General features: G+C 37.3%; 2 protein-coding genes and 1 pseudogene across 2 annotated transcripts; all 3 read left to right on the forward strand.

Annotated features, from left to right (window-relative positions):
* The first annotated feature begins 14,418 nt into the window (after positions 1 to 14,418).
* LOC122058967 (putative F-box protein At5g55150) lies at positions 14,419 to 15,633 on the forward strand. Its single transcript, XM_042621686.1, has one exon. It carries the CDS (start codon positions 14,419 to 14,421, stop codon positions 15,631 to 15,633), a length of 1,215 nt encoding a protein of 404 aa, XP_042477620.1.
* A 12,192-nt stretch (positions 15,634 to 27,825) lies between these two features.
* Positions 27,826 to 31,508, forward strand: LOC122058968 (annotated as a pseudogene).
* A 25,187-nt stretch (positions 31,509 to 56,695) lies between these two features.
* On the forward strand, positions 56,696 to 57,079 carry LOC122058969. The gene has a single exon (XM_042621687.1). It carries the CDS (start codon positions 56,696 to 56,698, stop codon positions 57,077 to 57,079), a length of 384 nt encoding a protein of 127 aa, XP_042477621.1.
* The last annotated feature ends 15,010 nt before the right edge of the window (positions 57,080 to 72,089 follow it).

Here is a 72,089-nt window from a genome sequence, read left to right on the forward strand (position 1 = left end):
AGCTGCTTCATCTACCATGGAAGCTGAAGTGGTGGCATGCTATGAGGCTATCTCTCAAGCATCATGGTTAAGACAATTTATCATAGACATTAAGACAATGCCATCCATTAAGAAGCCAATTTGTGTTTACTCTGCTAACACAATAGCAGTTAGATTAACAATACTTGTTCAGTTAGTCGATGCATATATATCGAGATCAAGTATTTTGTCATAAAGGAAGATGTTTGGGATCACAAAGTTTCGATCGAACATATAGGTACCAATGGTAACATTGCTGACCCATTTACCAAAGGGCTTACACCTAAGGTTTTTGTAGATCATGTAAGGAACATGGGTTTAAGCAAATCATTGTGTATTTAATTGTAATTTTCAAAAATTGCAATATAAAGTTTGATTCCGACTAAAGTATCAATAAAGTTACTGTTAGTTTGATTTTCTTGTTATTCAATTATAGTAGTGCACATTTGTTCTGAATAACAGATGTCTATGCTCATTAGGCAATAAAGTTTAAACTAAAGTAGACCACTGAGTCAATTGAGAATTAATCATAGGATTAATTCTATAAAGTTTAAATTTCATCACATAATGATTCAAGTAGAGAATGATGACTTATCGTGATACATGGAAGGGAAAAGTTAAGTATTAAAAACTTGGACCACCATGATTCATTACGTTCAAATTTTCGTCTTGAATGCAAGGTTCTCCATAAGGTTGAGTTCAGTATGGTCATACATAAAGTTTAGAACTTAATCATTTGTTTGGTATATGGCAATCTAGGCCAAGTGGGAGAATGTTGGCTGATGTAACCTCACGTTGCCACTAGGTCATAATTAACATATTAATTAAATAAATGTTTCCATAATTAATATGTTAGTATATTTAATTAATATGTTAAATAAAACAAATGTGATGTAATTATATATAACTAGCTATCTACCATAATGGGTGGGGGTAGTATAGTTAATATAAATAAGGGCTCTAGTTCCTCTTTCTATTCAACGCATCTTGTTTCGTCCCATTAAAAAGAAAAGAATTGAGAGGAGAAAAAGGAAAGAGATTGACTAGAGTGTAAAACAATTTTTTTCACACCAAATCTGTCAAAAAGTGGAAGAAAAACTAAAGAGGATTTCACCAATATCCAGCTATGGCAGGATACTACGGTCCAAGATGAGGTAGACTAAATTTTAATTCTGCATTTAGTTTTGGTCATTAGGTTCCTTTCATTATCTTACATAATGAGCTTCACATCCCAGAGATTCATCGAAAGTGGTGTTGTGAATCTTCTCATGGTTGGCTAGTTACAGTGGATGAGTCCAATGGAGAGATTCAACTATTCAATCCAATCTCAGGAGGTCGTACCAGCTTCCGTCCCTTTCCAAATTCTCCTGTCCTCAAGAGAACTTCAAGCCTGAATTTCGCAATAAGCATTATATCCACAACGCAATTCTATCTTCGAACCCATGTAGAACATCAGACTATGTTGTAGTAGCCATTCATTGGTAGGTATTCGTTGGCTTATTGGAAGGCAGGAGCTAATAGGTGGAGTGCTATAACATCAGAACAATGGGTTTGTTTTGAAGATGTTATATTCTACAAGGGACTACTCTTTTCTGTTAGCAACAATAGACCTGTTGTAACTTATGACTTCAGTTCTGAACCCCCACTCGGGAGGGAAATCAGTGGTCGGCCACCAGAAGGAAGAAGTTGCTTTATGTATTATTTGGTGGAATCATTAGGGGATCCATTGCTAGTTTTAAGGCAACTCAAGTGGGATACCAATGAAGTTGACAGCATTGATAACGTCGATGATTACAAAGGTTTCTTCGTCCACCCACCATTCAATTTCAAAACCATGAAGTTCCAAATTCGCAAATTGGACGAGAGCAAGAGAAAGTGGATCCAAATGGAAAATATTGGCGACAACGTTTTGTTTTTGGGAAATAGCTACTCAATTTCACTCCCTGTCCAAGAATTTCCAGAATGCAAGGGGAACTCCATCTATTTTAATGATGGCTACGATTATGGACCCTATGAACCACCATCACATAGTTATCATGACATTGGGGTATTCAACATCGAGAGCCTCCGTGTAGAATCATTTCTTGATTTGCCCCCTCCTATTTTGACTAGTCCTACCTTTTGGTTTACACCTGAACCTGTTGGAAGTGCCTCCATCAACTACATATTTGGATTGTTTAATATTGATTAGTTTATATATTTAATGGGTTTGTCCTTAGCACTTGCTCTGTATTAGTTTTGATTTGTTTTTGTTATTATTTGTTTCTTGTTTATTTCTCAATTCATATAAATATAATTCAATTCTTACAAAAAAAAAAAAAAAAAAAATCTTAAAGAAAAGAAAAAAAGTGTTCACAACTTGGGACCATGGTTCCAAGTATCAGTATCACATGTTAGCATTTTTAATTGCTTCGCTTAGTCTCTCATCATGATATTAGGGTTTTTGCAGTAACAACTTCCATCTCAACTCAATCTCTTGGAAGGTAACTCACCGCTACAAGGAAGCTAACCCTGTAGAAGATTATCTGACTAAAAGTGCAGTTAAAATTGGAGACTCAGGAATCATGGAGGCATTCCCTTCTTATGTAAATGATGAAATCATGGTGGATGACTTATCTAAGCATATATTTAGATTCTACAGATAGTATTGGTAGACCCCTGCTGATAACAATGCCGAAGGTGGGGGTCCTTCTCTACCAAGTTGTTCTCTGTTGTTCTTCCTTTTATTTTTATTTCATTAATACAATTCTGACCTTTAGGGGGGAAAAAAAAAAACTTCCATCTACAGATTGATGCATTGCTATATATATCATATCTGGACAGGGCAGATGATGGATTCCTGATCTCTAGAAACCCAAAAAAACGAAAATATGACGGCAAATGAGGATAAATAGAATTTATCTAACAAGTGATTAAAAAAGATTGACATTTATGATTTCTTATTTTTTATATCAACTTTACTCAAAGGCTCAGTTATGAACAATAGTTGTTAATGTTGGGAGTACAATATCTTGTATTTTGTCGCTTGAGTTTGAGGGTTTCAGTTTACGGGTAACGTTGGGCTACATGGGATTTTGGAATTGTACGCATATGTTGGTTTCGCTGTAAATTATTAGTGATGATTCATCCTCTCTAATATGAACCCTCTGTTATGAACTCTCACCCCCAACTGGTCGGTAGAAACTCTGTCTAGAAATCCATTTCATTTTAATTCTATTCCATTCCATTTCACGAAGGCACAGACCCAATCCAAACCCACCAACATGAACCACTCTTTTCTCCCTTGCTTCTCTCTCCCTAATTAGTAGTAGGGTAAAAGAAACCTATTGGCATGGCACAGGAAATTCTAGACACTTATACCCAACCACAAAGAGAGATGCAAAGAAGGGTCTTGAGTCTTGACTAGTGATTGTAATTCTATTCTCGATCCATTGGAGAAGAAAGGGGATCACCCTTGTTCTATTTGTCAAACTCAATATTTTTTTGGATTTTATTAAGTTGTTGCTCTTGTCAACCTTCCTTTCATGGGTCCTCATTTCACTTGGGACAGTAGGGAGAGGGATCAAGACATATTGAGGAAAGACTTGATCGATTCCCCGTCTCTAGTGGCTTTCTTTACACCCTTGATGGTTTTGCATGAACCAATCGCTGCATTTGATCATAAATTCATTCTCCTTATGGAGGATGTCAATCATAGTATTAGGTGACGTCCTTATTGATTTGAGAATTTATGGCTTATGAAATCTTCTTTTCCTTTTATTTTTTTTAAAAGACTTTGTAGGAAATTATGTGTCAGAATATTAGGAGAACAAACCTTAGTGCCGCCTTCTTGGTAGGAGAAATCTCCAAACCCATAACCCCACCCCAAATCAGATACTAAAATTTTCTAAAAAAAAAAAAAATCCAACACTAAAATGAAGAAATCTAGAGTTGAGTCAATGACTCTACAATTTACTCAGCTTGTCGATGAACCAGGCCATATTTGACTTAAAAATGTTGTAAAATAATTCAAGGTGAGTTTTAATTTGAGCAGTTTTAATTTTCAGGTAGAAAAACTTATGAAGGTAAAATTTCTAGCATAGATTGTAGATAAGCAAACTAACTCATAGGCTTGTTGCTGGTGATGAGCTTAAGGATTAACACTATTAATAGATTGTTTTATCATGTGTCACTCTTTGATTAACGCTATTATTGGGTTGGTCCTTAAACCCAATAATATAATTTCTTCGATCGACTATCATATTCTTTGGTCTTTTATCATGCATGTGTCACTCTTTGATTGGTAGCTTCTAGGTATAAATATTATCTATCCCATCCATTATAATTTGATAAGTGGATGATCGTGTGGATTGGCCATGCCATGTGATAAATCTTGTGATCCACAGGAATAGTATAACTCACCATGTACTGTGTATTCATTGTCTTTGTATTTTCAACCATTAAATTGTTCAAATTTGACTTTTCAGACTTTGTAGTTCACAATTTTTGAGAACCAATTGAGCTACCATGTTCTTTGATAGTAGTACTAAAAAGGAAAAAAAAAAAAAATGCTTGTAACTTTTTTTCTTCCTGTTGAAATCAAGGACCTAGTAATATACAAGTCGACATCAATCTGATACTATCCAGATCGGCCTGCATAGGAAAGATTTGCCACTGGTTTCTGTAAAAAATATTGATTTTTTTTTACATTTTAACCTTGGTCCGTACCGATCCATCCATACGGACTGATACAAAATTGACCAAGAATCAATATCTGCCATAGCTTTGTTCTACAGTTGAAATGTAACTTTTATTGAAATAGCATCAAACACTTTATGAAGTTGGTGCTAGTTCCAAAATTTTATTCTAGTTAAAAAAAAAAAAATTGTTTTTGCCAGTTTACCTTATTGTACTATCTTTGCAAATAGTTATTCGTAGATTTATTGGACATTCCACAAACTGCAATATTATTTTTTTCCCTTTTGTTTAAAACTTTTTTTCTTTTTCTTTATTTTATTTTATATTTTGAAATTGTATGTTGTCATGAAAATAATGTTATATATACCGAATAATTACTATTTGGTACATGTGGCGGATTTCATCTAGTTGTGTGCTACTTTGTTATTGTTTTTTTTTTTTTTTTTTTGCTAAAAGGTCATTAAATTAAAAGAGAACAGAGCAAAACAAAGAGAAATACAAAAGGACAGGCCAATCCCACTAAACCCACTTGCAACCTCCACCTTCGGCATGGCCATCAGCAGGGGAAACAAGCAAAGGCTTAGCCAAATCGAAAACGGTGCCTGTCCAACGCATCAGAAGCTAACTCATCAACTACATGTCTCGGGAACTCCACCGAGAATTCTGAATTACAAGATTTAGATGCTTTCCTAGCCAGAAAATCAGCGACAACATTAGCTTCACGAAAACAGTGAGTGATCTTCCATTGCACCAACTCCAAAAAGAAAATAACAGATCTCCATTTCTGCAGGGCAAACCATGGAATCTCCCTTCTCTGAACTGCTGAGACCACGGACGCTGAGTCTGACTCAATCCAAACACCCCTAGCATGATAGTGTCTAGCTAGCAGAATACCCTCCAAGACTGCCTCAAATTCAGCTTCATATATTTGTTTGACTCCCAGAAAAATGCTAAAAGAGTCGATTACCTTGCCTTTATCATCCCGTAAGACACCACCAGCACCTGCATTACCTGGGTTACCAAGCGAACTTCCATCCACATTGATCTTCATCCACGCCCTGGAAGGCTTACACCAGTAAACCTCAAGAGGTGAAGGGGAAGTTGGATTTCTAATACTTAAACCTATCTTCCTGCAGGTCATCAAGTCTGAAATCGAACGAACTTCTTCACTTGATCCGTCACAGCAAAGCTGAACCTCTTTCCTTATACTTTGAAAGATATACCGCCCTGCCCTTTCTTTATTTTCCTGCCTGCTACTTTGTTATTGTATTTGTCTTTTGCCTCCCTTAATGTATTCCTTTTGTCTTCTTTGTCCTTGATTGGATCATGTAGTGGACCCTATTAAGTTGGGATAATGCTTTGTTGTTGTTGTTGTAGTACCAAATAATTATCATTATTGTTAATTTTTTTTTTTTTTTTTTAAATTTTTTATCTCAATGGATGCATGAAAATAGCAGTTAGTAATGCAAAGGTTATGACAATCCTCTTTCATGCTACGTGGTTGAGACCTCAGGAGCATGTAAATTGCTTTTCACTTATTTATTTAATATCAATTCATCCTTGAATGCCTTCTCTTATTGTTAGCTATTTTGTGTTGGTTAGTTTTTCCTTTGCCAAAAAAAAATAAAAATAAAAATAAAAATAAAAATAAAAATAAAAAAAATAAAAAATAAAAGAAGTAAAAAGTTTTCCTTTATCAAATCATCATGGAAAAACCCAAGAATAATTACAAATGTGTCAATTATATGACGGAGTTTCTGACAAAAAAAGGTTTCAAAGATCACAACAAATATCGTCGTAGAAAATTTAAGTATGAGTGCAAAATATGCTTGAATGTATATCTGTCTTCTACTGCATTGAAAGAACACAAGGATACTGAACAAGCAGCACAAGTAGCTGCTAAGTTGTTAGCGTGCAAAGGGCCTGCACATGACAATTAGTCATGTATGAAGGACACGGGTATCCATTATATTCATTCTAATTCTGCATAGTTATATACACATCTTCTCTTTTCTTTTACTTACATGGCGGTACATTGAATTCTTAAGTATATGGTTATGCTATGCAGTGTTATTGATATTTATTTTAGTTTTTTCTAATGGTGGAGAAGAATCTTTATGTTTAAGAAAGCAATCTACTTAATGATATTTTAATATAATGAGAAGATGAATAATGAAAATTTAGTAAATGGAAATATGAAGTTGCTATATGTTAGCAATCTCTCTCTCTCTTTGAGGCTAGAATCTAGATTTTACAATATTTATTCTATAATCGTATTCATACAAACTCGTTACTTTTTTTTTTTTTTGAGTAAAGATACAAACTTGTTACTTACACATGGATAAAACCTTCAATCAAAATCTTAAGAATAAATATTGTAAAATATTTATTCTATGATCTTAAAAATTAATGAATATTCATAGTGATCGGACAAAATCATCGATTGATTTCGTAATTTTTTTTCACCTATTTCGACGAATCATATACAAACCACCAGACCAAACTGGTGATGAGTTTGATCATTTTCATAATAGATTTAAAACTTTGTTTTGTCATGTGACATAGTTCATTTGGCCATATGGAAGAAGCTCAACATAAATCTGAGTGGAGGACCTGAGTCGTACATTTTGTCCACAGAAATTTTAACTCATCCAACTTGCCCAAGTATTAGGCTATTTAGGAATGCCTTCGTAAGTGACCCGTCCAAAACACACATGACTTGACCGAGTTGATGAAATTTAATGCACATAATTCCTTAGTTCTCTCCCAATTTATTATCAACCTTAGAGACAATTGCTTTTCAATCATTGGATATCTTCCATATGAGACATTATTGGTAGGCCTTGATCCTCTTGAGTACCAGGCCACAACCCATATATATGGGGCACATTTTTTATTAAACGTGTGAGTGTTTGTAACCAAGCATGTTACAAAAAGAATTTGTAACCTGATTATCTGTTTTTTTAGAAGAACCCCAACCCATGGGAGGGGAGGGGGAATTATTCATAGATTACGTGTAGTACTCATGGATGGAGATTGGCACATCTTCAATAGTCATAGATCGGAATTTGGCCAGACGATTGTATATGTTACCGACAGAGCCCTCCTAGCTAGGGAGTCTGCAATGCTGTTATTCTCCCTTGGAACATACACAAAACTACAAGCAACAGAGTATGAGGAAATATGCAAAATATCCTCCAAAATAGGCTTGATCTCCAATGGTGATTGATGAGCATTCCATTGAAGTAAGTGATAATATCCATGTTGTCCGACTCCACAATTAGCTTGTCAAAATCTTCTGAAATGGCTTCAAGCAAAGCGGTCCGAATAACAATCGATTCACCAATGATAAGTTTAGTGAAAGAAGATGGAGATGATAATGCAAACTTGCAATGCCTAATGTCATTTCGAACCATAAAACCTATTCCTCCCATTGTGGTGTTTGGAATCAAACTTGCATCACAATTGATCTTGACAAAGTGTTGTGGTGGTGCAATCCAAGGTTGGTTCAAAGGCGTTGAGGCATGTACTCCTTTGTTTGAGGTAGGAACTGGCCCTTGAAATTCAAGAAAAGATTTCCATGAACTAGAGAGAACAACTTGTGGCTGCCAATCTCGTTTACCAAAAACCATATCATTTCTTGCTATCCACAGATATCAACAAATAAATGAGCTCCACCTTTGTATCCATTGAGACAGATCATCAGTAGATAGATTATAAACAACAAATCCCAAATTACATCTAAACCAAACCGCTTTAGAAAAATTGCAATGGAGAATGATATGAGAAATATCTTCCGAATACCACAACATCCACAAATTGATTCATCAAGTAGGTTCCTACGACACAAGGCTGTTGCAATAGCCAAACCTGATGCACAGGCGGGCCAAAGGAAATGTTGCACTTTAGGAGTAGTTTTGCATTGCCAAATACATTTCCAGACTTCAATTGGAATCTGATCCCATGAATGAATAGTAGAAGTACTTGGAAGCTTCACAAGGTCCTCTACTCTCTGATTAGATACCATTAGGAGATGCAAACCACTCTATCTTATCATCATGAAAATATAGGGAGATTAATTTGGATTATAGCCTCAACTTCATTGGGATTACAAATATCATCGAAGATGTCACGTCTCCATTGCATAGTGTCAAGGTCAATAAGTTGAGAAACCGTGACTAAAGAAATATCATGCGGACAAGGAGTTGAGACTTTGAAACCCTTCAAATTCGGCACCCATCTATCATTCCATCTATTAATTTGTGCTCCACTACCTACTGGCCAACAAAGACCTTCTTTTAAAACACGGAGGCCTTCCATTATACTATGCCAACCCCAACTTGGTGTAGACCCAACTGTAGCATTTAGAAAATTAGTATTTGGAAAATAAATGGCTTTGAGAAAATGAGACAATAAACAATCCGTATCAGTCCATAATCGCCAAAAAATTTTAGATAATAAAACACTATTATGCAAGATCGGATCTCTGAAACCAAGTCCACCAATTTCTTTTGAACGACAAAGTTGTTCCCATGATATCCAATGAAGCTTACAATGCCCATCCCTTTCACCCCAGTAGAAGTTTGCAGCAGCCCTCCTTATATGTTTATGAATAGACTTTGGCAACTGAGATGTAGACCAGCATAGCTTGACATAGAAAAAACCACTGGTTTCAATAAGACTTCCTAACCAGCATGATTCAACATTTTATATTTCCATCATTGTAACTTGGAGTCCACCTTAGTAGTAATATCATGAAAAATAATATTCTTTGAGATTCCAAAGTCAGTAGGCAAACCAAGATAATTTTTGTGGTCCGCTATCATATGGAATCTTCAAGATTCTTAAGATTATAGCTTGACCAGAAGCCTTACAATATATAGATAGCCACTCCTTTAGCTGATAGATCTCATCAGTTTTAACTTGAGAAAATAACAAACTATCATTTGCAAACAATAAGTGAGTAATCGGTGGTGCACGATTACGGACTTTAATACCATGTATTTTTCCATCTCTTTCAATATTTTTGAGTAAACATGATAAGGCATGAGTGCTTAAGATAAATAAGGCAGGAGACAAAGGATCTCCTGCCTAATTCACCTTGTTGGAACTATTTTGCTATTTATTGCACCATTGATAAGAATATGATAGGATACAGTGTTATTGCAACTCATAACCAAATGCACCCATATACTATTGAATCCCATCTTAAGTAAGACTTTTCAATGAACCTCCACTCAAGCCTATCGTAGGCTTTCTTCATATCAAATTTTAAAGCCACATACATCTTCTTTGATTTCTTCCTTGACTTAAGATAATGAAATAATTCACGGGCCATAAATACATTATCAAAAATTGACCGATTTGGTACAAATGCTGACGGGTAGGGAAAGATCACATCATTGAGAATCAATTTCAATCTACTTGCAATTATCTTTATAGCCACTTTAGCCATCATAGAGCATAAAGCAATTGGCCGAAATTGTTCAGCCAATTCAGTAATAGCAATTTTTGGAATTAAATATATCAATGTCTCATTGAGTTCAGAAGACATACAACCAGTTTCAAATACTGAAGAAACAAAGTTGAAAAGGTCTACCTTGATGATGTCTCAATACTTTTGAAAGAAAGCTGGAGGGAAGCCATCCAGTCCAAGTGACTTAAGGGGGCATATAGCAAATAGAGCTAGTTGCATTTCCTCCATAGTAGATTGGCGGTAGAGCATATAATTTATGTTATCTGAAATAACTCTTGGTATAGAATCCATAATTGTTGTCAAAGTGGCCTCATCCACACCATCAGAAAAGAAAGCCAAATCAAAGTGAGATAAAATCTCATGATACACTTGTGATTCATTATCTGTCTAGTTGCCATTAGAAAGCTTCAACGTCAAGATATGATTGTGTTGCCTTCTTTGTAAAGTAGCAGCATGAAAGAAATTGATATTTTTATCACCTTCACAAAGCCAAGTTATATGAGACTTTTGTCTCCATATTTCATTCTCACATTCCAATTCCTTATTCAAATTCTGTGTAAGAGTCTCAATTTGTTCCAAAACATAAGCAGTTGGAGATAAACATTCAAGACATTCAATATCACTCATCAAAGTTTTAATGCGTTCTTGAACATTACCAAACACTTCTTTATTCCACTTTGTGTATACAAGACAACAAGATTTCAATTTTTGATGAAGTATAGAATTTGGGCTACCTGAAGTTGGTGAACACCAAGTATTTGAGGCAATAAATCTTGCCGCCATCAGTATCCATAAGGAGTGGTGAGTGGTCAGAGGCAATTGGTGGTTTAGCAAAAACTGCAGCATACCCAAACAAATTCTGCCAAGCATCATTACACAATGCCCTATCTATCAAGTCTGATCTTGATATTTGCCCTACCCATACGGCGGTTGCTCCAAGTGAAAGTGGGACCATTGCTGGCCAAATCAAGAAGATGACAAGCATCTAAAGTAGATCGAAATTGTGCTATATCTTAAGCACCAATTTTATTACCACCTTGTTTCTTCTGCCAAGAGAGGTGGGAATTGAAATCTCCAAATAACAGCCAAAGTTTGTCTCCATTGGCACCCAAAGAAACCAACCTGTCCCATAATAGATGTTTGTTGGTTTTATTTGGTTCTCCATAAATGTATGTCATAAAGAAAGACACCCCATTATCACAAGTTATGGTAGTATCCAACATCCTTTGTTGTAGAAGGAAAATAGTCAAACGACTTTGGTAGAGCATTCTCTGATGTGTCCATAGGTTCTGAATCTAACATGACATAGTAGAACCCAATATAGCAGATGGGGCTAAAAGTGGACGGGCCATTGATGTGGCACCACAAATGGTGGCAAAACCGGAATTTTCAGTTGTTTTCGAGAAGCAACTGAATTAGTAACTCTATTTTTGACACTTGTACTACTAGTAAAAAGCTTATTGCGGTTATGATAACCGTCATCTCCTCCGGCAATAGTTAAAGGGTTATGTGAAATTGGACCCTGCGTCTCTCTTTCCTGCGGCCCGTATGAAATTATCAGTATGGAATCAAACATTCTATACGGTATCATTTTGAGGTTCATATATCAAGAAACTATTTGGTACCGCATGGGATATGATTTAAAAATACATCATACCATTCCAATATCATATTGAATACGATACTAAATATTGAATCGAACAAATTCGATATGAAGTTCTTGTACTGAATCATCATTTGATACGTATCGACATGAAATATATATACATTGTATCATATCGATATCATACAAATATTAATATCGTACGAAATTGACACCCTTAACTCAAGGGCACCCTTCCCTCTTTTAAACGAGGTCATTTTTGTAATTTTATTATCATCACTCTCTCTCTCTCTCTCTCACAACTCCACTCCAATTTAAACTCAAAATTAATACTATCATCATCGTCCCCCTTTGAAACTCAAAATCCTATCATATTGAACTCAAAATATATCTTTCTTATCATCCTCTCCTTATGGAACTCGAAATCCTATCATCATCTCCTTTTATATCTCTGTCTCTGATCATATCAGTCTTAAATCCTCTCTTATTAACTGATTCTTTCATTGAGTTCCTCTGGATGCATTGAAGCGCAATAATCTCAATATATGTGATCGTCTGTCTAGCAAGAAAAATCGGTCGACACTGCCAAAGTACCAACTAACAATAGCCAGGTATTTTTATTCACTTTGTATTTCTCCTCCCATCAAATATCTTCTATCAGTATTAATTCTGGTTTATGTTTTTCTTTATTGAAGAAGAGAACCATTAATTTCTCTCCCTCTATCTCTCTCTCTCAGTTTTTTCCAATTGTATTTTTATTGTATACAGATGGTCCGTATCTATCATAACACTCATAATTAATCTCTTTTTAATTTTACGTTACTCCCCTCCCTTGAACTATAGTTAAATATCAAGTTCTCCCTGAACGTTTGAATTGACTATTAAAGTTTGTAATATTTTTTTCGTAATGCCTGAAATACTCCCATATTTCTTAATTTTTCTTCACCAAAAAGCATCTTCTCTACTTTACCCTTACCCTTTGGACTGCTCTGCCTCTGCAGTCCCTGGCAGAAACAATTTCATGATTGTGACCAACAACTTTACCGTGGGAGATTCAAGTGAACTGTTGAAGTTGAAACTACCGGTACGTGGAACCGTGGAGCAGAATCCTAATTCTGAAACAAGGGAGGAGTTAGAGAGATAATAATGAAATTACAAAAATGACCCCTCGTTTAAAAATAAAGGTAACAAAAATCTGTTGTCACCGTCATGGCTACAAATTGATTTCCTATACGTACATGGAGTCCTTTAACGGGTAGGAGTGTAGAGACAATGACAACTCATGGTGGAGAATGGAGCAGATATCATCTCCTTTTGAAACTCAAAATCCTAAGCCCCCCAATTGAATTTAAAACTCATTATATATATATATATATATATATATATCTTATCCTCTTATTTCTTTTTCCACTGAGTTTCTCTAGAGGCACTGAAGCGCAGTATTATACGTATATAGGTGTGATTCTCTAGTTTGAGAAAACGATCGACACTGCCATTACGTACGTATTAATTGGTATTTTTATTTACATCCATTCTCAATTCTGACTTTATATACATATATATCTTCATTGTTGAAGGAACACTTTTTATATATGTTTTCTTTATTTATTGAAGAGAACCATTAATCTCTCTGTTGAAAATCCCAATTTTAGATCATAATTAATAAAATTTAGAATCAGGTTCCAATTAGCTGAGCTTCTATTTGTTGCAGTGTGTCGCTAACTTATTTGCTACTGAATTAATTTCCTCCATTGACTACAAATACAACTTACAACACTTCAAATACAATTTACAACTGCCATTGAGTCACACTCCATCCACAATCTATTAATTCTTTTGTCTCGAGCCTTTTGCAGCCCAATGAAGAGAGCAGCAAATTCCCTTGGATTCAATTGAAAAATGTTTATTTTAGTGGTTTATCCTTTGTCTGTAGTGATCCATTGATACGGTATAGACTAAAAATCGAGATTGGTGAAGACCAATATCGATCCAATCCTTGTCTTAGCATTTAGAAGTATCTTTTATCAGAAAAAAAAAAAACTCATATATATATATAGAGAGAGAGATCTTTAATTTAATTGACAGATTATTATTATTCTTCCTATGAGTTAGTTTCTGTTCAGATTATATATATATATATATATATATACCCACTTTCACCACCTGATATTTGGATTTTAGCAAAGAGAGAGGACGACCCAGGCCATGAATACAATGGTTGGACTTGATAATTTGTTTGGGCTGATCTCCCTATTCATTTGATGCTATCTTTCCCCTTCTTCTATCAGTATTCTTCTGTTGATATTAATTACTGATTTATGTTTTCTTTATTTATTGAAGAGAACCATTAATTTCTCTCAATTAAGTTTTTTCAATGTTTTTTTCTTCTATAAATGTGGTTCGTATCTATCATTACACTCATTCATCTGGTTATATTTAACAACACTTTTTCCGAAGAAGGAAATTAAAATGTTTTGGGGAATCATAAGCAGATGAGATTTACTGTGACTAGGTTTCCCTTTTTTTTATTTTTTTTTTATTTTGATATATCAAGTGGGGAGAGTATTTTATCACCTGACAATTTCATATAATAATGTTGCTTTCTTTTCTTGCGCAGGTATTCAGAACTGTACGTTATATACATATGGCTTCTGCTGTGGACTGGTCCCAACTTCTACCTGAACTCCTGGAGCTCATCCTTGATCGACTCACCTGTCTCTCTGACCATCTTCATTTTGTTTCTGTATGCTCCTCGTGGCGATCAGTTATAATCAGTAATTGTTGTCCTCGGCGTCTGCTTCCATTTCTGATGCTTCCTCCTAGCAATGACAACACTGATCAAACCCGACCCTTCTTTAATCTTTCAAGTCATTGGATTAAAGAGCTCCACGTCCCAGAGATTCATCAAAAGTGGTGTTGTGGATCTTCTCATGGCTGGCTAGTTACAGTGGATGAGTCTACTGGAGAGATTCAACTATTCAATCCAGTCTCTAGAGGTCGTATCCAGCTTCCTTCCCTGTCAACATTCTCCTATCCTCAACACAACTTCGAGCCTGATTTTACAAGCAATAAGCATTACATCCATAAGGCAATTCTATCTTCTAACCCCTATAGAACATCAGACTATGTTGTGGTGGCCAATGTCACTAATAGGAAGATGTTGGCTTATTGGAAGCCAGGAGCTGATAGGTGGACTACTATAAGATCAGAACAATGGGTTCATTTTGAAGATTTTATATACTACAAGGGACTACTCTATGCTATTAGCAACAATGGTCCTCTTGTAACTTATGACTTCAGTTTTGAACCCCCAATTGGGAAGGAAATCATTGGTGAACCACCAGGAGGAAGAAGATGCTCCATGTATTATTTGGTGGAATCATTAGGGGAACTATGGCTAGTTTCAAGGCAATTCAAGTGGCTTAGCAACGAAGTTGACAACAACGATGACGCCAATTATTATAAAGATTTCATCGTCCACCCACCATTTGAATTCAAAACAATGAAGTTTCAAGTCTGCAAACTGGACGAGAGCAAGCGAGAGTGGATCCAAATGAAAAGCATTGACGATCGCATTTTGTTTTTGGGAAATAGCTACTCAATTTCACTCCCTGCTCAAGAATTTCAAGGATGCAAGGGAAACTCCATCTATTTTAGTGATGACTACACTTATGGACCCTATGAACCACCATCAGAAGGTTATCATGACATGGGGGTATTCAACTTTGAGAGTCGCCGTGTAGAATCATTTATTGAGTTGTCCACTCCTAGTTTGACTGCTCCTACCTTTTGGTTTACACCTGAACCTTTTGGAAGTGCCACCATCAGCTTCATATTTAAATTGTTTAATATTGATTAAGTATATACTTAATGGGTTTGTCTTTAGGTTTTTACTAAAAAGTGTTCAGAACTAGGGACCATGGTTCCATGTCTCAGTATCGTATGGCGGCAATTTTTCTTATAGTTTTGCATGTTCTCATAAATTAGGGTTTTCGCAGCAAAAACTTCCAATTACAGCTTGTTGAATGGCTACATATCCACCAATGGGGTTGGTAGCCTAGTGGTGAAAATATCCTGAACCCATCACCGCTCGGTTCGAGTCTCACTTATTGGTTCTGCGGAAGCTGCTTACCATACATGGGCTTGTCCTAGGGACTATGATCACTACCATGGAGAACCTTTTTTTTTTTTCTAAAGAATTGCTATATATCCTATTTGGACAAGGCACATGGGTTTCCAAGCACTAGAAACCCAAAATTATATATATATATATAAAGGGATAGTTGTGCACAATAATTGTCGGTATTGTTGAGAGTACGATGTCTTGTATTCCAATGCTTGTGTTTGTGCGCTAATTTTTTCGGTAATGTTGGGCTCCATGTAAATCATTGTGTTGTTTGTTTGATGGTTTCTATCCGATTCCCATTTGATTCCTACAACATTACAAGTATAATTATTTTTCATTGATAATGACATGTGGCCCCAAAATCTGAAGTGGCCACATAGTTGGCACTAGAATGGTTATACCATAATTTTGCAACCCCAAAAAATGGATTATATAAACCATTGTTGGCAAACTAGGTTTTGACTAGGAAAACTAGGCCGAGTCCGGTTAAAAGATTAAAAATCTGATCAAGAGTCATGGAAACTCGTCCTGTATTAAAAAATGACAAGACTGAAACTAAATCATACCGAGTCATTCAAGACTAGTTTGTTTTGCCCGAGTCATAATAAAACAACCGATTCTTGTCAAAAGTATAAGTTGGCTTTTCTGAATAATTTTGAACTAAAATATATTCTAATTCTAATGAGGTTAAATGTTCAATGACCAAAGTTTTCTGTATTGAATCTAGTGATTATTGAATGTATACATCTAAATTTTAATTTAAAATACATGATTTATGACCATGACATCTCCAAGTCGGATCTTATCACTTCCATCCAAGAGACAATGAATGATGAGATTCATAAAAAAACTTGAAAAACAAACACTTTTATTCTATCTTGTCTCATTTAATTAATTTATTAATTATTTATTTGGATTACTTGAGAAAGACTAGTATGGAAATAAGAGGGGGAAATTTGACTTGACTCGCTAGTTTTTTTTGTGACTAGCTCTGATTCACTAGGATTTAAAGAGGACGAGTCGAGTCACAAAACCTGATTTTCCAACAATGATATAAACTAGCCAACATATATATAAGTTTTTAAAATTTTGAAAAAGGGAGGAGGTTAGGTATGCCGTTGGAGAGAGATAGACACAGATCTGGGTATACCGGTGATATATCTTCTCTCACGCTCTTCACACACTCTCTCTTTTTCTTTTTTTGGGTAAATCTTATCACAATATATATTTTTCTAGTCATTCTTCCCAATTTTTTCTTTTTGTAAAATGTTCTCTCCTTTCCTAATTCGTTCACACACCCTCCATTCTCTCTATTTCTTTCTTTCTTCAGTTAATCTTATCACAATCTATATTTTTGTATAGTCTAAAAAATTAGTCTCCTTATTCATCTCAAACTATCACACCCTCTCTCTCTCTCTCTCTCTCTCTCTCTTTATGAGATATCTTCTCTCTCTTATTCACAAAAAATAAAAATAAATAAATAAAAAAAAAATAAAACTGTCATGCCCTCCATTCTCTATACATCTTTATTTTTTTTAGTAAATCTAATCACAATTTATATTTTTCTATAGTCTCCCTTTCCATTTCTCTCTTTCTTTCTTTTTTTTTTCTATAAATCTTAACACAATCTTCTTTTTTTTTTTTTTTTATAGTCTCTCTCCCCAATTTCTTTTTTGGGAAAATATTATCCCCTTTCCCAATTCGTTTAGCTTCTTTATCAATAATAACTCCTTAATTTTATTTTATTTTTAACTTAGAAAGCCATATTTCCTCTCTCTCTCTCTCTCTCTCTCTCTCTCTCTCTCTCTCTCTCTCTCTCTCTCTCTCTCTAGTCCCGAGTCTCCTTCTTCCTCTCTCAGAAGAATATTCATGGTGCACTCAAAGTATTTGGGCTAAGATTTGAGCTCTCTGGTTCTTTTCTAATTTTTTGGGTTCTAAGTCTTCTTGTCTTCACTTGGATTTGTTTTTCTTCGATAATGGATCATGTCATTTATCTTATTTTATTTGGGCAATGAATTATGGATTTTTCACCATATTGGGACTAAGTTCTCTATGATCCAAAGTGGTAGTAGCGGGCTTTATTTATTTTTTTATTATCTTGCTACTGCAGTTGAGCGATAACAGATAAATCCTTGAATCACTTTTTTTTTTATTTATTTAATGAAATATGAGTAGTGAGTGCGTCTCTTCCTCAATAGATTCATGAATATCTAGGTGGTTAGACATTCAGTTTCAAACTTCTCCCCATATGAGAGTTTCAAAAATATTTTGCAAAAATCAAGTTTTCGGTCTGAATTTTACAATGTTTTCTTGGTATTTGATTTTCAATTCTTTCAACCTTCAATTTGTATCGGTTTAGACTCCTCAAACATGACATTGTAGAAGAGGAAGCAAATTATATTAAATGACTAGAAGTCTAGAACAATAGATAAGTCCTAGAAGAACAAGTCCCCTTTATATGTCAATTTATCCATAGAAAAACAATGAGTCAGAGTACTTTGATTAACAATACGTTCATAGGAATTGTGATTTGTGATCTCCCATTAGAAATTAGAAGTGATCATATGATCATAGGAATTAAATGCTTTTTTGCAATCATTAAGTAAGGGTTGTCCTAATGTAGGATGTACCATCTAAGTTGGGCTGCTTTTGGTGCAACTTGAAGAATCCGGAGAGAGGAATGGGAATTTGATCACATTTTAAGGAATGAGAATCTAAAGTTGGATATAAAAATTGAGGCATTGATGGACAAAAGATGATCATAATCTCTTCTTTTCTTTTCTTCTTCTTCTTCTCCTTCTTCTTCTTTTTTTTATAGGAATCTAAAATACTGGGCATCAATTTTCCTGGGGAGATTTTCTCGGAGGATTGGATGGAGGAAGTTGATGTCAAGAGTAGAGAGGTTCTCCTGCGAGAAGAAACATTGAGGAGGTTTTCACAGCAATTTTTATATTTTTTGCTAAAGATCAGCAAAGTATATTAAATAAGAAAGAAAGTAAGGGTGTTAATCGGTTCGATTCGGTTTCGGTTTAAACGATACGGATTGGTTCGGTTCACATTTATTTGACTAAAACCATAACCGCACCATTTACTAAACGGTTCTACTTTTTGAAACCGTGACCGTTTAGTAAACGGTTTCGGTTTCCACGGTTTCTAAACATTGTCGGTTTCACGGTTTTAAACGGTTTTGATTTCGATTTATTCCATATGGTTTGTAAAACGGTTCATAATCAGTTTGTTCTAACTTGCAACCATCTCTAAACTGAAGATCGTAAGGTTATCAAAAAATAATTGGCAACCACAAATAAGAGATTCTATATTAACGATGGTATGTCTTAATTTGATAATCTAGTGCTATTTCTTTGCATGGTCATTCTCAAGCATTTAGAACTAATATCATACAACATCCAAATCCAGCCTTCTACAGCATAAAATATTAAAATGATAGGTGGTTCAGCCAAAACATTCCATCTATGATAACATAATAACATAGTAACATATATGGATTACAAGTTCATGATCTAAAGCCTAAATTTGAACTGAATTGTAATAAATCATACCAAAGCTGGATGGACACTTAATTTAATTGTTAATTGTTATGCGGATTACTGCCCCTTCTTTATTTAATTGTTATACGGACTAATCGGATCGGTTTAAACGGTTTTAAACGGTTTGGTTTAAATGGTTTCAATTCGGTTTGAAACCAATGGGTTCTACGGTTAAAACCGACCCGACCCGTTTAGCTAATCGGCCTGAAACTTGAAATCATAACCGCATCATTTACTAAACGGTTTTACGATTTCGGTGTAAACGGATCGGTTCAATTTCGGTAAATGGTTTCGGTTACAAATTCACCTCCTTAAAAGAAAGTGATGTACATGTTTGATGTCCAGGCATACCCAGACTAATACAATAACACAGACATTCCCCCTACCCCCACCTTCGGCATTGCCATCAGTAGGGAGTAAGCGGGACTCAACATAATAGATAGCAGTCCACCTTCGGCATTGCCATCAACAGACACACCATTAAGAGAGAAAGTGCTATGAGGTACTAAATGAACCTGTATCTAGGCCTTTGTTGGGCATCCCAAGAGATCTCCGATGTGACAAAACTAGGTGGCGAAGACCAGATAGAAGAAGCTTGTGAAGCAACCCCCTTCTTGGCCAAAATGTCCGCCATCGAATTGACTTCTCTGAAGCAGTGAGTGATCCTCCATGAAATCATATCCAAATAAGAAATATAATGACTCCAAAGCTGCTAGAAATCCCATGGGATGGAACGGCTGAGTATTGATGTCACCACCGCCTTTGAATCACATTCCACCCATAGCCGTGTAATACCCAACTCATTTGCCAACTTCAGTCCGATACAGAAGGCTGAAAATTCTGCTCTGTAGTTGGTCTTGACGCCCAACGAAACCAACGAAAAAGCAAAGCAAGACATAACATAACCTGCATCATTACGTAAGACCCCACCTACTCCTGACCTACCTAGATTCCCAAGGGAGCAACCATCCACATTGAGCTTAGTCCAACCATGGAACTCCTTGCCATTATTTTGACCTTGATATCCAACCCGCTTGCCACAAGAAAATCTCCCATTGTTTTTGAGTAGAAAGGCATGACTAGAGCTACTTCTCTAATGTCCTTCATGATTGCTTTTAGAATTATGCTTGGTGGTCGCCCTTTTCCATCAAATCTCCTATTGTTTCGTTCATACCATATGTGGAAAGGAACAAGCATCATACCAGCCAGCCACGCAGCCTTCAATGGCACCACACTAGACTTCCTACTCCATCAATTGGTCAGCTCTGTCAAGGAAGTCAGATTTGGCGATGCAACGTTAAAAATCTGTAGGAAAGGCAGTTAAATATTTCTTGCTATCACACAATCAATGAACACATGGTCTATACTCTCCTGACTGCATCGTGAAGCCAAGGGGACCCCCTTTTTGATCACCAAGTCATTAGTAGGGAGTCTACCATTCACAAGTCCCCATCCAAACAAAGAGTGACGTGGTTGAAGATGTCTTGACCATACTAGTGAACGCCATGGTGGTTTGGGACCCTTATTCCGGATTGCCTCCCATGCTGATCTCACAGAGAAGGTTCCCGTTATCGAGGCCTTCCATACCCACTTGTCTGGCACAGGAATACTTGGAAGAAGAAGGTCTCTAGCTTCACAGCAATTTTTATATAAACTATCAATAGTCATCAATATTCCCCCTCTCTCTCTCTCTCTCTCTCTCTTAATGTAAGACCACATATCTGGTATTTGTTTGCTTGTAGTAATATTTGTCCCCACGTGCATTTGTGCATATATTTTTGCTAGTATATATATATATATATATATATATATATTACTATAAGTAAAGGGTGGGGTGAAAAAGTAGTTTGTTGATTGAGTTGGATTGAACATACAAATCCCAATTTGATTCCAATTTCAAATTGGTACAAAAAAGTTCTTGTTTGAAGATCTCTTCTGCTTTTGACCTTTTTGTTAGATCAAACACTAAGAAATACGAAAATAAATAGACAAAAGATCCACATAACACAAAGATTTAATGAGGTTCACACACTAGTGTGGTGTGCTACATCCTCGGGCAAAGAAGATGTTTCATTATGTAGAAGAGAGATTACACCCAAGCAGTGGGAGAAAACTCACCCTGAAAACCCTAGCTCGATAAACTCCCAAAATTCAATGACTTTCTCGACAAGACAACAGTACGTTATATATATTCCAAGTTGCGGGTTGACCCATCGGGTCTCAGTCAATCCGATCGAACCATACCGTAGGCGCTCGCCCCTGCACCCCCATACGAGATTAGTGATGGGCTTCGGGCTTGGGCCTATCGGCCCAACCCCTCTGCTTCTATTATAGATCTCAGAAAAATTCTCATTCGGGTCGCCACCAAATATATGTCAGAGCGGGTTAAGAATTCGAGACAAACGTAACAAATCTCGACCTTGGCTTGAATTCTCATCCAACAAACAAACAAATAGCTAAAATTTTCATCTTCTCCAATAGCTCTCCAAAGGGTTGAACTCAAACACGGAAAACACCAAGTAAGTTCAAGCAATGCTCAAACTTACCAACACACAAAGGCTTAGTCAACATATCAGCTGGATTTTTTTCAATACGAGTCTTCAACACTTGAATATTACCTTGAGCAATTATCACTTTTATGTAATGATACCGAACATTAATGTGCTTTGTCCTCTCATGATACATCGGATCTTTAGTCAAGTGAATAACACTCTGGCTATCACAATGGACAATAGTCACCCCATGATCCATGTTGAGTTCTCCCAACAGACCTCTAAGCCAAATAGCTTCTTTAATTGCCTTAGTCATTGCCATATACTCTGCTTCAGTAGTAGATAATATAGCTGCAACCTATAAAGTAGCTTTTCAACTAACCGTACTTCCTCCAAGAGTAAATACATAGCCTGTGAGTGACATCCTCTTGTCAAAATCACCTGCATAATCTGAATCAACATAACTAGATAAACTATCACCATTCCTCCCAAACTCCAAACAAACACCAGAGGTCCCTTTCAAGTACCTAAATATCCACTTCACTGCTTCCTAATGAGCTTTTCCTGGACATGACAAATATTTGCTCACCACACTGATAGTTTGTGAAATGTCAGGATGAGTGCAAACCATAGCATAAATAATGGAGCCAACTGCACTAGAGTATGGAACACATGGCATGTACTCCACTTCTTCAGCTGTCTTAAGTGATAGAGCAGCTGAAAGTCTAAAATGAGATGCAAGAGGAGTAGTTACAGGTTTGGCATCTTTCATGCCAAAATGTTTCAATATCTTCTCAGTGTATTTCTGTTGAGATAACCATAGCTTCCCTGCTTTTCTATCCCTCTTGATCTCCATACCAAGGATCTTCCATGCTACCCCCAAATCTTTCATCTCAATTCAACCTGTTGACCTCATTCCTATCTTTTTCTGCAATCAACACATCATCAACATAAGCAGAAAATATATGAATAATTCATCAAGGAGCTTTCAGAAATAAACACAACATACATATTGACACCTGCAGTATCCAAAACTAGCCATAACCGAATCAAACATTTTGTACCACTATCTAGGAGACTATTTCAAACCATATAGGGACTTCTTCAATAACAAACTCTTCAAGTTGATGCATATAAATCTGTTCTTCTAGTTCACCATGCAAGAATGTTGTTTTTACATCAAGTTGCTCTAACTCCTAATCATGCATAGCAACTAAAGCAAGTAGGACGCGAATAGAACTGTGCTTAACAATAGGTGAGAAAACATCACTAAAATCAATTCCTTGTACCTGACTGTAGCCCTTTGCAACCAACCATGCCTTGTACCTAACATCTTCAGCACTTGAGGCAGATTCCTTCTTCTTGAAGACCCATTTGCAACCAATAATTTTCTTCCTTGTTCTCGGCTTGACAAGCTCCCAAATCTGATTTTTATGAAGAGATCATCTCCTAATTCATGGCAATCAACCATTTTGAAGAATCAACTGAAGTAACAGCTTCAGAATATGTTGAAGGCTCACTATTTTCAATTGTATATGCAATAGACAATGCATAAGCAACAAATTCAGGATACTCATACTTTTGTGGTTGTCTAATATTCCTCATTGGTCTATCCTTGGTAATGTTGTATCGCTCTTTTTTTTATTTTCTTGAGCATCATCTCCTTCAGTAAAAGTAGGCAGTTGAACTGAAGTAGATTGTGCTTTGTTTGAAGATGAACCACCAATTTTAAACTTCACATTCTCTCTAAATTTTTCTTGACCTTCATCATAATGAACAGGAGCTTATTTCCTATGATGCAACATAGTAGATTTATCAAAAGTAACATCTCTGCTAATAAGAAATTATAGAGACTTTGGATCAGGACACCACAACCTGTATCCTTTCACTCTAGATCCATACAAAAAAAAAAAAATTTTTTTTTCTTGGCCCTAGGCTCTAACTTCTCTTCACTCACATGTGTATAAGTAGGACATCCAAATGCTTTTAAATTAGAGTAGTCTGTAGGCTTACTTGATCAAATTTCCTCTGGGGTCTTGCAGTCAATAGCTATGCAAGGAGAACGATTCACCAATAAGATTGTTGTGTTAACTGCTTTTGCCCAAAACTCCTTGCCCAATCCTGTCTTTGATAACATACACCTTACATTTTCTAACAAAGTTCTATTCATACGCTCTGCGACTCCATTCTGCTAGGGTGTTTTAACAATTGTATGGTGTCTTGCAATACCTTCATTTTTGCAAAACTCATTAAAGTCACCTTCACAAAACTCTAGGCCATTATTGGTTCTCAACCTCTTAATTTGTTTCTTGGTCTGCTTCCCAAACAAATTCTTCCACTGTTTGAAAGTGACAAATATTTCATTTTTGTGCTTCAAGAAATCGACCCAAACCTTCCTAGAGAAATCATCAATGAAAGTAAGTAAGTACCTTGCACCAACCCCCTTTGAAGCAATCCTGGAGGGTCCTCATAGGTCTGAATGAATATAGTCTAAAGTTCCCTTGGTCTTGTGAATAGCAGTACTGAAATTGACTCTCTTTTGCTTCCCAAACACACAATGTTCATAGTACTCCATTGCTACTATACTCTGACCATACAACAAGCCCCTTTTACTTAATGATGCCATTCCTCTTTCACTCATATGGCCTAACCTCATGTGTCATAAATTTGTGACATCTGATTCAAACATAGATGATGAAGGTAAAATAACCTAGAGGGGGGTGAATAGGTTATACTAGTGAAATTTAACCCTTTTCGATTAATGGTTCCCAAATGTGAGTGTAAATTAAAACTGTGAAATAATAAAATAGATACAATCACTTAACACTAAGGTTTATAGTGATTCAACTCAATCCGAGTCTAGTCCACTCCCTATAAGTTCTACTTGTAAGGTATTCTACTAACTTTCCCTTTCAGTGTAGTAGGTAGGGAAGAAAACATTTACAAAAGCTTGTTTAAGATAAGAGTATCCTTACAATCTCCTTCAAGGTAGAGAGACACCTTTTACAATCCCGTTTGATGGTGGAGAGACAACTAACTCTTTTGAGGGTAAGAGGATCCTTACACAATCCTAATTACATTCTAGGAAAATTTAAAACCAATAATAACAAGTGAAATAGAATTGTTCGAGTTTACCTTGTGTGGTGAGTGAAAAATGAATATGCAAATATATGATTGAATGCACCTTTTGTAGTCTCCCTTGAGTATAGAGTGGTGAAGGAGAATTTTTTGAAATTCTTGAGTTCTTGAAGAACGTGTTTGACTTCAATCCATGAACTCAATAAAATAACTGTTGATCCTCACAAATGAATTTGATATAATTACTAAGAGCTTTCTTAATTGTTAATTATTGAAGTCATTAGTGGGATATTTATATAGGTAGAGGCTAGGCTTAATTAGGGTAATAAAATCACCCAATTTGGAAGGAGTATAATTTCTAACGAATAGAAATTTTCTCAATCGACAGTTGCAGCTTCCAACCAGTAGTTACCACTTCCAAGTCCAGTTGTATGAAACTAGCCATTGGACTCAAAATATAGCCGTTTTATAGCCATTGGGGGTCTTTTAAAGGTGAAGTGGCAGTTTTTGCTTCCATCCGATAGTTACTGGATGCCCTCTGTAGGCTAAGTCAGAGAGGACCATTTGATCCGGAATTGAACTGGCAAACCGGTTCAATTTTTAGTTAAATTCGACAGTTGTCGGTTTCATCCGATAGTTTCCGGATGGTCTCTATTACCATTATCTCATAGAAAAATAGGTCACAGAGATCAAGCGATAGTTACTATTTTGTTCCGATAGTTGCCGGTTGGTCTTTGTTTTGTGTTTTGACTGCCTAGTAGTCACACAAAGTAACTTCAAAACCTTAGGTTGCTTCTTATGCCTTTTCTAACACTTAAATGCATAAGTGTAGTGCATGTTAGTGTGTGTACATTACAACCTAATCTAGTGGTCTTCAAGTCTTCAATTCTTCAAGTCTTGAGTTCTTCAAGCCTTCAACTCTTTAATCTTAAGCTCTTCAAGTCTTCAATTCTTCAATCACTTTATGCCATATTACATCTTGAGCTTTAATGGGCGTATGTCTTATATCAAACTTCAGGTCTCACAGTGTATCCTTAACATGATACTAGAGAGATGGCTATTAGAACATTACTTGTTTGTTATCATTAAAACCATTATGGAGAGGGATATTCCCAACAGAAGCTGTTGCAACAGACCCAATGACTGTAGTACCCTATAATATATACAAATTGCCAACTTTGATTCCTTTCATCAACAAGAGAACACCCTTGCTGATCTTCATGACTCCACCTTCAACTGTATACTTGCACCCATTTGAATCAAGAGTGCCTCAACTGATGAGATTCTTTTTCAAATTAGGGATATGTCTAACATTAGACAATGTTCTGATAATGCAATCATACATCTTGATATTGATCGTTCTCATTCTAATAGTCTTATAAGAAGCATTATTTTCCATCAACACAACTCCATCTCGAACTGATTTGTATATGGAGAACCATTCACGATTGGAATACATATGGTAAGAACAGCCAGAGTCAAGAATTCATTCATCCTGTGATCTGACTCTGTCATCAGTCACCAAAAGTATATTAGACTCACTCTCATCTTCAGTAATACTAGCTTTTGCAGAATCATTTCTCTTCTATTGATTTTGGGCACCGCCATCTGCTTTCTGCTTATTTTTATAGCATTCAGATTTAATATGTCCATTTTTCTTACAGTAATTGCAGGTCAAATTCTTGTGCTTAGATTTTGATCTAGCCTTCTTTTTGTTACCATTTGAACCCCTTTCATTTGTTCTGCCTTTAACTACTAAACCAACACCATCAGATGTATTGGTAGATGTCAACTCATCATCAATCTCCTGCTTACTTTGCAGATTTGTTTTGACATCCTCAACAGAGATTGTCTCTTTAGCATAAATCATGGTATTCCTAAAATGCTTATAAGAAGGAAGTAGAGAACATAACAATAATAGGGCCAAATTTTCATCGTCTATTTTAACATCTATCTTTTTTAAATCAGGAACAATAGAATTAAACTCAAATATGTGGGATTAATAGAACTACCTTCACCCATATGAATGGTATATAGTTGTTGCTTCAATCTCAACCTATTGGTAAGGGATTTGGTGAGGTAGAGATTCTCTAACTTCTCCTATAACTCTGCAGCCATTTTCTCTGAGAGAACTTTCGGTAGAACATCATTCGAAAGACACAACTAAATAGCTGAAAGGGCTTTATCATCTAAATCGTTCCAATCATCATCAGACATAGTTGCAAGTTTCTTTGTCTTCCCAAGTAGGATTTTCTTCAAACCCTGCTATGTAAGAACAACCATCATTCGAACCTGCCATAGACTAATACTGATGTTGCTATTGAACCTATCAATATTGTATTTCATCGAAGAAGACATGGATCGAAATAACCTAAAGCTCTGATACCAATTGGTTAGATTAAACATAAAAAAATACGAAAATAAATAGACAAAAGATCCGCACAACACAAAGATTTAACAAGGTTCACACACCAGTGTGGTGTGCTACGTCCTAAGGTGAAAAAGAAGATGTTTCATTATGCAGAAGAGAGATTACACCCAAGCAGTGGCGAGAAAACTAGCTCGAAAAATCCTAGCTCGATAAACCCCCAAAATTCATTGACTTTCTCGACAAGACAACAATACATTATGTATACTCCAAGTCGCCGGTTGATCCATTAGGTCGCATTCAATCCAGTCGGCCCAAGCCCAGAGCCCATCACAAATCTCAGAAAACTTTCCATTCGGGTTGCCACCAAATATAGGTCGGAGCGGGTCAATCTTCAAAATGGGCCAAGAATTCAAGACAAACTTAACACTTTTCCGTGATGGTGAAAGAGGGGGAAAAGAAGGAAGAGAAAGGTGCTCTCTCTTATGTTCCCCATATTAGTTTCTGGTGTGATGACGTTCTCTCTATCAAGGAAGAAGGGAAATGTTCTATGATTTTTCTGTATTTGTCATGGCAAGTTTTGAGGTGAAAGTACTGTAATCTTGTGAATCCACCATTGTTTGGTGAGTTGCATTGTAACCCAAGAGGATTTTTTCTTCTTGAGGTTTTGGTAGCCCTCATTTTGTTGGGAAGAAGATCTAGTAACATATTATTAATTATAGTGGAGGTTTTACCTGGATGAGGTCCCGTGGTTTTTCCCTTTTTGTCTTGGAAGGGTTTACCATGGTGAAATTTCTGTGTTCTTTTGCGTTTGGATTGATTTGTTCATTGTACTATTATTTGGTGTATCTCTGGCTATCGTTGTGGATCTCAGTTAACTTGCACACATGTTTTGAAATGGTTCTTTATTACAACAAGTGATATTAGAGCTAGGTTATTGAATTGTGTGTAAAATATAGAGTAAATTGCCACAACATGGATGATTATCTTGAGTGGGAGCAACTAGATGATTTTGAAGCTGCAAGGATCTGTACGTACCTTTAGCAGGTGATACGATGAAACTCAAAAAGATGTCTGATGCCGAATGGAATATCTTGCATCGAAAGCTGTTGGATTTATCCAATTTTTTTTTCGATTTTGTTAACTATGGTTTTGAGTTGAAAGACTAGAAGAAGATAGATGCTTCTGCGCAAGATAAGGTTTCTTAAAGGCCTTTTTTTTTTTCAATTAAAAAAAAATAAAATAAGGATACACGTTGTATACATGTTTAGAACTTTCAATCTAGCCGTACCTAATTTTTACCGACTTTCTAGGAAGAGTTTGGTAAAATGGCATTTCAAACGAAATAAGTACGGACCGGTGTTTTAAATGTTTTTTAAATGTGAATATATTAACAAAGGTTCTACCACATCAGTATGTGAAGCTAAACCAGAATGCTTGGAAGAATCAAGGCCGATGAGTATTAAAGCCATGGAATAGGAGTAATTGCATGAAGCGCAAGTAATAGGTACAAAGTTTGATCCGTTCTATGTTTCAAAGTTGTTCATTCGAGGGACTAGCACTGCACATAATGATACATGCACTATAAATGCTCAAGGTGAAGAATGAAGATTGTGAGCCGTTTGTAGAAGTAAAGGAGTCATGTTGTAGGGTTGGAAAGATGTTGTGGTCACTCTTACAAATGTGAGAAGTTTGACGTTCGTAATGGTGGAAAGCATGTGTTGCTTAAATACACAGAATTTGACTTAGTAGATTTGAGAGATCCTTACTCGTGAGTCAAAGGGGAAGTTTGTTGGGGGTTGGATCCTTCTCACATCATTGAGAGGGCCCATACCCACATTACTTTGGCTGTGGAAGTATTAGGCGGTGAGAAAGAAATCTCCCACCACCTCACGTTTTATATATCATACTATTATATAAAAGCATGTACTCATGCTGACTAATCTTTTTCTAGACTATTTTACCCATCTTGTGTATTTAAATACCTTATCTTTTTCATTATCACTTTTCTTTATCTTTCTTATTTTTCCTTTTTCCATTTTTTTTTTTTTACAGTTAAATATTTTCAACAAAAATTAGAATCTTTATTCATCTCAAGCTCCCACGCCCCTTCTAAAAAACATAAAAAAATATCTCAAGCCTCTAATATATCTCATCTTCTTTCTTTCTTTTCTCTTTCCTAATTTCCTTTGTTCTTTCGAAATATCTTTTATTATAGACTTTCTCTATTGATTCATATCTCTCCATCTATTTTGCCACAATCTATATCTTTAAATATTCTTCCCCCCCCCACATTTGTTTCCTTAATTTTTCTATCCAAAAAAGAAAAAAAAAATTTGTTTTCCTAATTTCGTTTATTTTCCTCATCAATAAAAATTCTCAAATTTTTCCTTGAACTTCCAAATTTGCAATATGATATCTCTTTCTATATTCTCTCTCTCGCCAGTTTCCTTCAATCTCTCTCTCAAGGCTCGAAGGATTGCTTCTTCCCAAGTTAAAATTTTTTTTTTGGATCATTTTCTTCAGCAATCTTCGCATGTCTACAACCAATGCTTGATCCAGCCTCTGCTGTTGCTTTTCTCAATCCACTTTCTTACTCGGTAAGCACCTTTCCAACAGTTTTTTGTTTTTTGGATGGCATTCCGTCTTCTCTTCCCAAGTTGTATTCGTTTAGTGGATCATATTCTTGCAAAGTTTTTGTCATGGGTACAAGCAGCGCTTGATCCAGCTTGTCTTGATTTTCACTACTCACTCTCTTACTTGGTAAGCACCATTTCTTTCAGATTCTTCATTTTTTTTTTTTTTTTTTTGATTATTTTTACTTATTTGTTTTGGATGGTACTCCATCTTTCAAATGTGAAAGGGAAGAGAAGTAGATTTAAGGTTTTCAGAATTTTGTAAAGCATGCTAACATATGAAACCACAAAAGACAAAGTGGGTCTAGGGTCACTATTTCCTGCTCGGATGATTTGGGTGGTGGTTTGGTTTTCAGAGTTGATAACTATGCCTCCAACTGGAAGCAGGAGATGTTCCTCATGGATTTCTCCAGCCAGGTGTTGTTCACCATCTGCCGCCGCAGTAGCCACCACCGGAAGGTACTTATTGATGATGATAACAAAAGTAATAGTATATTACAATTAATTTGGAAGAAACTAAGTATATTGGAGAGTTGGGAAGCATTCAAGGGTGACAAAGAGGAAGGAATATTAAGATATGTTAGTGGTCTTGAGAAGCCCTTCATGGTAGCAACAAAGGCCTTCAGCAATTCTTGTTGCATTATATATAAAAGTAGCCACCGGAGATAAGTACTTAATTAAGTGGTCATGTCCAGAGGGATGGTCAAAAATCTTCCCGGCGGCAGCAGCAGCAGCAGCTACATTACCAATAGCCCAGGTAAGAATTTGGAAGAAATGGATCACTGATGCATCATATTGATTGCATTTTTGATTAAATTATTAAATTTTTACATTTTTGTTACAGATTAGTAGGAAATTTGGGACAGCATCGGAGTCTTCTTCGCTAGGAAAAGATGTCTTTACTCTGACTGTGCAGCAAGGGGTGGATCAAGCTATTGTAATGGCGATGGTTATGATCAGTTATGCTATGAGATGAGTTCTCTGTCTTAGATATGCTTGCCCACGTGCCAAGTATTTGACTGGATCTGGCTACCTTGGATTTATTGTATTTAGTTCATTCTTTGTTCCTTGGTGTGTAAGATTGGAGAGAGAGAGAGAGAGAGAGAGAGAGAGAGAGAGGTCTTCTGCATATTTTAGGTTTTACGGTATTGTAAATTGTAGCTGAAACCTAATAATGATCAATAGAAAGCTTCTTGTGCCGATCTCATAAATTATATACCATGCATTATTTGGGGGGGAAAAAAAAAACATTTCAAATGCTCGTATTTCTCTGAGTGGGTTATTAAAACCTGTCTACCCAACCGGCAGGGGGAAGATTGGGAGATCTTTCCTTACTTTAAACAATGATGCAGGGTTCTATTGTTGCTGTTAATTAGGGTGTTACATCATTATGCTATCCCACTCATTTACTTATGCTCTGTTTTCTATCCTTCTTATTTTTGGTTCTGAATTTTTTTATCAACCCTTAGAAAAACTAATTAAGCAGTTCTACTTGGCCCTCTCTCTCTCTCTCTCTCTCTCTCTCTCTCTCTCTCTCTCTCTCAAGCACTGACATAATTCAATTAGAAAGGCATGGAATTCATTATGAGGGCACAATAAAGTTTGATAGGCCTTGCAGTATATTATAGACCGATTTCTCAGTCATTCAGACAAGTGTGCTTTGAATGAAATGGTTTGCTGGTTTATAGAGCAGAACCTAGACCGAGATTATGATCAAAAGCAGTAATAGAGAATATATAATGAAAACATAACAGTAATCAAGCTATTAAAGATGTAGAGAATTAGATTTTTTTTTTTTTTTTTTTGGGCTTAAGGTCAGCAAAAGTATATTAATAATCATTAAATGTGAAGTTATTTATTTCCCGATAGCAATGAGATATAGTCCAGGTAATGCTGTACAAATAACCTTTGTAGTACCACCATCTTTGTAAAAAGCATCACGGAATATTCTGTCTTTTGATGCAAGAAACAACAGCCTGAGAATCACATTCTATCCACAAATTCCTGATTTCTTTCAAAGATGCTCGGTGTATTCCATGGAAGAAAGCAGAAAATTCAGCCATGAAGTTAATTCCAATTCCCTCATAGATCACATAACAACCCATTGGAGAAGATGCACTGCGAATACCACCTGTGCCTGAGCTGCATGGATTCCCTATAAAGCATCCATCTATATTCAGTTTCCCGACACCCCTTGGAGGCGCCTCCCAAGTTAATTCCAAGATCTGATTTGAAGTTGCCCTTGTGGTACTATGAATATCAAGCTTCTTTGAAATGAGAAGATCAATCATTGAGTTGATATGCACAGGAACAAGGAAGGAGTGATCCTTAATGTCTTTCATAATATAATGCACCACATAGCTTGTCAGCAAACTCCAATTATCAATCCTTCTTCTGTTTCTCTCAACCCATATATGGAAAGGCATAATTGTGAGAAGAGACATCTAGATCTTGCCACAATGGACATCATTCTCTTTCCTTTTCCACCATGAAAATAGATTTTCAATAGTAGGTAAGCCCTCCCAGCGCAGGTCAAAAACAACTAAGAATGAAGACCACAGTTTCACAGAATATTCACATTGTAGGAAGAGATGGATGAGAGATTCTTCATGATTGTGACAAAGGTCACATCTTGAAACCATAGGAATAGATCTCTTGGAAATCATATCATCAATTGGCAAGCATCCATGAATAAACCGCCCTAAAAATAGAGTGCCTCAGATGAATACCCTTCAGCCAAACCTGCTGCCACCATCCCTTAATAGGGTTTTTGTCTCTTAACTTCTCCTAGCATGATTTAACTGAAAATTTGCCTGATTCAGTTAAAGTCCAAACTCTCCTATCTTCAACTGAAAATGATGGAAGGTTGATAGAAGAAATCTGATCATAGATATTTTGCATTAAAGGAGAAGCAACATGAGGCAACTCCCATTTACCATCAACAATGAAATTCGAAACGACAGATAGATCTTGACGAACCAGATTAATATTATCAATAACATCAATAATTCTATTATTCCCAATCCATCTGTCATACCAAAACTTTATGGAAGATCCATTCCCCACTACCCATCTTTCTGATTCAGAAACAAAATCCCATACCTTCCTTATTCCAAGAAAAATAGAAGAGGTAGGAGAATACCTTTTAAGGTTACCATCAGCAGACATAAAACGACCACTTAGAAAAGAAGCAAAATCTGATTGATAAGATTTAATGAACCAGCACAGTTTAGATTTTCCTCCGGCGGACCAGATCTGCGAAACGATAGAATCAAGGACGCCGTGAGAACGCCGTGATCTGCTCTGCTCTGCTCGGCCCTGCTCGGCGGGAGGAAAAGATACAAGAAACGACTTTCTTTACTCGGAGAAATCTCCCTCACCCTTCGGACGCCGTGCGAACTTCAGATCTGATCGGATCTGCTCAGATCTGCTCGGATTTGCTCGGATCTTCTCGGACCTGCCCGTCGAACACCGTGAGAATTTTTCTTTGGAATGTCACACGCCGTGAGAACTTCGGATCTGCTCTCCCTCCTTCTCTGCTCTGCTCTCTCACAGACTGTACCTTATGTTTTTGATCTGCTCCGCTCAGCCGTAAGAGAAAACCGTTTCTGCTCGGATCTGCTCTGAATTCAGATTGGAGAGCAGGGGTATCACCGACGGCCGTCGCCTTAGAACACCAATTTGGAGAAGATGATGGCTGAGTCGAGCAATGATACTAGAATCGGACATGAGCCAAAGGATGGCTGGCCCCTGGATCGTGGTAGACAGGCTTTGATTACTGATTTTCTGAAACCAGATTTTCCAAGGAAGGTTTCCAGATCGGCTTCTGCTAATAATGATTCTAGATCTGTAGAGGAAGGAGAGGTTGATCGGGTCAAGGATGCAGATGAAAATAGGGAGGAGGTGCGACGATCCTACTCTACTGTGGTGGGTCATGCCTTGCCGGAAGTGGGAACTTTACCTGATCCTATTCACGCTGGAGCCTACACCAAGATCATAATCCCACAAGATGCCTATGAGGAAAGACTGCTTCGGTTCAGGTTTGCATTGATTGGGAGGACGAACTTTAGATACCTTTCAATGGATGACATTCGAAAGGAGGCGAAGGAGAATTGGAATCTAAAAGGCGGAGTGAAGATGGCTCCTATGGGGAAGGGGTATTTTCTTCTACAATTTGAAAGGGAAGGAGACATGGCAGCCATGTGGAGACGAAGTCTTACAAGAGTCTGTGGGCAGATCATCAGATTCCAGCCTTGGAAGGCAGATTTTGATGTTCATGCCAAGAACGTCAAAACCAAGTTGGTTTGGATCAGATTTCCTGACCTGCCACTGGAATACTGGCACGAGAGGATTCTGCTAACAATGGCCAAGGCATCAGGGAGACCTGTGGCACTGGACAGACGAACTCGATCTGCGGCAATGGGCGCTTTTGCGAGAGTCCAGGTTGAGGTAGAGATTGGAGCTACCAGACTCGAAGAAATCCAGGTAGAACGAAGGCAACCAGGAACTAACGAAACATTCTGGTTCAAACAAAATATTATTTATGAAGATGCCTTGATCAGATGTGGTTTCTGCAAAAAAATGGGACATTCTGTCCATGTATGTAGAGTGAGAATGGACGCAGAGACCAGGAAGGAGTCACAGCGCAAAGAGACTATTCCAGGGGCGACCTATGTTGATGAAGAGGAAGGCGTCCAGAGCAATGGTCACCGGAATGAGAACATTGGCCGCCGGAATGAGCAAAATCTGATGGCTGGTGCGTCTAACTTGGAAAGATTTTCCTTACTTTCGAAGGAACGATCTCCTTCCATGTTTGACTCGCACACTTTAAGGAACATTGATGGAAAATCAGGTATGCATAATTTGAATGGAGACTTACAAATATGCCTTCCATTAGAAGAAGAAGGGAATATGGAAAGAAATAATCTAGCTGACACGAATTACTTGGATGATGGGGAGAATGACTTGGATGCTGGGGCGGATTCTATGGATGGATCGGATAATGGGTTGGTTGGTGGAAATGGGTCTCTTATGGGTCAACGTTCCTATAGAAATGTTGTTTCATCTTGTGGGGCTGGGAACAACACCCATAGGGCCATACAAGAGAAGGAATCTTCAAGCTCCATTTACCATGGTAGTGGTGATCGGGTGATGACCCTGTCTAGGCATGGTGAGCAACATGAGAATGGTCAGTGCCAAGCACTGCAATGGTACAATAATGTCATCTCGTCACTCAACCCTCTTGAGATTAATGGTGGCACGGTGGTGGTTAATCATAAGGAGGTAGAGCAGATAGACAAAACTCTCTGCGAAAGGGAGGCTTTGGATCTGGTTACTGGAAGACAGGGAAAGGGGAAACACCTGACCAATACAGAGCAGACTTTGCGAAAGTCTGGCCGTATTGCCTCATCAAAAAAATAGTAAATGAAAGCCCTCTATTGGAATATTAGAGGGATAAAGAAGGCTGCTGCAAGGTTAGCTTTGAGGAATATTTTAAGGGACAAAAGACCTGATTTCCTTTGCATTGCCGAACCTATGATTCCCTCTGACGCCTTTCCTACGTTGTTCTTCAACAAACTGGGTTTTGACCCTGATTTCATCCATAACGAGCGTCTAGGCGGAGTCTCAAATCTATGGCTGATTTGGCGAAGAGGTGTAGCAAAGCCTGTTGTGCTATCGTCTTCTGAGCAGCAAATCTCTGTCTCTGTGCAATGGGCTCAGGAAATTTTCATCTTATCTGTAGTGCATGCCAAATGCCTAAGAACTGCTAGAAGAGAATTGTGGACCGACTTGGTGGCAACCCATCCTGGGCTGACTACTCCTTGGATGATTTTTGGAGATTTCAATGCCACCCTTCTCTCTTCTGAAAAAAGGGGGCCTGGAATTTTCAACCTTGGGTCAGCGGGAGATTTTGGCGCAATGGTGGATACTTGTTCACTAATTCAAGTTCCTTCGCAGGGAAGGAAATTCACATGGACTAATAACAGGAGAAGGGGACATGTCTCTGCAGTACTCGATCGAAGCTTTTGCAATGAGGCCTGGATTTCTTATTTTCAAGAATGTCACCAATTTGTCTTGCAGAGAGTGGCGTCTGACCATACTCCCATTTTGGTGGTGTCTGAAGGCTCTGAAAGACCAAAAAACTGTCCTTTTCGCTTCCAGAGGTTCTGGGCAGACCATGAGGGTTTTCTAAATGCAGTTAAGTCCTCCTGGGTGACTGACATTCCTGGATCGCCAATGATGGTTATGGCTCAAAAATTAAAAAGATTGAAGGTCTTCCTGCGCTCCTGGGCAAAAGAAAATTTTCCAAATTTTAATTTGGAGATGATGGAAGCAAAAAAATGCATGGAGGAGATCCAGACTGAAATTGACAGAGATGGGATAAATGACTCAATTTATGCCAAAGAAGCTGATGCAAAGACCAGATATCTGAAGGCCCTGCAAAATTATGAGAAATTATGGGCTGAAAAATCTCGTTCTAGATGGAGGAATCAAGGAGATAGATGCTCAAAATTTTTTCACATCTCAGTGAAGATTCGGCGAATGAAGAACTCCATTAAATCTCTGAAGATGGTTGATGGGACCCTGATCTCTGATAGAGAGCAGATCAAGGAATATGTTGCGGGTTATTATGAGCATTTTCACAAAGGTACTCCCCTTACCAATCACATGGATTTATTGCAATGCATTCCTAATGTTTTGGAAGAATGGGATAGAGGTCAATTAGATGGTATTCCCTCTGACTCTGAGATTAAGAATGCGGTGTGGGATCTTGATCCAGATAGTGCTCCTGGTCCAGATGGATTTCCTGGAGCTTTTTATAAATCATGTTGGGACATCATATCTTCAGATTTGTGCAATGCTATCAGATGGTTTTTCAGAACCGGGTTCATGCCTTACGGCATTAATAATAATTTCCTGGTTTTGATTCCTAAAATTGAAGGAGCACTATCCCTTGACAAATTCAGGCCATTGTGCATGGGAAATTTTTCATGCAAAATAATATCAAAGATTCTGGCTATGCGATTATCGTGTGTTCTTCCAAAAATTATCTCTGAGGAGCAGGGGGCCTTCCAGAAAGGGAAGATCATTCATTCCAACATATCACTTGCCTCGGAGCTGGCAAACATGATGTTTGCATCCACAAGAGGTGGAGGTATGGGTTTAAAAATTGATATCCAGAAGGCGTTCGACACCATCTCTTGGAATTTTATTTTTCAGGTTCTGAGGAGATTTGGATTTTCTGAAAAATGGATCTCTTGGATCCATCAGATCCTTGTTTCTGCCAGAATCTCAGTTCTGTTTAATGGTGGCCCTGTTGGATTCTTTGGTGTGGAGAAGGGTCTGAGACAAGGAGATCCAATCTCGCCTATGCTGTTTATCATTGCTGAAGAGGTTCTTTGTAGAGGCTTATCTGAGCTCCTAGCCAATAACAGCATTAAAGCTCTATCGGGTCCGCGTGGGGCGATTATCCCTACACATATTCTTTTTGCTGATGATGTTTTTATCTTTTCTAATGCTTCCATCAGGTATGTTAAAAATCTCAATAATTTTCTCGCTAAATATCAAAGCTTCTCTGGCCAGAAAATAAATTTAGACAAAAGCAAGCTTTTCTTGGGATCTGTTCCTGCCTCTAGGAAGCAAGCCATTGCAGAAGAGCTTGGTATCTCCATTTGTAACTTCCCCACCCGCTATTTGGGGGTCGAGATCTTTAAGGGAAGGCTGAAAAAGGAGTCGCTTATCCCCATTCTGGATAAAGTCAAAGGGCGTCTAGCAGGATGGAAAGGGAAGATTTTGTCCATGGCTGGACGAGTGGAATTGGTCCGCTCAGTGATCTTGGGAATGATGAACCATAGTTCAGCTGTATATTGGTGGCCTTCATCCCTTATTGCAATAATGGAGAGGTGGATGAGAAATTTTATCTGGACAGGTGAGATTGATACTGCAAAAAAAATTTTAGTCAGATGGGATCTTTGTTGCAGGCCTAAGGATGAAGGTGGTTTGGGACTGAGAAGGCTCAGAGACATAAACAAAGCCATGCTCTGTAATATGGTCTGGAGGGTCAAGCATGAGAATTCCTTAGCATGCAAATTCTTAAGGGCAAGATTTTTGAGGGGTGATGGTTCCTTCAAAAAGTCCTATAAGCCTTCATCGATTTGGCCAGGCTTTAGGAAGATGTGGGACTTCATGACCACCAAAGAAGCCTGGATGATTGGAAATGGGGACAGCATAAATTTCTGGTCAGATAAATGGTTGGGCGGCAAATCCATCCTAGAGCTAGTTGGCCTGGAGGGAGAGTCGAGTCTTCTCTGCAAGGGAAAGGTCAGTGACTTCATTGACAATTTTAAATGGAAATTGCCAAATGTTATCTCCCCTTTGCTGCATGATATTTTTGAGAAAATTCGAACCATTAAAATTCCATCTTATCCCTGTGAAGATATGTGCCTGTGGAGTCTATCATCTGATGGGATTTTCAATTCTAATTCTGCCTGGGAAGATATTAGGATTCGTTACCCGAAAGTGCCATTTTTCTCTTTGATTTGGGGTAAAAAGATGCAACCCAGGGTGTCTATCTTTGGTTGGAGAATGGTGCACGACAAGCTTCCTACAGATGACGCTATTCAAAAGAGGGGCATAGTCCTTGTCTCTAAATGCAGCTTATGTGGAATGGAGGCTGAGACATCGTCTCATATTTTCCTTCAATGCTCCTACTCCGAAGAAATATGGCTCTTTTTTTGTGGATGCTTCAATGTGCAATGGCAGCCTGCTGGAACCATGGCCGATTTCCTCACATGGTGGAGAAGAAAACAGAAATCAGTTTGCTGCAAAGAGGCATGGATCATGGGGTTACTAACAGTGGCTGATCACATTTGGCGCGAAAGAAATATAAGAAGGCATGATGGCAAGGAACGACCGGCAAGATACCTGAAGCAGATGATTCTAGAGGATATTCAGTTTGCTCAGCCAAGCACTAAAGGTGAAGTCAAGACAATGTCCGATCTCATTTGCTGCAGGAAGCTTGGTATTCCGATTCAGCGATCTCCACCAAAAGCAATCTTAGAGGTTTTCTGGTGTAGACCCGAGGCAAATTGGATTAAATTGAATTTTGATGGAAGCTCAAGGGGGAACCCAGGTCGTGCAGGTGCAGGAGGAATTTTTCGTGATCACAGGGGAGGCGTTCTTGGATCCTACAAAATTTTTATGGGTGTCTCGGGAGTCTTCGAAGCTGAAATCGAAGGCCTAATGGTGGGGCTGATGCGTGCTAGGGAGATGGGCATTCCATGTCTGTGGGTAGAGACGGATTCTAGTGCTGTTGCAATCTCTATCCAGCAAAATAAAATTCCATGGTTTGCGTTACAGAGATGGATATTCCTCCAGCCATATTTGGAGAGTATAACATGGAAAATAACTCACAACTTCAGAGAAGCGAACTCAATTGCCGACTACCTGGCTAGAGATGCGGCGAAGACAGGGATATCAGCCATAAATGTTGACTTTCCTGCCAACATTAAGGATTTCATCAGAAGAGATGCTGATGGCAGACCAAACTATAGATTTGATTAGTGGGATTCTCTTTCCCCTGCTGATGGCAATGCCGAAGGTGGGGGTCAGGGAATCGATTTTATTTTTGATCCACTCTATTTTCTCAGTTTGATGTAGCTCTGTAATTTCTTCCTTTTTTCTTCCATTTTAATATAATGACTTTCTAGCGAAAAAAAAAAAAGAATGATTTCAAATGCAACTTAAAAAATTATAAGGTGAAGATAGCTAGTATTGAAATCAATGGATAAATAGAGTTTGTAGCGAAATCATTGTTTCTCCTTGTAAGGGGAAGATAACTAATATTGAAATCGTAAAATGAATTGTACTATTAGTCATTCTTTTAAGTGTTCAACTAATTTTATGAAGTGAATTGTAGACACCTAATTTTGTCACCTGCCCTTGGCATTGATGATTTATAGAATGTGGATACAATCTATGCTTTCTTTTTCCTAGAAGATCCAAAATTTATATTAAAATGGAAGAAAGAAAAAAAATATATATAGTACAGAAGAAAGAATACACAATAACCAAAACAGGAAGAGGATCTGCAAGCTACTTTCCACCTTCGGCATGGCCATCAGCAGGAAAGAGCTTCAAAGAAACTCAACCTGAAAAAAGGAACAATGAAACCTACAAAAATCTATATCAAGGACGCATATTCGCATCCCGCTCCAGCTCCAAAGAGATCAAAGAAGGCCAGGTCTGAACGGGGTCAGAAATATCCTGTCTTCCAGCTGATTTTGTTAAGAAGTCCACAACCGGATTAGCCTCACGATAACAGTGGGTAATTTTCCACTCAACTGAAGTCAGATAAGTGGTTAAACTTCTCCATCTTTGAAGGGCAAACCAAGGGACCATACCTCTTGTGAGAAGATTTACCACAGCGATAGAGTCACATTCTATCCATAGATACCGCACTTCCAAGGCTTTAACATGATCTATACCCGAAATTGCAGCATCAATCTCAGCTTCAAAATTATTTTTCACACCAATGGCTTCTTTGAAATTATTTTTCACACCAAAAAATCTCCATAGGATCACTTCTCTTACGAACAGGCCTCGGGATTCCAAAGTCCCTCATGCACATTAGGTCCGAAACAGAGAAGGATTTACCAGTGTGGGCAAGCGAGAGGGACCTGATTTCACTAATGACCTTGGAGAGGCATTGTCGGGGGAGATTGGATGTACATTCATGTCTTTGAGCATTTCTCTCCATCCATAGAAAGTATGGGATGAGGATAACACCGCAACTCTATACATTCTTTAGGAAGGTAGAGGTAGCTTTTTTCATCCACCACCTAAGAAGGTCTTCAATATTGATAAATGAGGGGCAATGAGTACCAAAAAGACAACAGAAATCATTCCATATGAAGGAAGAATATCTACAATTCAAGAATAAGTGAACCAGAGATTCCTCAGCTGAACCATATAGATCACACCTGGACAGCATTAGAACACCATGCCTAAACACTTCATCATCTGTAACCAGTCTATTATAAGTGAATCTCCATCCGAAAACCGCTTGAGGAGGTTGAAGATTATTTTTCCACAAGACAAAACCAAGGGACTTTTGGCCGCACTCTCCTAATTTTTTTCCAAGCAGATATTATTGAAAAAGTACCCAAGGGTGATGGGGACCAATGAGCAATGTCTTCCAGGTCTGAGATTTAAATTTGCTTTGCTTTATCAAAGGAATCTTTTAAGAAAATAGAACACACCATAGGGAAGCACCATCTCTGATTAGAGATCAAATTAGCAACCCTCATAGTCGACCCCTGAAAGTAACCTTGATCCAGGTTAGAGTCCTCTGCAATAGAATTTCCATCCTTCCATTTGCCAAGCGAAAAATTGATTTTTTCCCCCATGGCCTACCGTCCACCTCTCAAACTCGGAGACAAAAGGCCAAACTTTTTTTAGCCCATGAAGAATAGAAGAGGACTTGTAGCCGGCTCTCAGAAAGCCATCAATTTTTAAAAATCTAGCTCTAAAGAATTTACTTATAATTGAGTCTTCGTGCTTTATTTGCCAAGCTAGCTTACACAAACATGCTTTGTTTACGTCCCTCAACTTTCTGATTCCCAGGCCACCCTCCTGGTTAGGCAAATAGATGTTCTCCCATTTTACCACAATCTCCTTTTGGGACTCCATGTCACCTGACCAAATGAAGTTCCTCATCAAACCTCAATAGTTTTGATGGTATATTGTGGCCAACAGTATACTAAAAAGTTGTGAATGGGGATACCAGATATCACAGATTTTACTAACTCCACCTTGCCTGCCATAATAAATTCCCCTTCCAACCAGCCAGCTTAGTCTTGATTTTATCCATCAATGGGAGTAAGTGGTTTTTGGTCACTCTCCCTTTGAAGATCTCCACTCCCAAGTACTTGGTTGGAAGTCTTGAAAGAGGAATTCCCAAAATCTTTGAGATATGATGCTTTCTATGAGGAGCTACCTTCCTGAAAATTATATTACTTTTTTCCAGGTTGATAAGCTGCCCAGAGAATCCCTGGTAACTGAATAACAAGTTCTGAAGGTGTCTAACATAAATAGCCGAAGCATTCATAAAAATAAAGATGTCTTCAACAAGCAAAAGATGGGATGGGGTAGCAATGCCCCTCGGCCCTAGAAGAGGTTTCAATTTTCCATTGGCAGCCAAATATTTCAACCCTCTACATAAGACTTCCCCAGCCAAAATGAACAAAATAGGCAAGATAGGGTCACCTTGACGAAGACCACGACTCGCACCAAAAAAGCCAACTGGACCTCCATTCACTAGAATAGAAATTATAGAGGAAGAAAGAATTTCATGGATCCAAGAAACTCACATGGAGAGAAGCCAAATCTACTCAAAGTGGTGAAAAGAAAGTCCCAGAAGTGCGGTATCAGTCCTTATGCATCCAATCTATTGAAGCTGACATCTAGTGGTCTGATTTTTGCGCACTATATGTCGTTAGAATCATCTTTCCGAGTACTATCTATCTATATGAGTGTCGAGCCTCTTTTTCACTCAGAATCATTAAGGACTTGTAAGGTAAGACTCTTACCTTTTACACCCTGGGGACATCCGATAATCTATTTTCATGTAGTTCCTGCACTGTCAGAGAATATTTAGATTTGATTCATCAAAGTACAATGTGTTAGTATTGAGTACCACAAGATTGGGCATGGTTTGGCCTTGTATGGATCAGGGTTTTGAGCAAAGTCCGGGTTTAATTGAGAAGTCGAATTCTCCCCCGATTAAAAGCATAGAAAATTATGAAATCAGTCCTTACGCATCCAATACTAGACATGATTATGAAAATAGTCTCTAATTCATATACTCACAAAGGAATGAACCATGACAAGAAATGCTAAATCACTCTCTAAATAGCTAGTTTATGATAGGATAGATTTAATCAAGTCAAGAAACCTAATTTAACCCCTAAAATCATGAAATCAAAATAATGTCTAATTGAATTGAAAAGGAAGATCAAATCAGCCCATATAATCATAAAGCTGAAATGGGATTGATTTAATCAAGTGAATGTACCAAAACAGCCCCTGCAAATCATAAACTAGAATAAGGAAAAAATTTACTAAACGGAACACTAAACAGTCCCTAATCATCAAAAATCAAGGTGAAATATGCTTGATTCAAATAGGAATGCTAACAGCCCTTAAACCATTAATCGACACAGGACATAATATGGACCATTTAGGAAGAAATGGATTTAATTAACTCATATGCTAATAGCCCCTAAAACCATTACTAAAATAGTACCTAACATGGATCAAGTAGAATGGAATGGAAATCATTGATTATTAGTGCTAACATCCCCTAAAATCATCATTAAAATAATACCTAACATGGATCACATAGAATGGAATAGAAGTGATTGATTAATAGTACTAACAACCTCTAAAATCATCATTAAAACAATACCTAACATGGATCACATAGAATGGAATAGAAGTGACTGATTAATCGTACTAACAGCCCCTCCTAAAATCATTAAAACAGTACCTAATATAGAATATTTATATAGCATGGAATCCATCAAGAATAGCATTCAACAGCCCCTTAGAATCGAATATTAAATAGCATAGTATAAATCAAGGGTGAGTACCAATCAGCCCCTAAAATTTATATATATATAATATGGCATGCAATATATATATATATATATATATACAAAAAGTTAGGTACACCAACAAGGTATTCTCATGAAAATATACAAGTGAGATAAAAAGTACGAAAACTACATGACATATAGCAACTACAAGGCTTCAAAGTCCTAAGCATTTCCTTGAGATTAGAAGGGTAAAAAAAGAAAACACATGTAGAGAGACTATGATGGTTCTATTCACCAGTTGAGAATGTAGCTAGATTCACCTCTTAGATAAGGGTCTTTGAGCTCTTCCTAGGAAGTGAAATCAGTGGTGGATATAGCCCAAATTGTAAGGCCTTCTTCTCCTTCTATTCTTCCTCTTCGTTGGATTTTCAATGGATGCAGGTTTAAGAAAGTTGCAGCTAGTTCCTTTTCTACTTCTCTTTTCTTCTCTCTTTTCCTCTCTTTCCTTCTCTCTTTTGTCTCTTCCTCTCTTTTCTTTTCTATTTTCAAAATAGTAAAAATAATGATTAATAATGGCTAGTTAAGTTTTGGAGAAAATATACTAATCAACATATAACCTTCCCTAATTAGAGGTGTAAATCAAGGGATAGGATTGATGAGAGTTTTGGGTGATCAAATCAGCACCCTTAAAAAATATCCTAAATCCATCCTATGAGTCATGACCTTATCCTCTTCCCAATAACTCACCTACTTACCTAAACAACTCACCAATTTATCTCCAATCTAATATCTCCTTCCCAATCACTCACATACTTACTTAAACAACTCATCAATTTGTCTCCAATCAAATTATCTCATTGTCAATTACTCACTTACTTACTTAAACAAGTCATCAATTTATCTTCAATCAAATATCCCCTTTTCAACCGCTCACATACTTACCTAAACAACTTGTCAATTTGTCTCCAATCAAATTATCCCATTTCTAATCACTTACATACTTAATTAAATAAATCATCAATTTGTCTCCAATCAAATATGATAGGTGATCCTATTATTTTGGAATAGACAATGCATCATTTATTCATAGCAAGCCCTTTTTCCGGTGAAATCTGGAATGATTTATGCTAATGCTTTAATCTTAGATGGAGTGCCTAGGGTTCTACTTTGGATCTCCCCCAATGGTGGAAAAGAAACACTAAAAATGTGAGCTGCAAGGAGGCGTGGACCATGTGTTTTGGTACTGTTATAGATCACCTGTGGAGGGAAAGAAATAATAGAATCTATGAGGGTCTGGAGAGGATAACAAAACACATCTTGCTCATGGTGACTGAAGAAATAAGAAGAAACGCTCCTGTAGCAAAGGGAGTTAATTCCTTGGCAAACCTGATGTGTTGCAAACGCCTGGGATTATCTATTCAAAAAGATAATTATCGAGGCATTTTGGAGGTTTACTGGTGCAAAACCCCCATCAATTGGATCAAATTAAATTTTTATGGGAGCTCTCTGGGAAATCCTGGGCACGCTGGAGCGGGAGGAATCTTTCGTGATCACTTTGGTAAAGTTCTATGCTCATATAAAAAATATATGGGAGTGACAGAGGTATTTGAGACTGAAGTAGAGGGACTGATGGAGGGTTTGATGAGGGCCAAGGACATGGACATTCAACGTATGTGGATTGAATCAGACTCGAGCGCTGTTGTGTCTCTGATCCAGCAATGGAAGATTCCATGGTTTGCTCCGCAAAGGTGGATATATCTCCAGACTTACATGAGAAGAATTTCTTGGAAAATTACTCATAGTTAAAAAGAGGGGAACTCAGTGGCAGACTTCTTGGCAAGAGATGCGGCTAAGAGCGGCATCGCAGGAGTTGATGTGAATTTTCTGCTCTACATAGGGGACGTTCTTTCTAGAGATGACGAGGGCAGACCAAACTATAGATTCCTTTAGCGCTTTTCCGCTGATGGCAATGCCGAAGGTGGGAGGATGGGGAGGCTGGTGGTTCTTCTTTTGCTTGGTTGTTGGGTTGTAATTGCTTTTTCCTTTTTTCATTTTATGAAATAAATTTTTAGCGAAAAAAAAGGTGATCCTATTACTAGGATGAAGATAATATCTAGGAATAATTATCACATGATTAATTTGCTAAATATATATATATATATATAATCATACAATTACATACATACATAGGATATAGTAAAGATACAATTTGGTGCTTTTTACGAAAAAATTACATACATGCATACATACATTCATATATATAGTAAAGATAATATATACATGAATACTATATGTTATAAATGCAGTATAAGGTAATATACAAGAGATAAATGAAATAAATTTAAAAGAAATGCCAGGGGTATTACATGACTATTCACCCATTCCAAGGCACACAAGGGTCCATCCTTCCACCTGCCCCTCTCCTTGTGAAGTGACCCAAAGTGGTGAGAAAATCCTTTTATTTTTTATTTATTTTATTTAATCTTAACCTTCGCTAGTTGAAGTTTTGTCAAAATACTCGTCAAATCAATTACCTCTTTTTGTCTGTCAAAACCTAAAAAATCTGAAAATACCAAAAGACAAAAAATATCCTCGACCTTTAGGAATGTCTTAAAATGTTTTTTGGTGGCCCCATATTCTCTAATTTTTTTCAGTTTTCATCGGGATCATCCCCAAGTTTCCGGAGCTCTACCGAAATTCCTAAGAACTGTGAAGGGTTAGAGCAAGGCCGAAATCTCTGAAAAAGGAAAGTAGATGATCAAACCCACCTCCATCTGAGCCAGGAGACAACTACAAAAGTTCACTGCTACATCAACAGGGGCCCTCCCTCTCAACCCGAAACAAGGTCAAGCACAATTATAAACTCTCAACTCAAATAGCCATAATGTAGACATTTTAACTCACATGTGGTAGTGTACATAGTAGTGTAGTAATAACTTAGCCATGCATGTGGTATAGGATTAATTAGGGGAGAGTGTTCATTTTTAAGTATCTAGTAGGAATACCGATCCAAGTGGATAGAGTGGGTGCCTAACACCTTCCTAACTCCAAAACCTCACACTTACCCTCATCTCTAAACCAGACCATTTTCGGGCTATTTCAACATGGATCGGACTTACCCATTGGATCCTAGGCCCTAACCCTAGATAGCGACTCCAAACGTTATATTTTTCCAATCCCTGATATTAGATCACCATCAATATTCTTGGCTGTTATATCAGGAATTGAGCTGGCTATGAGCCTTGTGATTCCAAGGTTGTGGATAGAATGTGACTCAATGACGGTGGTTACTTTGTTGTTGAAGAAGAAAGTTCCTTGGATTGGTCGGCAGAGATGAACTAATTGTTTGCAGTATTTGAATGGAAACTCACTCATTGTTACCAAGAAGCAAATACGATCGCTGATTTTCTCTCTAAATCTGCAGCTCGGTTTGTGGTTTCTTCTCCTGTGATATCTTGGTCGGCTTTGGTCAAGATGGATTTGGAAATGGACGCTTCAGATAGGCCAAGATATAGGCTGTGTTGAGTTCGGCTGGTGTTTTTTAATTTTTAGAGGGTGAGTTAAGCTAGGTTTCTCAATTTGCTGATGGCAATGCCAAAGGTGGATTGGGGAAATCTGCTTTCTTGTTCTGTTGAGTTTAAGGGGTAATCCCCAATGTATTTTATCCTCTATTTTATTTTTTTAATACAAATGATTCTTTAGCGAAAAAAAGTTGTGTGGTTCATTAGATCAAATAATTCAACCTTTGATTGCAACTGGGGGACATCATCTTTACCAATGTTAAACTGATTGTGAAGTTTCAAAACAGTAACAATTTCAGTCTCTCTTTTTGCTAACGAGGAACCCCTTGCCCTACCTGATTTTACAGTTCAAGCCCAAGGGTAAATTTTGAATTGGAAGTTTTATAAGTCACAACTCACAATAGTACATGGCATTCAGCTATTATGAAATCTAATGGTATTTGTTAATGTAAGGGGCTAGCAAAGCACCCGTTCTGCTAGGCCAGGCAACACTTGTAGCCTATAAATGTCACATTACAGTATATTTGGTACTTAAATTTAAGCCTTTTCATCAAAACCAACATTTAAGCCTCTTCATCAAAGCCAACCCCATCAATGTGTAATATTTCAGTACAAATGGACTCTTACATGTGGCAGAATAAACAGTCCTTTTTTTCAGGAGTAAAAATGATCAAGTGACCATCATTATTTTGTGAAAAAAAATCTTAAATTTTAAAATGGATTTTGTTTTCTAAATTTTTGTATTGTGTTTCAAAAAAAAAAAAAATATATATATATATATATTATTATTAATTCCCCTTTTAAGTAATATATAATTTTATATTATCGTTCTCCAACTCACATAAAATCTTTCTCTTTGTTTTCAATTTTTCTCGTAAGCGAATGGGAGAAAAATACGGGGGATAGGCACTTGAAACAACTTTTGTTTATAAGAATTCAAAAGTCTTCGTTTTTTATGTGTGAGAGGGAGACGTGGGTCGGAGTAAGTAGAATGTCCCACTCAATACACTTGCTTTCAAGGGTGTCAGCCTCAAAGTCTTTCTCATTAACTGCTATGATAGAACACACTTATTTTTATCAGCGGGGCATGGATGATTCTAACTCATTGACAACTGTGGAAAATAAATTTATTTCCATACTCTGGTTGTTCAAAGTTTTTTCTTGTGTTTTTTTAGACTTTTTTTCATTGAATTATTCTTAGATTATGTTTGGTATGCATTCTCGGAATACATTCTAGGCGTGGAATAAATTCTGGCAAGATAAAAATAATATAACATATGTGTTTCCCATTCTAAATTCTTGGTATGGGGTTGAGAATAGGCCTCATTCTAGTGGGCCTGTCTTTCTATGTTCTTATTCTTGCATCTTGCTTGGCTTCAACTCATGGAGACTAGCGAAACACCTACATGGTGATCCCTGGTTCAATACCCTCAACTTAGTGCAGGGGAGAATATCAATTGCTTGCAGATTAATCATGTTGGACAATTCTTTTGGAATTTTACCTAAGAGGTTGTCATGGAAGAGATTGAGGTTCTCCAACGAGCTCACCTTCCCCAGATTAGGAGGGATTTCTCGTAAGAGTGAATTTCAGCTCAGATCAAGAAATGATTGCAATGAAAACAAGTTGTTAGAGTAAACACCAATAAATATGATAAAATAAACCAAGACAGATTGCACAACACAGAGATTTAACGAGATTCGCACACTAGGGTGGTTTGTTACGTCCTCAGGCAAAGAAGAAAAAGTTTTACTATGCAAAAGAGAGATTACACCCAAGCAAAGAAAACTCGCCCTGAAACCCTAGCTTGAAACCCCCCCCCAAAATACAATGATTTTCTCAATCAGACAATAGTACATTATATATTCCAAGGCGTGGATCGACCCATCGGGTCGTGGTTAGCCCAATCGAACCAAACCAAGGGGGGCCTATCGGCCCAAACCCTCTATTTCCATCACAGATCTCAGAAAACGTCTCATTTGGGTCACCACCAAAATATATTGGAGCAGGTCAATCTTCAAAATGGGTCAAGAATTCGAGACAAACTTAACACAAGTTACCCAAATCTGCTGGTATTTCACCTAATAATCTATTGTTGTTCAATTGCAACATGTTGGCGGCAGGTTCGAAACTTAGAAACAGTCTCTTTTGCAATGTAGGGGGTAAGTCTAAGAATATTTGTCTCTCCCATACCCTGCAATAGCGGGAGCCTAGTGCCCTAGGTTGCCCTTTTAATATGTTTTTGCTCAAGTTGAACGCCAGTAAGTTGATACAATTCCCAAGCATTCAAGGATTCAGAATGTAAGATTTGGGTTTGGCTTACCTTTAGGTCATATAGCAGGTTATTTTGTATGTTGAACTTAAATGTATGTCAAATGATTTCAAGCTATTTGTAATGAAAATCAACGGGAGGTAGGATGCTTGAGTCCAGCACCAAGAGAATGAAAAATCAAGGGGAAGAAAAGTTTTATATCATATGAATTCAGCTATTCATTGTATTGTATTCTATGAAATTTTATTTTGCATTCACAAGTCAGGGTAACTTTTGCAATAGCGTTTTGTTCCATGCTGGAGATTTTATCATCTAAATTTCGTTTTCAATCAAATATCTCTGCCGTTTAATTCATCAAGGCCGACCAATTAGAGTTAAGTCTTTATATGCTTATAAAAGAGAAACAAAAAAATGTTTGTATATTGAAGCCGAAAGATCGATCTCATGTTCACGTTCTCCACTGATCCCGCTGTCTTTAAGATTGTTCAGTTTGACTAGTTCCGCAGGTCCATACTGACCCGCAATAGCATGAATCAAGTCATACTAAATTTAAATGAGAACCACTCAACTTTCATAGTAGATGATGTTTATGAGATATTCAATAAAATGCTGAAGTATTCTAATATTAAAATTACATTTTAACTAAACTTTTATCCAAACAATGTTGTCATTGTTCTGTCAAAAATGCATTCTACATTTTGAAAACCAAACATAGACTTTATTTTCAAGATGTTCCTCTCACCTCACAAAGCGTCGGTGTAATAAGAAGTCAAAGAATACAAATGATGACTTCTCGTGCATTTGACGAAGCTGGGTTGGAAGAAATCAAAGGTGACAAATTAACCTTTCTAAAACTTCTTGACTACGCTTATAAACGGCCTTCCTTTCGCTTCTTTCTTACCATATAAGTGCGCTTTGTACGCTGGCTTATCATCCTCAATCTTTCAGTAATGGTAACTATGAATCGTTACTATTTAATTTCTATGATTGTTTTATCAATCTGTGTTGCATCTACTCCGGCATTGCCTGCTCGACTCGACAGTGGATTTCGAGATTATCTCACCAGTCCCAGCACCGAACTGGATCCTGATCTTTTTAAAGTTGGGTATACTGTACCTCCGGTAACACAGATTTTGGTTTCTCGGAAGCTTTTAGGTCCCGGGAGTGGTCCAGATCCTGGTGGTCCAAATGGTTTCAAGAACGGTTAATCTCTCTCTCTCTCTCCCCTAAATCCTATGTAACGTTGAGCTGTGAGTTTATTAATAAATTTCTAGAATGGAAAAGATCTTTCTTGTTTTCTTTACATTTCTTTTGGGAAAATTACAAGACTACCTATTTTTAGATTTCTTTTTACAAAATTATCAAGTTTCAGTTAGCAAAAATACCCAAAATCAGATTTAGGATTACAAAATTATCCACTCAATGTTTCAGTGAACAAAAATACCTAAAATCAGGTTTGGTTTACAAAATTACTCGTTCAAAGTTTCAATTGAAAAAAATACCTGATTATATATGGAAGATGGAGAATTACTGTTTTGGATAGTTTTGTAAAGCCAAACATGGTTTTTGGTAATGGTGATTTTGTTGATTGAAACTTTGAGCTGGTAGTTTTGTAAACCAAACCTGATTTTATGTATTTTTATTAACTGAAACTTTAAGAGGATAGTTTTGTATAGGAAAACCCTAAAGTGAATAATCATATAATTTTTTATTTATTTTTTCTTCTTATCATAATTCACCCAAAAGACAATCTTTAGGATGGCAACTAGATCGGCATAGTCAAAGATATGGGAATAGGTCTTGGGATTGGTTGGGTCAATATTGATCCCATCCGATTCAATTCAATCCAATCCTATCACCTTTTATTAACAGACCTCCTCCCTGCTTGGTCAAAGGTTGCAATGATTCCTGTGTTTGGAAATTTTCTTTTTTTTGCTCACTTAATCTAGGGTAGAGTAAAAGGGCTTCCAAGTTCAGTCTTGTACATAGTTATTAAATTCGCTGAATTATTTGTGAATAATTCGTGCGAACAGAATTTTTCCAAATTAAACGAAAAATTCTGACCGAATCCGAATTATAAATAAAATTCTGTAAAAATCACGATTTTTTCTAATTGGATTTAAAAACGCGAATATATCGGATCGAACCGTTTTAAACCGAATTATTCGGCTCAAACACACTTTATTAAAAAAAAAAAAAAAAATCGAATAACAAAGCCCAAAAGCCAAAACCGAGGGTTTATTATTCTCGTCTTCTTCGTTCTGCTTCTCCCAAAACCCACTTCTTTCTTCTGCTTCTCCGGTTCTCCCCCAGATCTTCGCAGCTCAAAACTTCATCGTGAGTTCATGAGGGTAGGTGAGTTCGTGAATCATGACTCGTGACTCGTGAGGTCAGGGAGACAGGGACTCAGGGGTGCGGCGACCGACGGGTGCCAAACTGCTGACAAATCTTCACTCCTCTGACTGATCTAACTCTTCTCAATCTCTCTTACAATCACTTCTCTGAAAGTAAAATCTCGGATTCTCAGTACTTTGCATAAAAACGGTGCAGTTTTCACTCTGCGACTCCGCGTTGTTTGAAAAATTCCGAACATTTTTCCTTCGAGAGGACTCGTTAGTGCTGCGTCAGGCGGAGGTGTTTGATTTTCGGGCTTGGATTTTACTCTGCTAGCTCTTCAATAGAATTTCACCAAAAAAATGGTACATATGAAGCCATTTCACTCTCTTTCACTCTCTTGCTTCTTCTAAAGTCTTTGTAATCAGTCGTTTTTTTTTCTAGTTTGCTTTGGGTTTGCTAATTTTTCTGTTAGGGTTTTTGCTTATTTCGATATCTGAATGCGTTTAAGATCCAACATTTCTTGGTGCTCTCGAATTTTTGAAGTTCTGATATTTTTTTATTTTTCTGAAATTAGTTGGAAAATTTAGGGTTTTAACATACTGATCTTCTAGTTTTGTGTTGTTCTCATTAAATGATGAAATCACACTAGAATATGCAAGCTTTGAGTAGAAGTTGATAGATTTCTAAAGTACTTCAATTTCTCAAGCTTTCTTCACTCAGGTTTGCTTCCGGACCATAAGGGATTCAGAATCAAGGCTGTGATCTTTCTTATCGGTTTCCCAATCTTTATTGTATATTTGAACTACAATAATTTTCTCTTTTTAGGTGTACATATCAAGTTAATTACTTAATAAATAAAATAGATACAATAAATTATAAAAATAACATCCGAATTTTTTGCCCAACTTTTATTTTTGTACTCGAATAATTCCCGAATCCGAATCCGATTTTTATTTTGTTCGCTTTTTTGACCGAACCCTTAAATTAATCAATCGAATTATTCCGAATAATTCTTCGGCCGAATAATTCCCGAATCTGAATTTGCTAGCTATGGTCTTGTATCACAGGGGAGCTTTTATTTTGGGCAAGATAACACAAAAATACCCCTAGTTTTCATTTTAAAAAAAATTGTTACTTTATTAGCTTCATCCGTACTGATCCATCCTACTGATCCAACAATACAATATGGGTCAAGAACCATTCTGACTTAATCAACCAAATAATCCAACCGTATCAATAAAGTCACCGTGTGGGATATTGTAAATATAAGGGATATTTACAGTGTCCTCCCCTGCAGTTTATCCTAATGTTATAATCATCCCTTGTAAAATAGATAATTACATTATACCCCCTACAATTCCCTTACAGTGAACGATGTTCCAACTCCATTTGGGAGAATCTGTTATTATGTGATGTGGCTTGTTTACATAATTTTGTAAAGACAAAAATACCCTTGCAACGAATAAATTCCTATTTTACCCTTGCAACCCAATGAAGTTCCTTCGACCTACAACCTTCCGCTGCAAACGATGGATATCCATTGCCTTTGTTCAGTGAATTCCAGCAAACATCAACAGAAGAAAATAGTAAATTTGGTTTAGGTATTTGAGGGTTTTTGCTCGGTTTGATCCATTACACAATTCAAAAAAATAAATAAATAAATAAATAAGGAAGACAAAACCCGAAAGCAGTTCAACTCCATATTTGCATGTTACCAATCTAATAACCAAGGGGGAGATGGTGGTGGCATTTGATATGAATTTGGCTACCAAGAGTAAAATTTAAAAGGGAAAGAGATCGCTGCCCGGTCTTCGCTTTACACCAGTGCAAGGACCAATGAGATCGTGCGCTAGGACATCAATATGGATGAAATTTCTTATTTCACAAAGTAGGATGATAATTTTGTGTGCTTCTATTTCTGAACACTGAAGCCATGTGAAGAGACTCCGAAGCAGTCCTTGCTGATGGCATTGCCGATGCAATTCAAAATGCCAATGATCTCCGGCTGCCATGGATTGAGGTTGAATGTGACTCCGAAGCAGTCCTTGCTGAGATATCTGGATAACACTCGATGGAATATTCTACACTGCTTTAGAGAGGTCAATATGGTTGAGGATAGCCTAGAGAAGCATGCTGTTGCGACAAGATCGTCGACTATATGAAATGATGATCCCAGATTCACATGCAATGGCACTGATTGGGATGCCACAAAGAGACCACAATTCAAATTCAAGTGATATGCTATTTCTTCTGCATTAGTTGGCTCTTGCTTTCTTAGTCTCATCCTCTACTAATGGAAAATCCAAAGGCGGAGCAGGAGGCTACGTTAGAGCTCTTTTGTCCAGTTCTCTTCTTCTGCTAATGGCAATGCTGAAGGTGGAAAGGAGAACTGATTTTTGTTTTTAGTTTTCCCAAGTGGGTCTACCTGTATTTGATCCTTTATTATTATTTTTTTTTAAATATATTCGTGCTGACCTTAAGTAAAAATAGAAGAGACAGTGTTCTTTTTCTCATTTATAATATATTTTACTAGGAACAAACTAATAAATGATCCAAACATAATATTTGAAACAAGAGGTGAAAAACGAGTTTTAAAACAACGTTTCAAAATATCTGTTCATTTTCAAATTTTGGTTTTAGTGTTTTTCCCCCTACAATGTCTGAGTTTTTCCTTCAAAAGTTGTTTTTTCAGCAAAGCACTTTCTGGTGTGGGAAGTTTAGACCTACTTTGTGGATGAGTAAAAATTATGGTTAATATATTGACATGGTAATTATAAGTGTAAGGTTTCTTGAAGAGAACTATCCCTCTTTCCTTGTGTTTGGGGTTGGTCTTGGGAAATTTTCACACGCAAGCAATGCGAGGAATTAACATATATATATATATATATATGTATACAATATTTTTACTCTAAACCAGAATTTATATCTGGAATTATTTTAGCGGGCCACCACTGATGATTCTGACATCGGCCATAGGGCATTTAACGTAGAACATAATATATTATGAGCCAGGGTTTTGTTGGCAAAAACCCAATTGTGCAGCGGAAGGGATTGGATTGAGATCTCTTGCGTTTGAAATTATTGTACAAACAAAAAATTAATTAGTGGGAACGAAACGGTTTATCTCAGAACCGCTAGTGAAGTTCTTCTTCTTAATAATAGCTTTTCAATAATCGAACAATGCAAGGAATCAACCCCTTCAACTCTTTGAATGAATCGGAATCTCCAATACTTTAACATACACTTTCTCTTTCTATTTAGGGTAAGGGTTTCACAAACCCTTTCTCTCAAGTACACAAGTAAGGAGAGGGAGAGAAAAAACAAGCAATTAGGGAGGGAGTGCCAAAACGTGTAGGTGCTCTCCCTTTTTTGCTTGCTTTAATAAAGTAACCCCTAAGTTAGAGATTGGTTACCTTGTTTGACTAGGATTCAACTTTCCTTGTGTATGTACTAGATATCCAATTCCAAGATTGCTACAAAATAGTGAAAAGGTAGAATCATAAAGGGATTATATCTTTACTATTATGGTTGACAATATAATCCAATTATATCTTATCCACTTCCATAAAAAAAGATAATTAACCATTTAATATTCGTAAATTTTGTCATGCATAATTAAATCCATTAATTTGCATATAAGACCCTCCACTTTTCCAATATCACATAACGAGCTATAGGGCATGTAATTTAATATTGCCTAACCCCAACTCATTGTACGTGTTTGTTTCAGAGAGTCTAAGATCGTGATCGGACACCAAAAATATTTTAAATCAAATATAATAAATAAAATATTATTTTTCATATCAAAAAATAATTTCATAGACAATTTACAAAAATGACACTAGTACCAGATTTTTGTCGGATCAAATAGAGACATTCACTCTCCTTAACATTCCTCAATTAAGGGCAGTGGATCCTATGTTGACGATCTCTTTCATTAACAATGTGGGACCACCTGTCTAGCATACCGATATATAGTACGTTGGACATCAACCATTGGTTTACCAAAACACATGATACAACACTGTAACAAATATAATCTCTCAGGATAAAGTTCAAGTGACGGGTACAAATCTCATCCTCACACAACTAGCAGTAATACATGCGAGATTCTTACCAGATTCTTTTCTATACACATTCAGTATGTGTATTTACATTTATGTACCGGAATCACATCCTTGGTGACATACAATGTAACGACCATGTGAACAGGATGTCCGGTCCTATCCCTAGCCAAGAACAATTTTGGGTGAAAATCCATGGAACAACTTACAAGCCCAATAAATAAATGACATGCATAGATGAAAATTATAGTCTTATTAATAAACCGGGTTTGATAGGAATACATATTCAACAATCTCCCACTTGTACATCAAAGTCAATCTCCATAGGCTTTACACCCTTAGATTCCACATGTTCCAAGAACATATTAGGTGCAAAGCCTTTAGTCATGGGATCCAATACATTATCTTATGAGTCAACCTTCATGACAACTACATCACCTTGACCAATGATCTCCCTTATCAGGTGATATTTCCACTGCATATGCTTGCTCCTCTGATGAGCCCTAGGCTCCTTTGCTTGAGCTATTGCCCCTTTATTGTTACAATACAATGGAATAGGATCCTTAACAAGCTCAGGGACAACTTTGAGATCACTCAAGAATTTCTTCATCCAAACTACTTCTTTGGCTGCTTCACTGGCTGCTATGTATTCAGCCTCAGGGGTAAAATCAATTGTAGATTTTTATTTTGCACTCCTCCAAATAACATCTCCACCACCTATCATGAAAGTCATCCCTAACGTGGATTTTCTATCATCTTTGTCGGTCTAAAAATCAGAATCTGAGTACCCCATAACTGACAACTGATCTAACCCATAAACCAAGAATTGATCCTTAGTCGAGCTGGAGTGGGAGGTATATTTCGGAACCATCAGGGCAGGATCATGGGTACTTCTAAAAAATATATGGGTATCACTGGAATATTTGAAGCGGAGGTGGAGGGTCTGATGGAGGGTTTGCTGCGAGCAAAGGCCATGAACATTACTTGCTTATGGGTGGAGTTTGACTCTAGTTCGGTTGTGCTAGCGATTCAGCAAAGGAAAATTCCCTGGTATGCTCTCCAACGGTGGATGCATCTTAATCCTTTCCTTGACAGTATCAGTTGGAAGATATCACATAACTTCAGGGAAGGGAACTCCATAGCTGACTACTTGGCCAGAGATGCGGCGAAGACAGGGATTTCGGGTGATAATGCGGTCCTCCCCTCCCATATTCTTGATCTCTTGCAAAGGGATTTAGATGGGAGGCTTCCTTTTCAGTTTTATTAGAGCTCTTCTTTCCTCCTGTTGATGGCCATGCTGAAGGTGGAAGGGTAGAGTCAACTAGTTTCTTTTGTTTGATGATTGTTATCTTGTATGGTTTTTTCTTTTTCTATGATCTTTTAATGAAATAATATTTTACCTAAAAAAAAAAATCCTTGGTATTTCTTAAACACTTGAGGATATTCTTAACAGTAGTACAATGCTCACATCCATGGTTGGACTGATATCGGCTCACAATCCCTACAGAATAGCAAATGTCTGGCCTAGTACACAACATAGCATGCATGAGACTTTCCACTGTCAAAGTATAAGGAATTCTCTTCATCTCATCAGTATCCTTTTGAGATTGAGGGTATTAGATTTGGAGAAGCTTACTCCATATCGAAAAGGAACATTTCCTCTCTTGGAGTTCTCCATATTAAACTAGCTAAGACTTTGTCTATATATGTGGATTGTGACAAGCCTAACATCCTTCTCTTACAATCCCTCATAAACTTAATCCCATGGATGTAATTGGCTTTGCGTAAGTCTTTCATGGAGAATGCATGGGACAACCACTTCTTCACTGTTGAAAGCATACCCACATCATTCCTATTACTAATATGTCATCTACATACAATAATAGAAAACAAACCGCACTCCCACTGAATTTCTTGTAAACATAGGGTTCATCCATGTTTTGTTCAAAGCCAAACGTTTTGACTATTTGATCAAAATGGATGTTCCAACTTTTAGAAGCCTGTTTGAGACTATAAATTGATCTCTGTAATTTGCACACTTTGTTCTCATCAATATTTGATGTGAACCCCTTTGGCTAATGCATGTAGATTTCCTCATCAAGAAATCCATTAAGAAACATAGTTTGCACATCCATCAGTCAGATTTCATAATTAAAGTGTGTTGTGATTACTAACAAAATCCTAATTGATTTCATCATCGCTATTGGAGAAAAGCTTTCTTCATAATCTATACCCTTTGTTGGGTATAACCTTTAGCTACCAGTCTTTCTTTGGATCTTTCAACACTCCCATTTGCTCCTCTCTTCCTCTTGAAGATCCACTTATATCCAATGGGCTTGACGTCTTGTGGTGGATCCACAAGAGTCCAGACTTAGTTTGAGTGCATTGAATTGATTTCACAGCACATAGCTTTCAGCCACTTATTCACATCAACATCTTTAAGTGCCTCTGAATAAGTGTACGGATCATCATCCATTTAAGTGGAGATCATGTGGAATTCTTCCACGGTCTTATCTTCTTCAGCAAGAAAAGTAAAACGATCGGGTGGCCTTATAGACCTCCCGCTATGTCGAGGCTCTTGAGTCCTAGCATGTGTGGGGTTTATGTCAACTGGTTCGACTGCAAGTGCACATGGCACAGGCACTTAAGACTCTTCTTCTATAACCAATAGTTCAGTTCTTTTGGGGCCAAGGTCTTCTTCAATAAAAGTAACGTGTTTACTATAATGACCTTTTGGTCAGTGGGGTCCAAGAAATAGCATCTAGAAGTGCGAGGTTCCAACTTATCTATTTGTTGTTTGCGTATATGCGCGAGACAACCCCCCCTAAAATGATTTAGGCTCGGCTTGCGCCCATACCATAACTCAAACGGGGTTTTAGGTACAGATTTAGATGGGACCCTGTTCAAAATACAATTCGTAATATTACAAGGTAAACATCACATGTATAAAAGATGGCAACAATATAAGATAATTAAATGTGGTTAGGGGATGGATAAAACAGTGGGAGTAACTAGCCTGAATTTCTCTCTCACTTGATTAATTATTTTCTTAATGTGTAATAAGATAAAATGCATCTTATGCATCAAATGACGCAACCAACTTGTATAATCTTTATTTTTATCATTTTCATGTAGACCTCCATCTCTTCTTCCATCATCGTCATAAAAGGATCTTCACCACTTTTTTCACTTTTACAACAAATTGAAAAACAACCTAAATCTATACATCTTTTTGTTTAAAGAAATCCCCTTAAAGAAACCAACCCACCATTTGGGTTGCTCAACGGGTGGAGTACATATATTTATAAAAAAGAATAAGAGGAAAAAAGAGAGGGAGAGAGCAAATCCACATCACATTGATCTTATACTAGATGATATCCATTACATCTCACGTAATAATAAATAATTTTTCCATCCACAAGATTTAATTTCCAATCCCATAACCACAACGCATCGAATGATATGGTTCTTCAATATGTAATATGGAATTAATAATTAATTAATTATATTTTTAATAATTAATTTATTTATTAGGATTTCACATCTCATGTGTTAAAGTGTACAAGTAGAAGCTTCTAAACCATTAAAGTGCCCAAATCCTATTATTATATAAACTAATATTATGTGGGCCCCACTAGTCTTAGTAGGGTATCTATATAGCTAATAATGTTTAATATTAGTTTATAACAGCCTTACTGGCTCCTTTGTACTGTATAAGAAACCCCACCAAAATCCCAAGAGAAATTGACTTTAAATTAACAATTTCATAAATTATTAACTTAGAGAATTTTTAGTTTAATGCACTAATATTAGTTATTAGAGTTTGAGTTGATCCAACCAATTGGGTCAAATCAAGTTGGTTCAAATTCTGGTCTGGGCTTAATGATCAAACTTATATGAGTACTTAAACTATTTAAAACAGACCCATAACAAAAATTAGAGAGAGCTGGGAAAGGAAATTACTTTCTTCACCCATCTTTTTCCTCTATTTCAATAAAATCAAACCCTATTTAGCACATGTTTTTAACAAAAAAAAAAAAAAAAAATTCAACAAATTAAGGTGTAAAGCAAAACGACAGTCCGTAGCAGCCGTTGCCAACGGCCGGGGCTATAACCGCAGCCTCGTCCACGGTTGCAGGGAAAAAATCGGTGATTTGGTCATCGGGCGTATGCTTGTCCAGCAAAAGATGACCCTTCGGTTAGGGAGGCTCGAGTTCTTGGAGTGAACTATGTCGATACTAATGTGGTTGGCCGTTGACAACGAAGGATGTGGAGGTCGCAGGTGGCAGCGATGGTGGTGGAAGAGCCAATTCGTTTGAATGAGGCTGATGTGGCGGTTAACACCATTTAGGAAGGCAAAATTTGGTGGGCTCTAATTTGGTTCCTTCCATTGGGGGAATTAATTTTTCATTATCTCCAAGAGAGATTATAGGAGCTAATAAGGATCAAGAAGATATGATGGAGTACGTTGCAAATTCTGGTGAGAATTTGAATGATGCTGACTTGGCGAATGGAGTTAATGGGTCTCCAAAATCATGCTTAATAGGGATGGTCGGGTCTTGGAGTTTGGAGAAATGGGTTCACCTTCTAGTTCCGGTTCCGGATCAACCAGGGGTCTCTTGGAGGGAGGGTGTTTGGAAGTGGTCCTGTCTGACTCTAGGCCTATGGAAGGGGCTGTTGTACACTCAAATGTCATGATTGTAGCTGTTGAGGATAATGGCCGCATGGCTATTGTACAACATGATTTTTCCAATATGGTTCAAGAAGAAAACTCAGCTCCTTTTATTCCTGTTGAGAATGGATCAAGAGGAGAGACATCGGTGGCGGCTCAGAGAAGGGGGAATCGTCGTCAGGAAATGGTAGTAGTAGATAATCTACTGCGTCAAAACTTGTGTGTGGGTGTTTCTACTAGGCGCACCACTCGAGGTTCCCTGCGTTCTTCTCCGCAGTGAAGAGTATTTTTTGGAACATAAGGGGAATTGGCAATGATCATGCTCGGGCAGCATTGTGTGTTTTGATTCAGAAGCAGCAATCTTCTTTTCTTTGCATTGTAGAGCCAAAGGTTGATGTCAATCGATGATCAAGAAAGTTTTTTAGTGCTTTGGGATATGGAGTGGATTTTATTCATAATCATCGGGTAGGTTCGTACCGAAATATTTGGTTTTTCTGGAAGGAGATTATCCAGCGACCGACGGTAATTCTTGAATCAGATTGATATAGCCAAACTTTTTTTGACAGTGGAGGTAATGGGCATAAGAATTATGGTCTCTATGATTCATGCTTCCTGTTTCAGAATGGACAGACGCCAGTTGTGGTATGACTTGTGATCTGACTCTGGCACCGCTCTCCCTTGGATGGTTTTTGGAGATTTTAGTTTGTATTCCCACGAGAAGCGAGGTCCCTGTAGGTTTAATCAAGGTTCTTCAGAGGATTTTGCTGCATTCCTGGACTCGTCATCACTTCTTCCAGTAAGTACTTCAGGCCTTAAGTTCACATGGTCAAATAATAGGAAAATTGGCAACGTGTGTGCTGTTCTTCATCGAAGTTTTTGTAATGAGGAGTGGTTATAAAAATTTCCTATTTGTGCCCAGCTTGTTTTGCATCATGGATACTCTGACCACTCTCCTATTATTGTGGACTACAATGAAGTTTCCCGTCCTCCAAATATTCCATTCCAAATGCAAAGATTTTGGGCTGATCATGTAGACTTCAAGACGATTGTTCGAAATTCTTGGGAGGTTCCGGTAAGGGGCACACCTATGTTTATTATTGCTCAAAAATTGAAAAGGTTGAAGAATCATTTGCGATGCTGGGCAAAATCTGTTTTTCCTCATATTGATAGAGATGCTGATAAAATGAGGGCAGCTTTGGAGGCGGTTCATAATAAAATTGAAGATGCAGGTATAAATGAATGCTTGTTCGAGCAGGAGTTGTTTGTGAGGCAAGAGCTGGACAAGGCTTTGGTTCTCCATGAGAAACTCTGGGCTAAGAAGGCTAGAATTAAATAGATTAAGGAAGGTGATTGTTGCTCCAAATTTTTCCATATCTCTACTAAAATTAAAAGAGGTCGCCAAATTATTCGGTAGCTTAAGGATGAAAATGGTGAAAATATGACCGATCCTACTGCTATTGGGAACTGAATGGTAAGCCATTTTGAAGCCTTTCACAAATGGGGTGTCTCTGAAAAGTGTGAAAGTTTGCTTGCAGTGATCCCTGAAATTTTGAATGGAGATGACAATGCTTCTCTCACAGCTATGCCTTCCCCTAAGGAATTTTGGTCGGCGGTTTTTGACTTGGATCATTCTAGTGCTCCAGGTCCTGATGGATTCTGATGAGCACAATAATGTGCGAAATCTTAGGGATATAAGTGTACATTTTGCCCCACTTTGGATAGTACTACTTCTATTTTTTTTTTTCCAAGTTTACAAGAGAAAGTGCTTAAAGTGAATCAAGAACCGGTCCAAGCTTAAACTAACTTGTCCAAAGGTGGGATCCACTCATTGGTACCACATCCTCTCCTACAAAATCCTGAAGATTATTCTCTCTCCTTGCCACCTCACAAGATCTTGAAGATGCTATGCAGAGATTCTTTTCTGATTTAATCAAGATTGCAAGATATTGGTGAATATTGTAAGGAAAAAATATAATTTTTTAATTATGAAAACAAATTCTCTCTTTCCTCACACACTATCTCAGAGAATGAGATTTTTACCAAGATTTAATTTAATTTAATTTTCTTTCTTTTCTTAAAGAAGACTTGTAGAAGGAAGGAGGCAAGACCTAAGCCCTATAAAAGGCCCTTCCTCCCCCCTCCTATTTTTTATTATTCCCCTTAGTTTATTTTCTAGTTTATGCTTAGTTCTCTTCTCTCTCTCCCTCTCTCACTCTCTTTAGTTTTAGTTCTTCTTTATTTTTTCTTTAATCACTTTTGTAATAGCATTTTATGTCAATTAATGCAAGCACTCTTTTGTTTGTATTTAGCCTTTTATGTTTATGATTTATGTAATTGAGTTGTAATTTTTAAAGTTATAGTTCTAGGCTTAGATCTAGGTGACAAGATCACGAGCCGTGAAGCATTTTTTTTTTTTCAAGATTTGTTTTTTCCAGGCCTAGAAATTTCAGATTTCCAGATCTGGTTTTTAGGGTTGGCAGTATCTCAAATCACCCAAGCTTTCAAGTTCAAGCATTGATTCAGGTAGGTAGGCTTCTTCAATAGTCTTCTCTCCCCCTTCTCATTCCCTCTTCTGACTACCCTTTATTTCTTAATTTAGGATTTTAATTTCAGTTGTTATATTATTGCTTTTCCTTTCCCCCAAGGTTCATGGCTAGCAAGTAGAATAACCCTTGTAAGAGTGACTCTCTGGTCAAGTAGGTAAGCTCATATTATGATGCATCCCTCGGGCTAAGTAAAGAAACCTACTTGTGAGCCTCTCTCTAGCTTTATCCCTTTTCTTTTACTTTATTTTCATTTCAACATTTTTTTTCTTTCACTTTATTTTCAGTTATTTATTTATTTAATTTTAATTGTGTAGCTTGCGTATTTAAATTCTTAGATGACAAATGGTTAGGATGTTATTTTAGATACACATGTTTAGGATGATTGTTAGAATTAGATCACAACCATTAATCGGTTCACTTTCGCATTATTAAAGGAAACCAAAAATAAAGTGGCTGCTCTCCCTGTGTTCGACCCGTAGCTACACTGATCCGTACGCTTATGGTTACATTTTAAATCCTGACAGGTTCCCAGGCACTTTCTACCAAACTTGTTTGGATATAGTAGGCTCTGAGGTATGCAATGCTATTATTAATTTTTTTAATGAAGGGGTGATCACCAAAGGGGTTAATAGTAATTTCATTACCTTAATCCCTAAAGCAGACAATGCTCGTAAGGTGGGTCAGTTTAGGCCAATGTGTTGTGGGATTTTTTTTTTCAAATTAATTCCGAAAATTTTGGCTATGAGACTTTCTCCTTTCCTTTCTCGGATCATATCTGAAGAGAAAGGTGCATTTCAAAAAGGGAAAATCATTTTCTCTAACATTGGGGTTGCTTCAAAGCTCACAAACATGATGGCAGCTAAGAGTTTTGGTGGGAATATAGGGTTGAAACTAGATGTGCAAAAGGCATTTGACACTCTTGAATGGGATTTCTTGTCTGATGTCCTCGGTAAATTTGGATTTTTTCAAATTTGGATCAACTGGGTTAGATAGATTCTCCAATCGTCTAGGTTGTCTGTGCTAATAAATGGTGATCCTGTTGGTTTCTTTGGGGTGGGAAGAGGCCTTTGTCAGGGCGACCCTCTGTCCCCCATGCTTTTTATTATTGCTGCAGAAATGTTGTGTAGGGGTTTGAGTGATCTTCGTAGCAAAGGTCTTCTGAAAGGAATTCTTGGACCTGAAAAGGTAGTTACCCCATTGCACTTCTTGTATGCAGATGCCATTCTCATTTTTATGAATGTAGAGTTGAAGGGTATTAAAAAATTGAAGAGATTTTTAGACTTTTACCAGTTCTACTCTGGCCAACAAATCAACCCATAGAAAAACAAGATTTTTCTTGGGTTGATACCTTTGGCAAGAAAGTGAAGAATCAAGGAAGTTCTAAACATCCCAGAATGTCATTTCCTAACTCGATATCTTGGGGTTGATCTATTTGAGGTTCAGGTTAAAAAAGATTTGATCCTCCCTTTGATGGACAAATTCATCGCTCGTCTGACTAAATGGAAAGGAAAATTATTAACTTTGGCAGGAAGAGTGGAGCTGGTGAAAACAGTGATGAGCAGCATTCTGGTTCATAACTTTTCGGTTTATCTATGGCCAGCGTCATCACTTGCCAAGATGGAAAGATGGATTAGAAACTTCATTTGGAGTGGCGAGGCTAGCAAGTCCAAAGCAGTAGTGGTGAACTGGGAGAAGGTTTGTAAGCCTAAAAGGGAGGGTGGTCTTGGCATTCGTAGGCTTAAGGAAGTTAATTTAGCTTTGCTGGCTAAGTTATGTTGGTATATCAAGACCGAAAAGTTTACTTTGGTGGTTTTATTACGAGGTAGATTTGTGGCATCCGACGGCTCCTTAAAGCATTATGTTGCATCAACTTCTATTTTTCCTGGTATAAGAAAAGTTTGGGAATTTGTCTCAGATAATTCTAGATGGGCTATTGGTGATGCCTCATTAGATTTTGGTATGATATTTGCTTGGGGAATAGAAAGCTGGAAAATGGGTGCTTCTTGCTGTGGAGTCCACCAATTTGCAATGCATTTGCCAGTGCATTCTTACTTTTCAGCTCCCCTCGATTACTAGGCCGGATAGATTGGTCTGGTCTCTAAGTCAGGAAAATTCTCAGTTTCCTCAACAAGGGAAGGTTTGAGGTTGAAGAGTTCTTCCAAAAGCTGGTCGAGACTTGTTTGGCTGAAAGGTCTTCTTCCTCGACAATCATTGTTTGGGTGGAGGTTAATTCATGAGTGCCTTCCAACTGATGATAATATTATGAAGTGCTCTATTGCTTTACCATCCAAATGCAGTTTATGCTTTAAGCATGTAGAAACTCTAAATCATATCATCTTAGATTGCCAGTTTCCTTGTGTTGTGTGGTCAAAAGTGCTTGCTTTTTTCGACCAGAGATGGATTGGCTTCCCTTCGGTTGAGGAACTATTCTCTTGGTGGAAAAGGAAGGATGCGGGTGTATGCTGTTCTAAGTTGTGGATGTCACTTTGTGTTCTAGTATCTCTTCATCTTTAGGAGGAGAGAAACAGGAGGCTCTTTGAAGATCAGAAATGGACTGTAGATTGCGTGGTGAAGTTGATTCTGAGAGATCTCAAGGTGTTTTTCACCTTAGAGGCAATTCAGGTAACCTCTATGTCAGACCTTGTTTCGTCTAAAAAGTTAATGGTGTCTACGATTACGGTCCAACCTAAGAGAATATTGGAGTTATTTTGGAGCTTCCCCCCCCCCCCATCAATGGTCTTTAAATTAAATATAGATGGGTGCCCTCTGGGAAATCCAAGGTGCTCTGGAGCAGGTGGGATTTTTTGTAATGATGCAGGATTTCCTATAAGATGTTTTGCACAATATAAAGGGATTGGAACCAAATTTATGGTGGAGTTCACAGCTCTCTTTCTTGGTATTCAGAATGCAAGAGCTATGGGAATGAATAAGTTATGGGTGAAATGTGATTCTATGGCAGTGGTGTCATGTATTAGAAGTCAAAAAATTCCATGGTGTTTTGAACAGAAGTGGTTATTCCATAAGCAGTACTTGGATAATGTTTCATGGATGATTTCGCATTGTTACAGAGAGATCAACACAGTGGCTGACAAATTGGTTAAGCATGGGGCAGTTTCAAGAACGTCTGAAGTCTGGGAAGAAGTACCATCATTTGTGCTTTTTGATGTAAGCTAGGTTTTCCAAAACGTCCCAAATATAGATTCATGTAATTAGCCTTTTTGGTTGAGCTGTTGTTTTTGCTGATGGCCATGCCGAAGGTGGATCAATAGCTCAATGGTAATTTTTCTTGTATTCTCTCATCCTTTTGATTTAATGAAATTCATTTGCTGATCTTTAGCAAAAGAAAAAAAAATACATTTCTGTTTCAAAGATTCTAAGATCGTGATCGGACACCAAAAATATTTTAAATCAAATTTAATAAATAAAATATTATTTTTCATATCAAAAAATAATTTCATAAACAATTTACAAAAATGACACTGGTACTAGATTTTTGTCCGATTAAGTAGAAACATTCTTTCTCCTTGATATTCCCCAATTAAGGGCAGTGGATCCCATGTTGACAATCTCTTTCATTAACAATGTGGGACCACATGTCCAGCATACCGATATATAGTCCGTTGGACATCAACCATTGTTATACCAAAACACATGATACAACACTGTAACAAATAGAATCTCTCAGGTCAAAGGTCAAGTGACGGATACAAATCTCGTCCTCACACAACTGGCAGTAATACATGCGAGATTCTTACCAGATTCTTTTTTATACACACACATTATGTGTACTTACATTTATGAACCGGAATCACATCCTTGCTGACATACAATGTAATGACCATGTGAACAGGATGTCCGGTCCTCCCTAGCCGAGAACAATTTTGGGTTAAAACCTATGGAACAACTTACAAGCCCAATAAATAAATGACATGCATTGATGAAAATAACAGTCTTATTAATAAACCGGGTTTGATGGACATACATATCGAACATTTTAGGAACCAGGAATTCACTCTTTGTTCTGTGTCGAGTGTCCTTTGCAGGCATTGGGTGTACGTCGTTCGATGTAGTGCCGATCATGGATTTAGTTTTTGGTATTGAGATCGATCTCAGCCATTATTGATACGATATGTATTAATATCGGTAAGGATTGATCAAGTATTGAAAATCGTACAGTTTTTTTGGATCGGTCATGGTATCAGTTAGGATTGGTTTTTTTTTTTTTTTTTTTTTTTTTTTTTAAATCTAAACAATTCTAAAAATATTCAGAAAAATGAAAAAACCAAAATCTGGTTAACCGAATCACCCATACTTTTCACTGATCCTACTCCCTTCTATTATACCCTTGCCTCTATACTTCAACTTTTCGCAGTGTCTTAATCAACGGATCTGGTTAACCGAATCACCCAAGTGAATCTAATTTTTCCACTGAAGTTTCATGCACATTGAATACCATCGGCCAAAAGCCTTCCATTCTCAATCTTTGTTAGAGCTTCTATCTTTGTGATTAATTTTTAAAAAAATGATAAATTAAAAAGCAAACATACTGCTTTGCGCAGTTGAAGTTACAAAGTCGCTTGCAGTCACAACTATGAGGCTGATGAATAGATTGAGGAACCATAAAGTAACCTTGAAAGTCCTACCCCCTCCCTCAAAACACACACACACATGCATACAGATCACATCAACAAGATGAAGATTTGCCTCAACAAGATGAAGATTTGAGGCACGGCCTAAGGACACAAATGCAAATTCTCCAATTTAAGCAAGTGATATACCCACCCTTGAACACAGAAATACAATAAACCACCAGAAATTACAATCAATTTATCCATGAAACAAATCTTTGATGGGAGTCGTATAACTTACAGAGGAAAGCAGAAGTGGGTTAGACTGGTTTTCAGGTTTTTGGTAAAAGATTTCCAGTAGCTTAACAAGAAATAGGTGTACCTTGAACTTCTGGAGCCAATTTCAGTAACTTTACATACCTGACCGATTTCTTAGCCTATTTCTGCAGTTAAGACTTGAGAACGAAGAGATTTTCCCCCTATCTTCCTTTCAGCATTTCTCAGCATCGTTCTGTTTTGAGTTTATGGGTTAGAGTGATAAAAGTTTTTTTTCTTTTAAATGGATTGGATCGGATCGGCCAATCCACATCAGTATCCGATTCCTCAGATAATACAAATATCCATCTCAGGATCAGTCTCAGCCGATATCAATCCGATACAACCGATCCAATATCGATACTTGATTCCATAGTGCCATTGCTGACTTCTTTTGCTGGTGTCAGATTTTGTCAGAACTCCAGCCAGCCCACTTTGCTTTCTAAAATGGTGCCATCGAGAACCATTTTGGAGCAGGTACTGGTTTCCATGCGACATTTTTTAGGAAAGGTGTTTCCGAGGGGTTTCTTCAGCTCTAACAAAGGACGTCCTTGGCACATGAAACACAATTCTAAGACCCCTTCTTTCTCTCTCAGTATACACCTATTATGTGTTTATTCGTCGATGAAATATCTGTTTTCTGATTTTAGTGATTGTATTTTCAAGACCTCTTCATTGAGTCTGAGCACAATTTTGTGGAACTCAAAGTGACGTAATAGAGGAGTACACTACTGCTCATGGAGGCAAAGGGATGCTTTATTTTGGAGATCAATTCTCACATATCCCGGTTGTACCAAATGTGGGAATTGATCTCCAAAATAACTTACATGAGACCTCCACTGACCTCTCCTTGAAGAATAACATTTTCCTTATGGTTTTATTCAATAAGAGAGCTGAGTTGGCAAGGGAGTGTGCCTAAATCGATATCCATTCTAAGTTTGGCACCCCTTACCCTTTGGGGCTAGTCCTACGGTTTCTATGGTTCTCACTAGAGATGGTGTTGGCCTGAATCATGTGTGTTGGGACATACACATTCATCCAAGGGATTAGTTGGGTTAAAGATGTTGGGAATATGCCCAAATTCCTTTAAATGTTTTAGTAATAACAAACAAACCATAGCTTTAATTATGTGTGCTAAGTGATGATTAGTACAAGAAGACAGCTCAAGCTATGCATGGTTGAAGAATCAAGTCATGACACAAAGATCAAGAATGGAAGCTTTAAAACAAGATGAAAGGCAAGAGAGGAATCATCAAGCGATGATGAAGACTTCAAGACCCAAGTCAAAATGAAGACTTCAAGTCCCAAGTCAAGATGAAGACCCTAAGATAGTCCAATACTCGTTGTATAGTGTACTCTATATGTATATGTGCACGCACTTCATGCATCACATACCATCATACTAGAATGACTAAAGGACATTCCTTGACCTAGTTGGAAACCCATAGGTGGTGTAGAACATAATTAGAAATACATGTTCTATGTGATTTTCTGTGAAAATCACTATAACCTGACTCAAGGGTATTTTAGGAATTCCTAGTTTCGGTATCAGGAATTGAACCCTTTATGGAAGTTGTAGGAAATCGAGTCACGATTCCAGAACAACTTGAATCGGGTTAATTTAATGTAAGATCAAAGAGTTATGGCTGAAATACTGACGATTGGTCAGTATGACAGTCTTCTATCAAAAACAGGACAGAACTGTAGGCAGTCGATTGATTGGAAGCCCCGATTGATCGGATCTATCCAAAGCCATAGCCAGTTAATTGAATGAAAGTCCCGGTCGATCGGCACCTACCTAGACCATTTGTTATGGCTAGTTTTCTATCACCACTGGCTCCTTCTGGTCGACCAGCTATAAATGGCGGTCGACCGGTAGATCCAAAATATGACCGTTAGACTCCGATTTACTGCCTAAAAATCTCTCCTAATCTCTGTTATAAATACCTAAGATGCTCATAATTAATTATCAATTAAGTCTGAGCATTAAGAGCTTTATTGTGAGCATACAAAAGTCAAAAAGTCACTCTACCCTACTTGAGCAGTTTGGTCTTCCACACTTCGTAGAAAAGCTCAAGTCTCAATCATGTCTTCTACATTTTACTGTGCAAGTCAAAGCTATAGAGAAGACTTTATATAAAGGTGCATCATTTCATTTTCATTATCATTGGCACCACACCAGAAGTATTCCTCTTATTCCACTTTTCTCTATTTTCTGTTTTACAATTCTAGACTGTACTTAGGATTGTAAGGATTCTCTTATGCTAAAAAGAGTAAGGCGCCTCTCTGTCTGCAAAGGAGATTGTAAAGGCACCTCTCTGCCTATAAAGGGAATTTGTAAGGATACTCTTATCTATAAAAATATTGTAAAGATTTTCTTCCCTATCTACTATACTGAAAGAGAGAACTAGTGGAATACCTTACAAGATGACTCTTGTAGGGAGTGGACTAGACTTGGATTGAGTTGAACCACTATAAATCTCGTTGTTGTGTGATTGTGACTTTTATTCCGCAGTTTTTGTTTCTCTCAATCACACTTGGGGTAATTATTTCAAAAAGATTAAATTTCCACTAGTATAACCTGTTCACCCCCCTCTAGTTTATTTCAATTCGTATTAGAGTGGGAGCTCAAACTATTTAAATACTATTTTTGTCTTAAAAGTGAGTAAAAAATCATGGCCACATCCCAAGGACCACCAGAGGGCATGAAGGCCTCGAGATCCCCTTACTTTAATGGAGAAAATTTTTCTTTCTGGAAGTATAGATTCAAAAACTTTGTTAGTGGGCATAACATTCTCGTATGGAGGGCCGTAGAGAATGGAGCATACACCATCACCAAAATCGTGGATGGAAAGACTGTACTAAAGGAAGAAAATGAGTGGACAACGGATGACATAATCCTCATTCAATATAACTTTTGAGTTATCACATTCTTTCAGTGTGCCCTCAATGAGCAAGAGTTCAACCGGGTCATAGCATGTGATACAACCAAAGAAATTTAGGACATGGTCCTAAACACACATAAAGGTACGAAAGTGGTAAAAGAAAGAAAGAAGATCAACTCGCCTCTGATTACGAGTCATTTTTTATGAAATAAAATGAATCTATTACTATTATGTTTACTCGCTTTACTAACATTGTAAATAGCCTTAAAAGTTTAGGCAAAGCTTATACTAATGCTGAAAAAATAAGAAAATCTTTAAGGGCATTACCAACTGCTTGGAGGCCTAAGAAAATAGCAACAAAAGGAGCCAAAGATCTGAAGAAGATATCTCTGGATTACTTGCTGGGGTCTTTACAAACTCATGAAGTAGAATTGAAAGCTGATAAACCAACTCCTGAGAACAAAAGGAACATAGGGTTAAAATCTTCTCAAACAATAGAAGAGGTAAGTGATGATGATGAAGACAAAACATGGAAAAAGAGATATCTCTCATCACGAGGAAGTTCAAGAAATTCCTCAAGAAGAAAGGAAGAATGCAACACAAAAACAAATCCTAAGGAGACAAACCCTATGGGAAGAAAGGTAAGTCTAAATCCAAAACCAAGGAAATCTCTTCTAAAGATGTTGTGTGTTTTAAGTGTAGAAAGCCTGGTCACTTCAAAACTGATTGCCCACACAAACCAAAGAAGAAGGCTTATGTAGCCACATGGGATTCAAGTGATGAAGAAGAAAAGAGCGACTCCGAAGAAGAAGTCACCAACCTAGTTTTAATGGCTCTTGGAGATGAAGATCAAGAGCTATGTCAAACCCAACCTGATTCTCTCATAAATGACTCAAATAAAGAACTTTAAGAAGCCTTTGAGGCCTTATATGAAGAGAGTCTAAAATTAGAACTAGATAAAAATAATTTGGAAAAACAAATTGATATACTCAACAAAAGAGTGGATGCACTAACATCAAAGGTGAGTGAACTTTTTTTTCGCTAGAAGAACAAACATTATTAAAAAAGAGAAGAAAGAATGATTATAAGAACAACCAGAAAAAGCCGCAAGGAGCCGCCACCTTTGGCATTGCCATCAGCAAAGGCTCACAACCACTATCTATACAATCTAAAACGGGATCGACCAGCTTCATCAAGGATGAGCTCATTGGAGACGGAGGTAGGGAGATCCGATCTCACCCCCGAGAAGCCTGACTTAGTTATGTCTTTAGCAAAGTAATCTGTGATGGGG

This window comes from Macadamia integrifolia, chromosome 13, assembly GCF_013358625.1.
Source record: "Macadamia integrifolia cultivar HAES 741 chromosome 13, SCU_Mint_v3, whole genome shotgun sequence".
NCBI lineage: Eukaryota > Viridiplantae > Streptophyta > Magnoliopsida > Proteales > Proteaceae > Macadamia > Macadamia integrifolia.

Excerpts from the sequence above, each read along its gene's own strand:
- LOC122058967 (XM_042621686.1), top strand. The coding sequence starts at position 14,419 with ATGGCTTCTGCTGTGGACTGGTCCCAACTTCTACCTGAACTCCTGGAG.
- LOC122058969 (XM_042621687.1), top strand. The coding sequence starts at position 56,696 with ATGGGTACTTCTAAAAAATATATGGGTATCACTGGAATATTTGAAGCG.